Here is a 72,089-nt window from a genome sequence, read left to right on the forward strand (position 1 = left end):
GTGTGTTTGTGCACGCTAATCTCAGAAACGGCTTATTCGATTTAGATACGGTTTTCACTAATATATTGTAGTAAGCTTCACTTAGCATTTAGTGTTTATTTCATGTCAATCGGTTCATAAATAAAAAAGTTATGTCAATTTAAAGAATCACGCTGCCCGAAAAGTCACTATTCCACGCGAACGAAGTCGCGGGCACAGCTAGTTCAAAATAAATACTGTGTTCTTAGTACCTACCTTCGCAACTAACAATGAAAGTAATAGAAGTTCATTGCTATGGACTAAACTAAGCTTTCTTAGATTTGCCACATTTTTACCCAAATAAAGTAGGTGTAGGTCTTCTTTGCCTGATGTAGGTGTAGGTCTGATTTGACCTGCAATTCGCTCCAGCAATGCGCAGGACTTCAATTGCTTTTATACATGGCATAATATTGTATATCAAATCTTTGAAAAGAGCAACCGCCGAGTTTCTTGCTGGTTCTTCTCGGTAGGAAAGGCATTCCGAACCAGTGGTAGATGCTTTTGACGATTCAAAAGAACTTGTAAAAGTCTAATTGAATAAAAATATTTTGAATTTTGAATTCTTTCTAAGACAAAAGTAAAGTAGGTACAACGCGTGTTAAAGTTACTTCGACCGACAGACCGACAATTTTTATTCATAATAATGTTTCAAAAAAATAATTTTAAACACGATTTAATACAGTTTTACTTAAGCAAAAATATTTATAAATGGTTTTTTTAACCCTGGTAGTTTTCCAAAATACTCGTAAATTCTATGAAAATATGATCCGCTTGTCAGTGGTTTTCAAACATAATCTCATATGAAGCTATAGCAACTTGATTAACTTAATCATAGACGTTATGTTATTTCAATAGATAATAATCAAATAAATAATTGCTATCGTAAAATAATAAAAACAAAAAAAAAAAACAAATGAGTTTTCCTTAAATAGAACTAAAATATAACTTTCAACCGAGTCAGGATCTAATCAGGTATTTTACCACATAAAAAATATAGGTAAGTAATTAAATTATTAAAGGATTTTTTAAATTAATTAATTCATAGTTATAAATCATTGACAAATAGATTTAATAACCATGTAGTTTTCCATGATTACCATAGTATAATAAGAAAAATCGGTCAAGTGCGAGTTTTTTAACGGTTATTTTGAAAATTTTATTATTTGTTGTTATAGCGGCAGTAGAAATACACGTAGTGTGAAAATTTTGACTCTCTTCCTATTACGGTTTACGAGATACAACCCGCTGATAGATAGACTGTCGGACGGACAGACGGACGGACAGTAATATCCCTCAACCCGTTGGCACCTTTTTGGTACAGAACCCTAATAAAAATATTTTTATATTATATTCTAATAATTTCATAACATTTTTGATTTAATGCTTCTATCATTATTTTAATATTTATTGTTGGTAGTATTTGTTAATTTAATATTCTAGTATCTTTATTTTTTGTTTAATAATATTAAAATATTTTAATTAATTATTTTATACGCCTATGAAATAACAAAACTCTGGTTAATTATATTGTACAATTATTATAATCTCTAAACAAAACTAAAATGGCGAATCTAAAATGTATTGCTATTCCTTTCATAATGCTCCCCTTAGAAAAGGATAGCACTTTTAATGTAATGTGTAGGTTACCATATCTCATCATCTCTACTAAGAATGGGTCTCCTCTCAGAATGAGAAGGGCCTTGGGTCATAATTACGGGTAGATTTCGAACACACCTTTGAGTTTAGAGAGAACTTTCAGGCATACCTACATTCATTTCCTTACGATGTTTTCCTTCACTGTTAAAGAAAGACTTAATGCTTGTAGGTACATATTTTCTTGATATATACTTTTCAGGGTTCCGTACCCGAAGAGTGAGAACGGGACCCTATTGCTAAGATTCCTGTCTGTCTGTCAGCGGGCTGTATCTCATGAATAGTAAGTACCTAATGGGTAGAGAGTTGAAATTCTGACAAAATGTGTATTTGTATTATCGCTATGACAACAAATAATAAAAAATTAAATAAAATGAAAAGTTTTATTTCTTATACGATGGTACGGAACCCTAGTTTGTGTGCGATCCCGACTCGCACTTGACCGCTTTTGTAAATTAGGCACCACTTAATAGTATGAATCAATATCTAGTTTCCTATCATCTTATTACGATAAACTTAGAACTGTATTTGACCGCAAGAGGTCAAACGCTGTTGTGAAATGTTGACAGCGCCTTGGGAACACCAATTTGTGTCAAACTAGCAGGCCTGTAATGGTTGACATATTTACTTGGATTACTAGCTAGATCTCATGAAATGCATATTATTGTGTAATGTTTTACTAGAGAAATAGAAAGATTTTTGAACTAAAAAATTGTTTATAATTGGGTGATTTTAGGATAGGTAAAAACTGCACAGATTTGCAAAGCAATGTTAATAACTAGTGCTCAGAGTGTTGAAAGATGTTAAAACTATATGAATTACAGATTTTGAAATTTTAATTTTTGATATCATACCTATCAAATACTTAGGTATAGGTAGGTACTACAAATAATAGGAAAATCCGAAAAAAAAACAGTTTTATGTTGTGTTTTCGCGGACTGCCAATTTTTTTATTTAAATAAACTTTTACAAGACATGCTTTTGAATCGTCAAGAAAATGGGGAAGTTGGAAAAAAAAACAATGCTGCCTTCACGCTAAGTTACGGATGCAGTGACTTCATGCCTACGTCTTAGGGCTTAAACACACATCAAACATTCACGGTAGAATGTTATACCACAGAACGCGCGCGTACAATTTGTAATGAAAGGAACTGTACCTACCTACTATGAGTTAGCAAATCAGCATGCTGATAATCATGCTGAAAACATCGTGAGGAAATCTGCATGCCGAGAGTTCTCCTTAATGTTCTCAGAGGTGCGTGCAGTCTGCCATTTCTAATAGGATCAGCGTGGCAGACTATGGCCTAAACCCTTCTCATTCTGAGAGGAAACACGTGTGACGTGTTCAGAGGGCTGGCAATAGGTTAATCATGATGAAGAAGATGATAAATGTTAAACAACGTTTCGATACGGTTCATTATACCGTGGTTTTTAACCCCCAACCCAAAAAGAGGGGTGGTATAAGTTTGACGTGTGTATCTGTGTCTCTGTGTATCTGTGTATCTGTCTGTGACATCATCGTAGCGCCTAAAGGAATGAACCGATTTTAATTTAGTTTTTTTTTTGTTTGAAAGGTGGCTTGATCGAGAGTGTTCTTAGCTATAATCCAAGAAAATTGGTTCAGCCGTTTGAAAGTTATCAGCTCTTTTCTAGTTACTGTAACCTTCACTTGTCGGGGGTGTTATAAATTTTTAATTTACACTTGTATCAGAAATATTCAATTTGATTGAATAATTGAGCACTCTGTGGGTATGCGCCGAATAATTCATCATGTTATTTAGCTGTCAATAGAAACTAGAGATTTTTGCTGGTTCTCCCTAAAAATATATTGAGAAATATCAACGGGAAAACCTAAAACGTCGCTGACGAAGACGCAGGACAAAGCTAGTTGGTATAATAAAAACAGAACATAGATATAAAACTCAAAGGAGCGCTTTAGACCCTAGCTCTTACATCACCGCTGTAAAGCCAAAGTAAATAAAGCTTATTGTGTGAGTTTCAAAAAAACCGGCCAAGTGTGAGTCAGATTCACGCACTGAGGATTCCGTACTCGGGTATTTTTTCCAACATTTTAACATAACTCTAAAACTATCATACATAAAAATAAACAATAATGTGTTTTAGAATGTATACGTAAAGCCCTTTCATATGATACCCCATTTGGTATCTTTATTTGAAAATTGAAACACATGATTTCGCTGTTTTCAGATTTACTCCTGTACTTGTGCTATAAGACCTACCTACCTACCAAATTTCATGCTTCTAGGTCAACGGGAAGTACCCTATAAGTTTCTTGACAGACACGACGGACGGACGGACGGACAGACAGACAGACAGACAGACAACAAAGTGATCCTATCAGGGTTCCGTTTTTCCTTTTGAGGTACGGAACCCTAAAACTTCACTTTCCACTTCACTTGGTTGGTGTGGGTAGTGTCAAAAAACACAATTCGCAATACAAACCTTCTGACTACTCTGAGCCGCGTGGTTCTCGTCTCCGTGACGCGTTGTGTGTTGTAAGGCTTTATCTCTACACTCCACTCTACAGTCTCTACCTACGTTTAGAGATGGTCTCAAAGGTCAAATTCCTCGTTCAATAGCGATGCGTCTTCAATGAATTTTTATAGCACGTTTTATAGGGAATTAAATTTTATAGTTAATTGCCTTTGTGTAAAGCTAAACCGAGCCTATAAAAGCGTCTATAATGTATCTTCTGTTGTTGCACATTGTTCATATATCATACCAGCAAAGTCACTTTCACCACCATAACGATCATAGTCATCATCAGTTCAAGGATTTTAGGGGTATTTCAAACCAGATAAATTAATCAAATATACAGTGGTGTGCACATAATTACTAAGAACCACCCACCTAATGGCAAATGGTACAATATGAGCAATTATTGTCGGTCGGCAACACGTATGGATCGATCTGGAGCAACTATTTCGTATAACATTGCTGAAAATTGCTGGGTATTGCAGTAAATTGCTTCATGTAGTCGTGACGTCATAATTGACTAAATTTCCAGGAATTGTGGAATTTCAATAGTCTTGAACGTTGCAAATATCAGATTTTTACGACTTTTGGATCCTTATTTTGATCTTGCAAGTTATTTGATCTTCGATATAATATAAATTGCAAAGGATAATAAATAATAATTTATTTTTCAGAAGACCTAATGCCTAATATGGGTATCCAGTGTCGTTAAAATATCGATAGTGGTAACTACTAACAAGTGGCCTCCCATTACCATCTCTACATAGTACTCCTATAAAACAAAGTCGCTTCCCGCCGTCTGTTCCTCTACGCTTAGAGCTTTTAAACCACGCAAATGATTTTAGAATAGAATAGAATAGATTTTTATTCAAATAGACTTTTACAAGTGCTTTTGAATCGTCAAATTACCGCTGGTTCGGAATGCCGTTCCTACCGAGAAGTACCAGCAAGAAACTCGGCGGTTGCTCTTTTCAATTCTTCAATTTACGATAATATTCCATACTATACAAGCAATTTTAATGCGGTTTCCATCAATAGATATAATGGTTTAAGAGGAAGGTTTATTATACGTATAATTTAATATTGTTTTGTGTTAATTAGTTGAAATATATTTTATAATCATTTATTCATAACTATACCATTATACGTCAATCATAAATCACATTCATTTTTTATTTTCCTAAAAATATACAATATTTTATTTTTTGTTGTTTCTGTAATTTTTTCTGTTGTTTTTGTTATTTTATTGTCTGTTGTTTCTGTTATTTAATTATGTTATTTATTTTTTTGTTATTTCTGTTATTTTAGTTTTATGATTTTTTTAATAGGGTATAATGAGAAAAATAAATAAATGACAGTATAATAAAATTAAATAATTAATATACAATTTAATCTAGGATTTTCCCAAGTAGAAATTCATTGTAACTATAGAAAGACTCCTCGACAAGCCAGCACTTCATTTTTCTTTTAAAAATGATAGTATTTTTCGCATCTTTTATGTGACGATATCAGATTCATGATGTCAGAAGAAATCAAGCCAAGAGCTTTCATCGAAAATGCTGCCTTGTGCTTTTGAAATACAAGTGTAAATTAAAAATTTTCAACACCCCCGACAAATCATTTTCAAATAAATAATTATGTATATCTAGGCAACGTCCATCTTGACAGCTTGACATTTGTCAATTGACACTTGAATATTATGAACCTAAGGGTTATCTAACCTTCTTTTCTACAAGAAAACTAGAAAATAGCTGATAACTTTTAAACGACTGAACCATTTTTTTTGGATTATAGCTAAGAACACTCTCGATCAAGCCACCTTTCAAACAAAAAAAAGTAAATTAAAATCGGTTCATACGTTTAGGCGCTACGATGCCACAGACAGATACACAGATACACAAACACACAGATACACACGTCAAACTTATAACACCCCTCTTTTTGGGTCGGGGGTTAAAAATAAAATAACCACACTGACACTCTAAACTAATGTGTAGTTTAGTATCAACATTGCAAGCCGGGGCGGGTCGCTAGTTAAAGTAATAATATCATTAAATTTAAATAACCAAATTTCCTTGACTCCATAATTCCATACATCATTATAAAGATCGTTACGTTGGACATCGCATATTTCATTAAATTCATGTGTTTTGCATGAAGCGTTGTGTTTTTATTTATTTATTAACAAGTGTAAATTAAAAATTTATAACACCCCCGACGATCCAAAGTATTTGAGTTTTCCAAAACATCATTTTCAAATAAATAATTATGTATTTAGGCAACGTCCATCTTGACAGCTTGACATTTGTCTATTGACATAATATTATGAACCTAACGGTTATCTAACCTTCTTTTCTACAAGAAAACTAGAAAAGAGCTGATAACTCTTAAACGGCTGAACCAATTTTTTTAGATTATAGCTAAGAACACTCTCGATCAAGCCACCTTTCAAACAAAAAAAACTAAATTAAAATCGGTTCATTCGTTTAGGCGCTACGATGCCACAGACAGATACACAGATACACAGATACACTCGTCAAACTTATAACACCCCTCTTTTTGGGTCGGGGGTTAAAAACCACGGTATAATGAACCGTATCGAAACGTTGTTTAACATTTATCATCTTCTTCATCATGATTAACCTATTGCCAGCCCTCTGAACACGTCACACGTGTTTCCTCTCAGAATGAGAAGGGTTTAGGCCATAGTCTGCCACGCTGATCCTATTAGAAATGGCAGACTGCACGCACCTCTGAGAACATTAAGGAGAACTCTCGGCATGCAGATTTCCTCACGATGTTTTCAGCATGATTATCAGCATGCTGATTTGCTAACTCAGTATTCTATGATGAATACTCGGTTGGTATCATTCATTGATGAACACTGAGTAAGCGAATCATCCCGCGCTAGTGTTCCGTCAGTCAATATAGAGGGGTCTCTCCGTCACTCGCTCCATACAAATTTGTAGAAACGTTCCAGGAACTAATTAATCTATGCCTGTGCTTTTCCAGATTTCCGTTAAAATATTCCGTTTCAAAGTTACGCGGTCTTAAAAATTCACATACAAATCTTTGAGCCCCTGTAATTTTAAAACTACATATTTTTATAAAAATCTAAAACACCACAGGCACAGATATTAGTTTCTAGAATATGTCTGCAAAATTTCATGGGCTTTGGTTGCTTAATATTTAAATGAAATTGAGGCTACGATTGTATGGAGTAAGTGACGGAGAGAGCCCTGTTAAGGAAATTACAGTAGCTATCCATGCAGTATCCAGTAGAGCGAACATCTTAACCACTGCGTTATCACGGCTCACTTTAGATAAATACTTAGGTAAATACCAGGAATATGCGAGGACAACATGTTTTACAAATTCAATAGCACAAGATAAGCTCCTAAATCAAAATTAACGAGTACAATCGACTCTAAAGAGACAAACGTCCACAAGATTATTGGAACTGATAAATTATTATCAGTCATTTGGACACATGCCCTGGATGTTTGCGTCTTCGTTTACAACAAGCATTTTGATTGGCGTGTGCGCGTACTTATTAGTTTTAATTGTAAATGTGTTGAGCGCGAAAGAATTTTCGCAATGTCGCTTGCGCATTTCAGTCTGAGCTTTGAGTGGAACTTTTGCGTATACCTAACATATCTATGACCTAATAGGTACGCACTATAATTATTATTAATACGAATCTGTTTGTCTACTAGCTTTTCACAGTCCATCCATTCAACCAGATTTTGACGTGAGTTATGGGCATTATTGTATAGAGCCTGGCCTAAATGCTTTTAAGTTATACTTATATAACCAACAGTTACTGTAACAAAAGGGTTTCATGAATGCACCCAGTATAATATTGTAGGTACGAGGATATAAAAAGTTATACTTTTTTTTGTGACGATTTTTAGGGTTCCGAAACTCAAAAGGAAAAAAGGAACCCATAGGATCACTTTGTTGTCTGTCTGTCTGCCTGTCAAGAAACCTATAGGGCACTTCCCGTTGACCTAAAATCATGAATTTTGGCAGGTAGGTAGGTCTTATAGCACAAGTTTTTCGTTACAGCAAAATTTGTCGTTGCATCATTTAAAAAAAAAAAAAAAAAAATTTCAAAGTAAGACAAGTATAACAAGTGGGGTATCATATGAAAGGGCTTTACCTGTACATTCTAAATCAGATTTTTATTTATTTTTATGTATAATAGTTTTTCATTTATCATGCAAAATGTTGGAAAAATACCCGAGTACGGAACCCTCAGTGCGCGAATCTGACTTGCACTTGGCCGGTTTTTTGTATAAAAATTCAATAAACAATGGAGAAGTTCATACTGTGCTTTAGTTTTGGTAACTTGGGTAACTAATCTTAGGATGATACCTAAGCGGAACCTCCGTCACTCAGTCCGTCAACTTTACACAACATATCCGTTCAACCAATTTTAACCAAAGTTACAGAGATAACTTGCTTGAAAGTCTGTGTTCCCATTGGATTTTTAAACCTAAATCCACGTGAACTAAGTCCCGGGCATCATCTAGTTATTTGATAAATCCTAGATGTTTGTAGTCAAGCCTTTATGTAAATGGAGCCTAGTTATGACCGCTTCTATAATTTACTTCACCCGGACGTTGGATGTTCCACATAGACTGGCCATCTCAACCTTGACAGGAGCCCTTTAAGCCTAACCGTTTATAAATCAAGATTAATAGCAGCAAATACCATTCAGTTATTCTACAGCAATATTACATAAACATTATCAGATAAAATGTCGAATGATTTGCATAACTATTGCATAGCAAATAAAAGGATTACTTGTTTAAAAAACCGGCCAAGTGCGAGTTAGACTCGCCCACTGAGGGTTCCGTACTCGGGTATTTTTCCAACATTTTGCACGATAAATTAAAAACTATCATTCATAAAAATATGCCCTTTCATATGAAACCCCACGTGGTATATTTATCTTACTTTGAAAATTTAAACACAATTTTAATTTTTTATGACGTACTAAAAAAAAACTACTTACTAGATCTCGTCCAAACCAATTGTCGTTGGAAGTTTGCATGGTAGTACATCATATATTTTTTTTAGTTTTATCATTCTCTTATTTTAGAAGTTACGGGGGGAACCCACATTTTACCACTTTGGAAACTTCCAACCCCTATTCTACCCGCTTAGGGGTGGAATTTCCAAATATCCTTTTTTAGCTGACATCTATTAACTATCAACTACTTACGCTACTTACTTGCTTAATTATAGCTTTATTTGTACGATAGTTTTTGAGATCTCGTGTTAACAGTTCGTCAGTCAGTGAACTTTCGCTTTTATATGTCTCTCGCGCAAACTATTCAGTTTAGAAATTTTTTTTATTAAAAACTTCAATATCATTTTTGAAGACCCATATCCCACACGTATGGGTTTGATGAAAAAAAATATTTTGAGTTTCAGTTCTAAGTATGGGGTCAGTCCAAAATTTATTGTTTTTTTTCTAATTTTGTGTGAAAATCTTAATGCGATTTACAGAATACATCTACTTACCACGGATGGACGGACGGACGGACGGACGGACAGACAGACGGACAGACAGATGACGCTTGCAGACAGACGAACAGACAGCGGACATAGTGGTAATAGGCTCCCGTTCCCATCGTTCGGGTACGGAACCCTAAAAATAGGTAGGTATTACGCTTCCATCAGACTTTTTGTTGTAGAAGGATAAATAGGTGTGCTTTGCTTAAAAGCCTTTCAGAAAAAGGGACCAATTTTTCTGAGCTTTGAAGTGCTTTGCTTAATTTAGGAGAATATATTATTTCAAAATCAAATTGGATCCAATGAGAAATTGGAGTATATACCTACTTGCCCATCCCTTAAATAAGTAATAATAATAGGTATAATATAATTTTTCTGGATCATCTAACCTTTCGCGTATTCTTACGAGTAAGATCGACATAGTTTAGCTAACATCTATCTTCTTTGCCGTGAAAACAAAAGGTCGAATATAATAACTTTACTGGCTGCATGTTATAGCTGTTAACGCGTAATTTGTGTGCTTGAGGTCAAACAATACCGAAATATCTATTTGTTTAAACTATAGACAAAGCTTTTCCTTATTTCTTTTTTTGTGAAACAAACAAAACTACATTGATTGTTAGGTGCTTATTTTTAACCCCCGACCCAAAGAGAGGGGTGTTATACGTTTGACGTGTGTATCTGTGTATCTGTCTGTGACATCGTAGCTCCTAAACTAATGAACCGATTTTAATTTTTTTTTTTTTGTTTGAAAGGTGGCTTGATCGAGAGTGTTCTTAGCTATAATCCAAGAAAATCGGTTCAGCCGATAAGAGACATTATTTTGATGCGATGTGGCCCAAGTAAATTGCTATTCATGTTGAATTTTCAATGTCCAATAAAATCAAACCATATACACACGACTGTTACGCTATAATAACTTCTATGGCTTATTAGTTCGTATCTACAACATTTTCTATAAATAAAAAAGTGCTTTATGTTAATAACGATAGCTTATAATTGTTTTTTTCTAACACCTGTCAGGTTACCACACATGATGTTAACTATTTTGTAATCCATTAGACAAGGCTAAAGCTATTAAATCTGTATTAAACTTAAGTGTTTACTTTGCAATAAACTATAGATTATGATGAGATAAGTCAATTCATATTAAGACAATTTTAAGCAGAAGCATCAATTTTTGCATTAATTTATCATTAACTTTATTGTAATATAATATTATTTTGTATAAACTTTATTGTATCAGTGACGTCCGATACTTATTATAATATCATGGACTTCCGCAAAATAACGCCTGCTTATACAACTATTATTATTATCTACACATTCTTAACGATTGGTTCTTTAATCAACCTTTTAGATTCTAGACGGTCTATGTCATCCAGATTTTTTAAAAAGTGTCCTTCTGAAAGGATTTCAACCAGAGCTACGAATCTCCATAACAATCAGCCATCTGCGTGTCAAATAATGTAGTTCACAATTAGTGTGTACTCAAACCGGGGCACTCTCTATTCCCTCACTCTCAGACTAACCTACCGGTAAATGCGTACACACATGAAAATATGAATTCGCAACATCTACTTAGTACTTACGTAAAGTAATAGATTACAATAATTACACCTCTGGTGTCAGCTATCTATTACCAATTTTAACCACTCATTGAATTTAATTACTGATTTAATATCGAAGGTAATAATTTAGATGTTAGATACAACATGTCTCATGCCAATGTTTATTACATCTACGTACGGTTTATGGCCGGAAAATCTTTGGAAAAAATTACTTGCAAAAATACTTTTCACACTAGGTACATAATAATTGCCTAGTGTGCAAGTATCTTGATCTGGCTTACGAGGTTTCGACACGTGGCATGTGGAGTCCACTGAAACCGTCCCAATCGTCATATCTGCGAATGGGTTGATCCCAGTCAGTCTCGTTCACCATCTGAGGCGACCGGGGTTCCGTGGCAGTTCGCTCGCAGCCAGGATGCAAAAAGCGGTCTTGCTAGACTCGGCTAGGATAGTTCGCCGATTTCTCAACCTGTCGCCCTGACCCCCGGCCGTTTGGTCTCCCCTGCCGGGGTGTAATCCTACATCCGGCACCTAAATGTAGGTACCTATTCAATATCTAATGTTTATATAAGTTTATTTATTTTTATTATGTAAGTAAGTGCATTATATTTATTTTTGGCAAAAAATAAATATAAGTATAAGTAGTGTGAAAAGGCATTTGGCCAGCGTGGTAGACAAACCAAACCCTTCTTTCTCATTCTGACAGGAAACCCGTACTCAGTAGTGAGCCGGCTGTAGGTTGGCCATGATGATGATGATCTCTATTTATATAATACTAGCTTATGCCCGCGACTTTGTCCACGTGGACTACACAAACGCCACGGTCTTGCACCGCCTGAATTCAGCGGCTCTCTGCGACTCGTTTGATGTCGTCTGACCACCTGCCACCTAGTGTCCATCCTAGGCTTCGACGCAACGAGTTTGCCATTCTAGCATACAAGAGAGAATTAAGATTTACAAAACACCTAATGCCGAGCCTAGCCCGTCCTTGCGGCGATGATTAATGATGATTGCATATGATTATCTCCATTTATTTGGGCGCAAACTGACGAGGATGTGGCAACGCTGTATTTGTAACGCGTTGATACAAAACGACAACCTTTAGAGATGTGAACACACTGGTGTTTGATGTGTTCCGTAGGTATACGTTTATGTTTTTAGGGATCCGTATCTCAAAAGAAAAAGGCACCCTCATAGGATCACTTGATTGTCTGTATGTTGTGTTTGTCAAGAAATCTATAGCGTACTTTCCCTCTAGAATCATGAAATTCCAAAAAAAGGGAAAAATCCAAAAATCATGATATTGTTGTTACATCACGATTTTTCAAAATAAAAAGTGTTTTTTTTTTGTTCGATGGTACGGAACCCTTCGCGTGCGAGTCCAAATCTCACTTGACCGGTTTTTTGGTAGGTATTTCCCAAAATTCCATTCTCGATGTGATAAACAAGGTACATCCAACTAGGCACGAAGTAAGTATTTTTTCAAAATATCTACAATCTCAGAAAACCGGTTATTTTTTCTTAACCTAATTTTATGATGAGGTCATTATCATCATTAACCCATCGTCGGCTCACTACTAAGCCCGGGTATCCTCTCAAAACGAAAGAGATTTGGCTATAGCCCACCACGCTGCACGCTGGGATTAGCAGAGCTCATACAGCCTTAAAAATATTATGGAGTACTCTCAGGCACGCAGGTTTCCACACGATTTTTTCTTTCACCGTTAAAGCAAGAGATATTCAATTGCTTAAAACGCACATAACTACGAAAAACTAGAGGTGCATACCCAGTGACATGCGCAGGATTTGAAGCTAGGGTTAGATTACCTATTATTGAATATATTGATGAAAAATCACGAAAAAAGAGCTCAAAGCTGTTTTAACTTGGGTAAGCAGTGCTTTTACGCTTCTATGAACTGCACTCCACTGTGCGTACCCTGGATTGAACCCCTGGATCCGAATAGGAAGCCAACGACATCTTAACCATTAGGTTACCACCGTAAACGTCCGAAATCCCCAACTAGAAAAAACAATAGGTATTTTTAATCAGACATTACGGAACCCTAAACATGTAGACGATGATATTTAGATGGACCGTGTTGGATTTGAACTTTATATTCTGCATACTTGACTTTTATATAATTTGTTATTAAATTCTCACCGCAGGGCTCTATCAGCTATGATGCGGGATGTAGGTATTATTTAAAGTATTTGTTAGTAGGCATTTTAATGATTTTTTTATCCTTAGCTACGTACGAGTATAAATTTTAAATATTTTATAACTAAAAAGAAAAGTCCTGACTGATTCATTAACACCCAGCCCAAACCATTGGAACTATTTTGCACAGAGGTTCCCTTTAATAATATAGACAAGAAATAAGGTCGAATTTTTGGAAATTTCACGGGATAGTGAAAATAGTGAGAAACATAAAGAGGGTTTATAAAACGCTCTAAAAATTTCAAAATCCAACGAAAATCAAGGGTATTTCAAATTCTCTCACGTTCTTATTTATAAGTATTATGTTTATAGGCCACTTTTTTTGATGAGGGGGAAGTCTTCCTTTGTTTTGTTTACCTCTTCTAAACTCTAAGGCATAGCTCTAAATCTATAGAACGCACTTTGACTTTGATAAGACTTAAGACACTGTTAAAACGAGACAGATTTATGCCAGCTATACAACGTTGTCTCATTTTAACAGTGTCTTGAGTCTGAGCTATACAACAAAGTGTAGTCTATAGATTTCAGTCTAAGATGTGCCATTTTCTCATATAAGTTTCATATTTCATATGCCCCATCGTGAAACTTGAAACCTAAAACGTGAAAGTAAAAGTCTACAAATCAAATCTCGTTTGATTCCCAAACAAGAATCTAGGTCAAAGTCGCGAAATAATATTTAAAAGCATCAATACATAACAATGACATGACTAATCCTGAACAGACTTCGGTTTCAATCCACGAATGTGGGATAACTCGCCGAATTTAACCCGAGACCTTGCGGTAGATTGTGTGATTGTAGTGGTACCATTCATTTTGCGATCGCAAATTCGCACCAGTTTCTTTGATCATCGTTATCATTAACCCATCGCCAGCTAGTAGTGACTAAGAACGGGTCTATTCTCAGACTGAAGTGATTGACCATAGTCACAACGCTGGCCTAGTGCGGATTGGCAGACTCCATACCATACACCATTGCTTTTGATACCTACGACAGACAGACGGCAATGAAGTGATCCTATAAGGATTCATTTTATTCTCTGGAGACACCTACGGAACCCTAAAAAAGAAAAATCATTATCTCCGATCGCTATCTATTGTTCTTCGATTTCTATTCCCACCCACTTGCTCGATCTTGAACACAAGGGGTTCCTTTTTTCTTTGGAGATACGGAATCAGAAAAAAAGCACCAAGATTTTCATAGTTTATTTTTCTATCTAAAAATTAGATAAAACTAGAGGATGCCCGCTACTTCATCCGCGTGGATTTAGGTTTTTAAAGATCCCCTGGGAACTGTTTGATTTTCCGGGATAAAAAGTTGCCTATGTCAATTACAGGGACGCAAGCTACCTCGGGACTAAATTTCATACAAATTGGTTAAGCGGATGGTTTTTCGGGATAAAAAGTAGCCTATGTCCGTCCCCGCAATATAAGCTAATCCTGTATCAAATTTCGTCAGAATCGGTTAAACTGTTGGGCCGTGAAAAGGTAGCAGACAGACGGACACACTTTCGCATTTATAATATTAAGTATGGATTGGATCTAGTTTTGTTCAATTTTATATATTTTGCGCCTTGTAAATACTCATCGTATTTTTTTAATGCAGATTTTAAACTCACCAGAGCAAAATGAATCAAACCATCGAGCACGCAAGGAATGTCGTGATTACGCATCACAATGGCCGTAGCGCGTAGGATTCTACTGTAGGTGAATCTTCGCGGTAGTGATTTGTTCAGACACCTATTAATTGAGTTGTTATGCTAAATATGTGAGCTTCCTATCCCGTTATAGGCTGCGATTGTTATTTTCTTATGCCTTACTATCTGACTATCCCGTGGAACCTTCCTTATAGGTCTAGTCTAATAAGCTCCTTAATTAAGAAAATCTTTACGCTAAGGAATTTATGGAATAAAACTGGGTTTAATTATGTTTCTTCATAACCTACAACACAAAACTATGCTATTTATAGTACTTATAGGAAAAAATATGGTAGATAGTGGGAATTTCATCTCTGATATAATTTTCTCTACAAAGAATTGCGTATAAACGTTTTAAAAGTCAAATATTTCTTTTCTAAAACATGGTGACATGTAAAGAAAGCACAAGTGTAAATTAAAAATTTATAACACCCCCGACAAGTGAAGGTTACAGTAACTGGAAAAGAGCTGATAACTTTCAAACGGCTAAACCGATTTTCTTAGATTATAGCTAAAACACTCTCGATCAAGCCACCTTTCAAACGAAAAAAACTAAATAAAAATCTGTTTATTAGTTTAGGAGCTACGATGTCACAGACAGATACACAGATACACACGTCAAACTTATAACACCCCTCTTTTTTTTTGGGTCGGGGGTTAAAAACATGGTAACATGTAAAGAAAGCAAAATAGACGAGGTAGGTAATGGCAGAAGAAACTGTGATGGTAATAATTTAACGTCAGCTTAGCTACAAGCTTGCTACAAGGATTCCAAACGCCCCATATTTCTAAAAACTTTGTCTTCAATTGTATGCCACAATTACGTAGCATTGTTAATATGTAGATAGAGAATATAAAATTAATGACTCTCAGGATACGCTGGTTTCGATCCAAAATTTATAAATAATACCAAAAAAATATTACAATAAGGAAATACCTTTATTTATTAAAGTAAATAACAACAATAGGAATAACAAGATGAAACTAGATATTTAAGTATAACACAATTTGGTACAAGCCTTTAAACTAAGCAGACTAGCTTTTACACATCTAAAAAGATAAGACGTTTACACAAAGTTATACATATTTATATAAAAAAATTTAATGGAAAAAATACAACTTTTTTAACAGTTATACTAAAAAATATAATAACAATCAGTACAAATCAGGCACTTAACTAAAAATAAGCCTGAACGCAATAGGTTGTTAATACGAACATTTTAATTATTTCATCAACTTGAATAGTAATCCCACATGATTGGGATTATGGACATAAAAATGTAAATAACAAGATTCATAAAAAGTGGTATAAAAGTGAAGTGGCATACCATAATTCAAAATCAAGTTATACCTAACATATAAAAAGATCTAGTAATTTAGAAAATCCATCTTTGAGAACTAGTAGGATTGTTTTTTGGGCTTACCATATAATTTGAGCAAAAAAAAATCATCTTTTCTACATTAAAAGAATAATAAAAATGTTCATATAAACTTAACAGATCAAATGACATAGACAAAGAAACTTTAACAGCGGGGTGATTGGCTAACTCAGTGATCAACACTGAATTATTATAGCCACCGACATTTATTTTTAATCCATTTAAGATTATCTGCGACAAATTACTTTAATATCGCTCAGTGAAGCAGCAATGTGTAACCAATTTATGTCAAATAAACTTGGTGCATATCATTTACATCCATATTCACAAAAGTTACTAGGAGGTCTCATAGTGCGCTCGAACGCACATTGTAGGTTCCACCAATCAGATGACTGTGTCATTTCAATTTACAATGATCTGATTGGTGGAACCTACACTATGCGTTCCAGCACACTAAGACCTCATACTAATGATTGTGAATACGGCCGTTAGTTAGTGAATCACCCCGCAGATGATCTAAAGTCTAAACCTTCATCGGGTTAGTGATGGTAACCCGCCTCACTTGACACAGCTTGAGCAGGTGCGGCATGGTAGGCTTCTTGTTGATAACCATTGAGCTGGTAGTTCTGACCCTGTTGGTGTTGGTCGTGATAGGAACCTGGAAATAAGGAGAAACAGATTTAAGTAAGTTACATCTCAGAAACTTTATAAATAAATCTTCATCTTTTCTCACGACTTTTCTGATATAGTAGCCTGAGATGTGTCCCCCGTTGCAATTTGCAACTGAATCTAGGATAAATTTTGTAATTCACCAATCAAGCAAGGAAGGCAAGCGGGTGGGTAAGGAAGATGGAAGGGCTTCTCCACCAGGTTCCTAATACCATTTTGACGTAGCCAGTTCATGGAACTGAAAATTATTCTACGCTGTTTTCACCGATTTGTGATCTCCATTCCAGATCTCGTCTTAGTTCTGCGAGAGATAGGATGTGCCTCCGTCACATCAACTTGCTAATTTTCTGGTTGCTTACTTTAGTAAGCAGGAAACTTACCATCATCAAGGATTCCTGCAGCCTCATCCCTAGCATTTTGCTCCAATGCCTTCAGGATGGCTTCAGGGATGGGGGGAGGTGTGGGAAGATGCGCTCCTGATGCCCTGAAGCCGTGCTCGTCAGCGATGTAGTTCACTGTGTAGACGTGGCCATCGTCACCCGTGTAGGAGTATCCACCTTCTGCTTGCGTGCCCTTGTTGACAGTGCCAACTTCTTGGGCTTTGATTCCTGGAAAATTATTTAAAAAAAATAGCTAAAATCGTTAACTAAAATCTAAATACTTTAAGGATGAAAAAACTATAATCTCAGAAAGATAAGCATTAAATTTATGGCATCATAATCGTTGACAATAATCTTTAACTTCGGTTAACTACAGAAGTTATGGGAACATATTAAGACATATAATAGTATATGACATTATGTTATAGAGAGAACCGATAAAATCAACAAAAACATAAAAAAAATATTTAAATTTAATTTATCAACTTTTCAGGTTAGGTCCATAGTTATACAAAGTAATACAAAGGGACCTTAGGCAAAATCTTTTTGTCTCAGTCAGCAAAAAATTTGTCCTAATTTACACTCAAACCAAAAAATGTTAAACTCACCATTTTCAGTCTCATAAGCATATTGGTAGTTGTGTCCATCATTTTCAGAATGGTATGCCAAGATCTGCGCATACGCATCCTTGGATTGTCTGCCCTGATAGGCTAAACCACCACCTTCATGGCCTGAGTACCCTTGCGATTGGCCATCGAAGGCGCTTGGCACTTCCAGCTCGGCATTTGATTGGTAGGCATCTGCTGCTTGGGCGTAGTGTTCGGCTTGTGGTTGGCTGAATATTTGACCCGCTGACGCAGCAGCTATGATGGCGGCGAATGATGATATCTGAAAATAAATTATATCTATACTTAATACCTATTTGATTCAATTAATTAAATACATAAGCCAGCCGCAATGTGCCGTTCCAATCGGATGTAAAATAAATTAAAAAAATAACTAATCCGAGAAACCCCCTGCTATTATGTGGTTTATAGAAACAGATCACAACCTCCGCAAAGAGAAATATTATTAGTATGACTATTATGTATTCTGTGACATTAGCTGTAGGTTAGTGAAAAAATTATTTTATAGTACATAGAAACTTCATAATATTGGATCAGTTTCACTTTGTTTTAACATACTAATGATATACATATACACTAAATGTGACAAAAGCTCATGAACAATTTAAAACAGTAGGTATTAATAGCAGGAACGGGTTTTTGAATTCACGAGTCTGGTTATTACGGCGAAAAAGGCTCTGCCAATTGAGATAAAGCCTATATTACATTTTTTTACTACAGTAAATATTCTTTAATTATTCGTTTGTTTTTGAAATAGAAAAATTCCCGCTGGACACCCTTTAGATAGATAAAAACTTTATTGCACACAAAACGTGAAATAATCCACACAAAAGGAAGAAACATAAAAAAAACTAAAAACAATTGTATGCAAAGGTGGCCTTATAGCTCAGAGCAATCTCCACCAGGTAATTGAGCTACAGTTCTCCTACTTTTTCTTGTACTTTTTACTTTCCTTTTTTAAGGAAACACACACACACAAACACACGATTTACACAGACACAGAATAAATAGAAAGTCCAATTTCAAGAAAACGCAAAGTAGGTTCACAGACAGTTGCTTACAAGTGTAAATTAAAAATTTATAACACCCCCGTTAAGTGAAGGTTACAATACCTAACTAGAAAAGAGTTGATAACTTTCAAACGGCTAAACCGTTTTTTTGGATCATAGCTAAGAACACTCTCGATCAAGCCACCTTTCAAACAAAAAAAACTAAATTAAAATTTGTTCATTAGTTTAGGAGCTACGATGCCACAGACAGATACACAGATATACAGATACACAGATACACACGTCAAACTTATTTAACACCCCTCTTTTTGGGTCAGGGGTTAATAAACTAAAACAGTTGTTTTATAGGGTTTTTTTTGGAAATAGGGACGTACCAATTTCATTTTGGACTATTATTTCACTAAATGGATGAGACTCGAATGCGTATCACAAATTTCTCCGTCGGTTTATATACTAAAAAGTTTCTATATACGCACGTTCTTATTAAGTCACACTTATTTGCAGTTAGACCAGAAACAGTGCGAAGCTAGGCACATATTTTAACAATTTAAGTACTCATTACTGTAGAAAATTATGTAGGGTTATTTTTCATTATAAGTGAATAAAAAATTATAAACACATTCAAAATATTATTAACTAGAGGATGCCCGCGACTTTGTCCGCGTGGATTTAGGTTTTTAAAGATCCCGTGGGAACTCTTTGAATTTCCGGGGAAAAAAGTAGCCTATGTCCGTCCCCGCGATATAAGCTAAACCTGTACTAAATTTCGTCAGAATCGGTTAACTGTTGGAGCGTGAAAAGGTAGCAGACAGACAGACAGACAGACACACTTTCGCATTTATAATATTAGTATGGATTAAAACTAAAAGAAAAGTAAAAATTTGTATTGTCACAATAATAATTATTATTATTCTTATTCCGCACTCGGCCAGCGTGGTGGACTACATCCTATAAACCCTCCTCATTCTGAGAGGAGGCCCGTGTTAAGTAATGGATTGATTAGAATGATCAATAGAAATTAACTTAAGTCTATATTAGCAGTGGTCAGACAGCAAGAAGCTGGTTAAGTAACTTAAGTAACGAGATGCATCCGGTGAATGAACATGTGGAGCAAATTTCGGACAGAGCTGTGTAACTACTAGAGAGGTTACTATTTCGCGATAAACAAACCTCAAAAGTATGCCATTATTAAAAAAATTGAAATGAAATTATTAATCCACAAACTAAGTATATGATTAAATTTATTCAACACATTTATGTATAAATAAAATTCTTAAAATGTGTCTGTCTGTCCACTTCGTTTTCACGGTCCATTTTTTTTTATTTACATATTATGTTTTAAGCTTTCGTACTCGGGGGGTGCCAACGGGATCCTACCTGTTAGGTACCTACTGCCTCCACTGCGCGCCCGTCCATCTGTCCATCTGTCCAACAGCCGTCTCATGAACCGTAACTAGCAGATAATTAAAATTTTCAGTGTGCATTTCTATTGCCACTATAACAACAAATAATAAAAAACCAAAATGGCGAATTTAAAAATGGCCGCTATGCAAATAAAAAAATTAATAAAGTACACATAGTGTAGTATGGTATACACGATGGTATGGAACCCTTCGTGTGCGATGCAAGACTCGCACTTGACCGACTTTTTCATACTCCCTGTCCTATCTATAAGTCTCAAGACTATACCTTGACCACTTATTAGGTGTGTTATAAATATTATTATGTATTAAATCAAACTGGTCTAATCTTATGGAACTCTAAGGTAATCTTCACTTGCGATTTCATAATGACGTCGATATTCGTACTGTATAATAATTAGAACAACCGACTTCGATACTAGGTACTAGGTATTAAAAAAAGCGGTTGGTAAGTATTACCAACCGTTTTTTGACATTATTTTTTACTAGAGGATGCCCGCGACTTCGTCCGCGTGGACTTGGAGGTTTCTAAAGATCCCATGGGAACTCTTTAATTTTCCGGGATAAAAAGTAGCCTTTGTCCGTCCCCGGGACATAAGCTGACCCTGTACCAAATTTCGTCAGAATCGGTTAAACTGTTGGACCGTGAAGAGGTAGCAGACAGACAGACCCACTTTCGCATTTATAATATTAGTATGGATTAATTAATAAAAAAAAATTGATTTTCATTTAATTAATTTAAATTAATCTAAATTAAATTAATTTTTATTAATTATTAAAACCAGTTCTATATTATTGGTTGGTTGGTTGGCCTCTAGATACTACCCATATTATATCAAAGTATATATGTTTGTTGGTTTGTCCTACAATCACGTCGCAAATGACGTAATTTTTTGCATGGGTTCTTATCATTTCTTATCATAAATTCTTACGGTATAAACTATAATAATTATTATCCATCAAGATTATCTAAAAATAATTGCATTATACACGCGACAATTTTGTAAGTACCTGTAATAAATTCGACACAATATAAAAATGCCTGCATTGATCTATTGTCTTGCGAAACAGACAAACAAACAATGCCTTAATCTCATCAGACTATACAATACAGGGAGGTTACGCATAGTTTGCCTGCTGATGTACAAAATACCAGGAATTTTACACATTACGACTGGTGTACGATACGACTTATCGAAGATGGCTGTAGTATAGATAGCGGTCCGAATTCTCACTCGGGATGATATTATAAGGGATTCTAACGATATCCCATAAATCCAAATCTGTTAAGGGATACAGAAGTAATGGTGGAAGAAAAAATCTTATTAGTAGGTGCATGAGCCCTGACGACATTAAACTCCTTTTTTTGTTTAGTCGAGTAATAAAATACGAAGTCAAGACTTTTTTATCCAATCAACCCATCGCCGGCTCACTACTGAACACGGTTCTCTTCTCAGAATGCTAGGCCATAGTCTACCGCGCTGCACTGGTCAAGTGCGATTTGAGAAGGAAATACGGGGGGGTTTTATTATTCAGTTACAAGTTAGCCCTTGACTGCAAACTCGCCTGGTGGTAAGTGATGATGCAGTCTAAGATGAAAGCGGGCTAGCCTGGAAAGGGTATGGCAGTTTTTATTAAACCCATACCCGTTTGGTTTCTACCAGAACGCTAAATCTTTCGGCGGCACAGCTTTGCTCTTAGGGTGGTAACTAGCCACGGCCGAACCACCACCCGCCAGACGAGAGATTTGAAATTAAAAAATTCCGAACCTCTGCCACGAATCAAACCCGGAACCTCTCACTAATAAAACCAAAGCGCTTACCACTGGGCCAAGAAGGTCATCAAATGGTAAAATAGAAAGGGGAAAATAGTAATTATATTTTATTCATATTGTTCAAGTTAATAAACGTTTCAGGCAATTTGCTCTGTTATATTTATAAGGCGTTCGGTATCTCTACATAATCCGAATTCCACATAGGCGAAGCAATATTACAACAATTGTAAATTAAAAATTTATAACACCCCTGACAAGTGAAGGTTACAGTAACTAGAAAAGAGCTGATAACTTTCAAACGGCTGAACCGATTTTCTTGGATTATAGCTAAGAACACTCTCGATCAAGCCTTTTCAAACAAAAAAAAAACTAAATTAAAATCGATTCATTAGTTTAGGAGCTACGATGCCACAGACAGATACACAGATACACAGACACACAGATACACACCTCAAACTTATAACACCCCTCTTTTTGGGTCGGGGGTTAAAAACTTGAAAACACAATACCTACTTTACTTATTAGCATAATCTAAACCTAGCCTAAATTAACACAATAAGCTGTATACAACACTCTTTTAGAACAATGGAGTTGTTAATAAGTGTAACATGGCACAGTAATTTTAACTCGTTTTATATTGAGCGAAACGATTGTTGAGCGCCTTCTTTGTCGCAAAGAGGCAGCGCAGAGGCAGCGCTGCAGCCGCGCTGCTTTGTATATTATCCATACTACTTTTTATCCCGGAAAATCAAAGAGTTCCCACGAGATTCCTAAAGACCCATCCACTTAACCGATTTGTAAAGGTACCGAAGTAGCTTGCGTCCCTGTAATCGAAATATGCAACTTTTTATCCCGGAAAATCAAACAGTTCCCACGGGATCTATAAAACTCTAAATCCACGCGGACGAAGTAGCGGGCATCCTCTAGTAGGTACATAAATACTACTCCAACTTTGGTTAAGAAGGGCTCACCCGAAAAAGCTTGCACGCGTACAAGTCCGAAAATAGAAAGCTTTACATAAAAGCGTAAAAAACAAACAAGGTACCTAGGTAGGTACCTGTTTATTTCCATAGCCTAAAACTACCCTAAATTAATTAGCTGTATCAAACACTTACAGAACAATGAGTTGTATGGAAGTGTAACATGGCGCAGTAATTTGTAACTCGTTTATAAATTGCGCGAAACGATTGATATCGCTAATTATACACACGCTGTCGGAAATATGCCTCTTATTGTGATGGAATAGGCTTGATTTCGTACAATAGCTGGAGGTCGCACGGCCTATCCAATGGGTTATTTTTGAATTGCCTGTCTGTCTGTATTTTGGGAAATCTTCCCGAAAAAAGTAATCAGGTAACCTTTACGTCACAAGTGACCAATTCTTCCGTCATCTTTTTCCATATCCGTTTCATGTTACGTTCAATAACTGTTTTAGATGAACTTAGATAATATGACAAACATTCATCCAAATTATAAACGCGAAAGTGTGTCTGCCTGTCTGTCTGCTACCTTTTCACGGCCCAACAGTTTAACCGATTCTGACGAAAGGTACAGAGTTAGCTTATATGGTGGGGACGGACGGAGCTAATTAATACTTTTTTTATTTTTTTTTTTAAAATTGGGTTTCGTCTTTCCAGAAATTCAAAGCAGAGTTGGAACTTAAGACATTATAACACCCCTCTCCCTTAAAAGTTAAAAATGGTACCTACTTGTAATTCATAATAATCTCTTTATTACGTAAACATTATTCTGGTCTCTGTACAATAACTAACTGCCTACTCGAAATTCAATGGTACGGGACAGATGAGTTCTAAAAGGGTAGTTGAAGGCTAGGATACTGTCTTACACTAGGATGGAGTTAGTAGCATAAAGAAAAGAGAAGTTTACATATTAGAATAACGAGAAGTAGGTAATAAAAGTTTGCAGTAACTAAGAAAAAGTTAAAAATGTTTCTCGTATTTGATAATCACTTTATTGCGTATCAGGGGGCACGGCAGTGCCCCCGCCAAGACGAGCCAAACGGCGGCCGGGGCGCTACGTAGTACCTTTTTCTCGAAGTGTTTCGCCGTATTTTCGACCCGTCATAACTTCGGTCTGGATGACGCTAGAAAGCTGAAATTTTCAGTATAAGGTGTCCTCAGCAAATTTACCAAATATACTAAGTATCAAATATCTAGCTTTTATGGTTACAGATTTATTGATACCTAAAATACGCCGTTTTCGTCCCTCACTGATGATCATCACAATTCATAGTCTGTAATTCTAGGGTACTTCCAGAAGTCCTAGAAGGCTGAAATTTGGTATGTAGACTAGAAATTGCATACAAACTACAGGAAAATTAAGAAATTGGCAATGCCCCCCCTCTACGCCTCTTATGAGTAAAGCAAATCTGTAAATTCTGTCGCTAGAATTCTGATATTTTCAGGATAAGATGTCCTTGGCAGATTGATTAAACTCATTGAGTATCAATTGTCTAGCTTTTATAGTTTCAGATTTATTGACAGTCAAAACTTCTAGTCTGTAATTCTAGGGTACTTCCCGAAGTCCTAGAAGGCTGAAATTTGGTATGTAGACTAGAAATTGCATACAAACTACAGGAAAATTAAGAAATTGGCAATGCCCCCCCTCTACGCCTCTTATGAGTAAAGCAAATCTGTAAATTCTGTCGCTAGAATTCTGATATTTTCAGGATAAGATGTCCTTGGCAAATTGATTAAACTCATTGAGTATCAATTGTCTAGCTTTTACAGTTTCAGATTTATTGACAGTCAAAACTTCTAGTCTGTAATTCTAGGGTACTTCCCGAAGTCCTAGAAGGCTGAAATTTGGTATGTAGACTAGAAATTGCATACAAACTACAGGAAAATTAAGAAATTGGCAATGCCCCCCCTCTACGACTCTTATGAGTAAAGCAAATCTGTAAATTCTGTCGCTAGAATGCTGATATTTTCAGGATAAGATGTCCTTGGCAAATTGATTAAACTCATTGAGTATCAATTGTCTAGCTTTTATAGTTTCAGATTTATTGACAGTCAAAACTTCTAGTCTGTAATTCTAGGGTACTTCCCGAAGTCCTAGATGGCTGAAATTTGGTATGTAGACTAGAAATTGCATACAAACTACAGGAAAATTAAGAAATTGGCAATGCCCCCCCTCTACGACTCTTATGGGAAAAGCAAATCTGTAAATTCTGTCGGTAGAATGCTGATATTTTCAGGATAAGATGTCCTTGGCAAATTGATTAAACGCATTGAGTATCAATTGTCTAGCTTTTATAGTTTCAGATTTATTGACAGTCAAAACTTCTAGTCTGTAATTCTAGGGTACTTCCCGAAGTCCTAGAAGGCTGAAATTTGGTGTGTAGACTAGAAATTACATACAAACTACAGGAAAATTAAGAAATTGGCAATGCCCCCCCTCTACGCCTCTTATGAGTAAAGCAAATCTGTAAATTCTGTCGCTAGAATGCTGATATTTTCAGGAGAAGATGTCTTTGGCAGATTGTTTAAACGCATTGAGTATCAATTGTCTAGCTTTTATAGTTTCAGATTTATTGACAGTCAAAACTTCTAGTCTGTAATTCTAGGGTAATTCCCGAAGTCCTAGAAGGCTGAAATTTGGTGTGTAGACTAGAAATTGCATACAAACTACAGAAAAATTGAGAAATTGGAATTTTCCCCCCTCTACGCCTCTTATGAGAAAAGCAAATCTGTAAATTCTGTCGCTAGAATGCTGATATTTTCAGGATAAGATGTCCTTGGCAAATTGATTAAACGCATTGAGTATCAATTGTCTAGCTATTATAGTTTCAGATTTATTGACAGTCTAAACTTCTAGTCTGTAATTCTAGGGTACTTCCCGAAGTCCTAGAAGACTGAAATTTGGCATTAAGTACAAATTTCAAGAATTATGAACAACAGATAAATTAAGAAATCGGGTCCCCCTTCATCCCCTCGTATATGAGATGCATATCTGTAAAATTTGTTGCTCGAATACTAAAGTTTACATGATAAGATGTCCGTGGCAGATTTATCAAACGTACCAAGTATCTGTGTTTCCTGAAGTCCTAAAAGACTGAAATTTGGTATATCTGCTTCAAAATTGAGTTGCAAGATTCCACCCGAACAAATATACTTACATACGAGTACATTGCAAGTTGAATAAAAGCTTTTAAAAAAAGAGGTAACGATAGAGAGTGGGCCATGAAAATGATGTACCTACAAGAAATAGATCCAAAAAAAATTTAGGGCACCTGCCAAAAAGAAATGAAATCCCACCAAAAACATTTCATGTAAAAAGTTAGCCAAGACTCACAACTTCATAATGTTTTCACTGTTAAAAAGTTATGAGATCTCTAGTAGAGCCAAGCCCCTAGCTGATCTTAGATTTGTGCTGGCCATGGGACCTATCCCAAGTCCAAAGTAATATAGCTCTTAAATGTTCTTGACTATATCACATTTATAACAATAAATAACAAATCACTCTACTTACAAGCTCTGATTCTACAAACCCTATATCTTGGTAAAAAAAGTACGGCTTGGCCGTTTAATGTTCGTAAAACTATTACATGACATAACATATTAAACGTTAAAAGTTATTAAACGGCCAAACCGTACTTTTTTTACCAAGATATAGGGTTTGTAGAATCAGAGCTTGTAAGTAGAGTGATTTGTTATTTATTGTTATAAATGTGATATAGTCAAGAACATTTAAGAGCTATATTACTTTGGACTTGGGATAGGTCCCATGGCCAGCACAAATCTAAGATCAGCTAGGGGCTTGGCTCTACTAGAGATCTCATAACTTTTTAACAGTGAAAACATTACGAAGTTGTGAGTCTTGGCTAACTTTTTACATGAAATGTTTTTGGTGGGATACATTGTTCTGTACAATACTTAGTACTTGCATTTGATAAATTAATCACTTCATTACCTAGATATTGGACTATACAAGACTTAGGAGAAAGCAGTAAAGTAGAAGAAGAAGTAAAATATAAGTTTGCAGTGAGTAAGAAAAAGTCCAAAATGGTACTTGTGTTTGATAATCACTTTATTGCGTAAACATTGCACTGTACAATACTTAGTACTTGCATTTGATAAATTAATCACTTCATTACGTAGATATTGGACTATACAAGACTTAGAAGAAAGCAGACGTAGAAGAAGAAGTAATAAAAGTTTCCAGTAAGTAAGAAAAAGTCCAAAATGGTACTTGTGTTTGATAATCACTTTATTGCGTAAACATTGCACTGTACAATACTTAGAACTAATTCGATGGCACGAGCAGATGCAGTCGTCTAGAAGACGTTGAGCTGTCTGAAGGTTGGATATACAGCCTTAGAGTAAGATAAATGATAGGGCTAGTAGCAAAAAGAAAAGAGGAGTTATAACGATAAGAAGAAGTAAAATAAAAGTTTGCAGTGAGTAAGAAAAAGTCCAAAATGGTACTTGTGTTTGATAATCACTTTATTGCGTAAACATTGCACTGTACAATACTTAGAACTAATTCGATGGCACGAGCAGATACAGTCGTCTAGAAGCCGTAGGGCTGTCTGAAGGTTGGGGCGATGTACTGCTGAGGGGTAGTGTACTGCCGAGGGGTAGTGTACTGCCGGGCGGCGAATACTCCTGAGTCGTATTTACCGTCGCGGTAACTACCTGCGAAATGAAAAGAAACGAGAGTTAAAATTTATATCGTCATCTACGAGTATGTAGTTCCGATCTATGTTTAAGATTTCAAGTCATCGGTAACTTAGTTAAAATCTAGTGCACTATTTGTACTAAACAGACAAGCAGGCCGACAAGAAATCGGTTACGCACTCATCCGGTCGGTTTTTAACCCCCGACCCAAGAAGAGGGGTGTTATAAGTTTGACGTGTGTATCTGTGTATCTGTGTGTCTGTGTATCTGTGTATCTGTGTATCTGTCTGTGGCACCGTAGTGCCTAAACTAATGAACCAATTTTAATTTAGTTTTTTTTGTTTGAAAGGTGGCTTGATCGAGAGTGTTCTTAGCTATAATCCAAGAAAATCGGTTCAGCCGTTTGAAAGTTATCAGCTCTTTTCTAGTTACTGTAACCTTCACTTGTCGGGGGTGTTATAAATTTTTAATTTACACTTGTTTAAATCTCGGACCGAACTCTGATATTGATTACGCACTAATCCGATCTCTGATTGAAATCCTAGCTGTTCAGTGGGCATCTTTGACATATCTACTCGTACGTCATACGTCCGATTTGAATCCGAGGCACATTCGAGAGAAGAATGTCGGAGAGAACTCGGATGACGGAAGTCGGAGCTAGTGCGTACCTAAGCTGCCATACAAATAGGTCTATGACTACTTCGGAAGTAACGTATTTTCACGGATTCAGATCGGATGCAGTGCATAATCGCCCACGTGCAAGACCGTGGCGTGTGGACATCCCTACAAGAGACCTTTGTCCAGCAGTGGGCGTCCATCGGTTGACGATTATGATGATGAAGACCATGAGATTTAATGGTTTAACGTTAAAACGCGATAAACCAGCTATGGTACTACTACAAGTACCTAACTACATCAATATATTAGCTATCAAGCATCTACCTACCTATCTAAATTCTACAATTCGTGATTCAAGTGTTAATGCTATTAAGCCTTAAGCTATTACATTCTACAAGTAGCATATAATTCTCATTTCATATAATTCCGGTGCATCTTGACGGCTTGATAGGCCGTGTCGTCTCTAGTCACGATCATTGCAGTCGTGAGGATTTTGACGAACCTCGAAATATCATAACACTTAGAGGTCTTATCCTGAGGCGGGATCTACCTACTGATGTCAGAACTATCTTATGTAACCTGAGGACGTACACCACTTATTGGTGGGATGTGTTCGGAACGAGGCGGAGGGATGGGAGAGGTATTTACAGGATTTCCCGTGCTTCGCCAGATTGGCGGCTGTAACGGCGCCCTATCCCAACCTTTTTTTTTTTTTAGAATAGATTTTTATTCAAATAAACTTTTACAAGTGCTTTTGAATCGTCAAATAATTGAAAGAAGATCATACGAAAGTAGGAAAGTAATTTAATAAATGTAGATACCTTACGGAGTGACATGTTCTATAAGGAAAAACTAGCTTATGCTCGCGACTTCATCCGCGTGGTCTACACGAATTTCAACCCCCTATTTTACTGCCGTAGGGGTTGAATTTTCAAATTTGCTTTCTTAGCAGATGTCTACGTCATAATAGCTATCTGCATGCACCGATCCGTCTAGTTACTAGTAGTTTGAGCTGTGCGTTGATACATCAGTCAGTCAGTCAATCAGTCAGTCAGCCAGTCGGTCAGTCAGTCAGTCAGTTTTTCCTTTCATATAATATATAAAAGTACCTTTAGTGTTAATGCCCATATGGATTTAGATTTTATTATCACCCGTGAGAAATCTTTAATTTACCGGCATAAAAAGTAGCCTATATCAATCTGCACATTTTTATCTTATTCATGCAAAAAAATCGGCAAACAGTTCCTCCGTTGCGATGTAAAAGTGTTTTTGTTTGTTGGTTTGTCCTTCAATTACTTCGCAAGGGTCAAGGATCGACGTGATGTTTTGCATGGGTAAGACCTGGGGGTTGTCCCGAAAAATAATATAGTTCTCACGGGATTAAAAAAATCCACGCGGACGAAGTCACGGTCATCGACTAGTAGGTACCCAATAAAAGCTCTGTTTAATATTTTAAATGTATATAAATCTTCCCATTTATTATGTAACGACAATCTACTAATTAGAGTTATCATAAAAGTCAAGCGAAATCATTGAAGCAATCCATAAAGAAGATTGATGATTTTAATGATGGTCCTGCCTTAATAGGTGATGGCTATAATCACGGACTTGGAGAAGCTAGATGCCGCATTTTCATTAATTTAAATTAGTATGAAATACCAACCGTGCCTATTTTTAGGGTTTCATACCTCAAAAGGAAAAACAGAACCCTTCTAGGATCACTTGGTTGTCTGTCCGTCTGTCGGTCTATCCGTCTGTTCATCTATCCCTCTGTCCATCTATCCGTCTGTCCCTCTATCTCTCTGTCCATCTGTCCGTCTGTCGGTAAGGTAGGTAGCAAGCACAAGTAAAGGCAAAAAACCGTAAACCGTGAATTTTGAAAAAGTTTTCAGGAAAAAGTAATTTACTAATTCACATAAAGAGTAGGTTTAACTTGTACGATGCTACGGAACCCTTCGTATTTTTTAGGATTCCGTAGTAAATAAAGAACCCTTATAGTAACGCCATGTCCGTCTGTCTGTTCGCGGCTTAGTTCACACTAGGTAACAGGTAGGTTCCTCGAGACCTCGATTAAAAAAATTCAACAGTATTTGGACCCCATTTAAAATTACTTGCCGACCCTTGGTCTAGACCAATAGATCTAAGCCGTATCCACTTTAATAAGCCAGTTTCGTTTTTTCCATATTTATGTACCTACATCGCACATTGATTATAGACATTTTTTTCTGCCTACATGATTGCTACACTCTTATTTGCATTGAATCTTCAATTTACTGCCGACGATTCGTCTTTGTAATCTTCTCCTAACACAGCTCTCTATAATCTAGTATCACCAAATAAGGCTATACAAGGTCGCCCTGTAATTTGTCAGACAGATGAGTTATTATTTGAATAAAATTACGGATCTAGTTCAGATAGCCCAGTACGTAGGTGCCTAATACTAATTACCTCAATATACCTTGCATATAACTAATGCAAAGAGGACAAGGAGGCATCTAGTAGAGTCCGACTCGAAGGGTTCCGTGCTTCGAAAAGAAATAACGTCTTTCCATTTTTATAGTAGCTTAACCATAAAAAGTTTTTTTTTTTTGATGGTTTTGAGAGTGAATGAGTGTATTTGGAGGTTTTATCGATTTTATCAAAATTTAATTAGTAGTAAAACTGAAACCGACGATTTAACGCGTTCTCCTAGGTACGGAAGAAACGAAAAGGCCAAAATCGGATCTTTAAAGTGGTCACCCAACCAGTTACTGACCGAGTCAACGTTTCTTAATCAGCGTTATCGTTTGAAATGCTACACAACTAGGCACCTAGGCCATACATTCTTCAACAAAATAAGGCAATTGATACGTACAAAAGAGTTTTTTACTAAACCCAGGTTCCAGGTTAGTCCACTTCCATCGTAGACTGTATCATCACTTACCATTAGGTGAGATTGCAGTTATAGTTTAACTTGTATCTGAATTTAAAAAAGCGAACCTTGGCTAGTAGAACAGACTCTTACCATCATCAAAGATCCCAGCAGCTTCATCTCTGGCGTTTTCCGCGAGAGCCTTAGCGATGGCTTCAGGGATGGGAGGTGGGGTGGGTAGATGGGCACCCTGGGCCTGGAAGCCGTTGACGTCCGCGGTGTACCTCACGCTGTAGACCTGGCCATCGTCCCCCGTGTACGAGTAGCCACCAGCTGCTTGGATCCCGTTGGCTTCTCGGCCGGTTTCTTCAGCCTGGATGCCTGAAAATTAAAGATTGGCAATTTGCAATTCTACATCAGTAATAATACGCACAACATTATGAACCTCCTTCTTTTTAGAAGAAAGTTAGTAATGTCGACAAAAACTGGTCAAACGCGAGTTGGATTCGCATACGAACGGTTCCGTACCATCGTACAAGAAATAACACTTATAATTTTTTTGTGATTCACCCAAATTCACGGTTTTTGGATTTTCCAACATTGATACCTGCGAAATTTCATAATTCTAGGTCATCGGGAAGTACCCCATAGGATTTGCAATAATGTTCTCCCGACCGAATTTGGGCCCCGGCTATAATTCACGATATAATAGGTAGCCAACTAACTGCGCGGGAGATACAGTGCACAAAAGAGGGCGCTAACACAGGTGCACTCTCTATCCCCTCACTCTCACAGCCCGATGGGACGGCAAGCCACCATGACCGGAGACAGATCAGGCGCAGGATCAGCGGCTTTTGGATCCTCTCCGAAGCACAGGGCTAGTACCTAGCTACCTGCTGAGAATTTCTTCACAAAAAACCCAATACCTATTCTCGGCCCGAACTGGAAATCGAACCCAAGACCTCACCATCCACAGGCGAAAATGCTAACCATTAGACCGACAATATACAACGTCACGATCGCAATCACCTCTGATTGGTTGTTGTCCGCTCACTATTGGCTACAATGCATTGTTGCAACAAGAATACCATAAATTCGGCCAATCACAACGATTGCGATTGTAAATGATTGATGCAGTCTTCCTGCAATCGAGCAGCAGGTTAAGCATATTAACGGTCAAAGTTTGAAACTCACCATTTTCAGTGTCATAAGCCCAGTGGTATCCCAGTTCGTTCTGATCAGACACTGATCTCAAGACGGCAGCATTCCTTTCCAAGGCAGCACGAGCTCGCTCCGGGTAATAGGTCCTAGCGTATTGGGGTGGTACCACAGGTGCGACGTAGCCGGGCAAGACGGCCGCGGCGCACGCGCTTACTAAGGCTGCTAGGATTATCTGGAAAACAAAAAGCTGGGGTAATCACCCTTCATCATCGTCATCATAATCACTCCATCACTGGCTCACTACAGAGCACGAGTTTTAGTATAAGAAGGGTTTGAGTATAGTCCACCGCGCTGGCCAAGTGCGGTTCGGCAGACTTCACACATCTTCGAGAATAGTATAAAGAATTCTCAGGCATGCAGGTTTCCTCACGATGTTTTCCTTCACCGTTGCAACGAGTCATATTTAATTTCTTAAAGTGCACATAACTCAGAAAAGTTAAAGGTGCGTGTCTGGAATCGAACCCCTGACCTCCAGAATAGCAGGTGGACATCCTGACCACTAGGCTATCACAGTTGTCACCCTTAATTAGCTAAACCTAATAACTAACCGATTTAGGTTCTGGTACTTCCAGAAACCTATTAGGGGTTGGATTGAATACTAACTATCATTCTCCTTCCAATTTATCCTGCTTCCATCTTAGACTGCCCTTATCACTAATTGAAACCGCAGTCGAGGGCTAACTTGTCAGCTAGACATACAGCAAGGGCTGAAGAACTAGGCTAGGTAAGGCTGAAATCTGTAGACTGTACTTTGACTTTGCTGAGATTTACGACAGGGTTAGACAAGACAGATTTATGTGAAAGCCCTGAAATGGTAACAAAGCAACAGATGGACAGACTTTCCGTTTCACACAACTATTAGTATATGGATTATATTTTATTTGTACTAATTTGGAACCTTTTGGAAAATTTCACAAGCTAAGTAATTTCGTCGCATCCAATAGCCAGGGTGCTACACAATAATTATGTTATAGGTCCCAAGAAGGTCCATAGAAATCACACGTATTTTCGCCTCTTAAAATAATATTCCAATCACGAATTCAAGTAAAATGAGATCCACTATAATTACAAAACACTTCACGAGGAGTCCTTTCGAAATTAATATAATTAGGTCGATTGACGTACCAGTTTCATGTTGCTTCTTCAAGTACTGGTGGTGGAATGATGCATCTTGACTCCAGGTCGGCTTATATACTGCTGCCATCAATGCTGGCAATGTCAAGGTTGAGATGTAGGATCTTTGTGAGATGAGAGTTAGGATTGGAGCACACCGACACAACTTACACATTTCACGCATCGTACTTCGTAAAAGCTCGATTTTAGCTTAGGAACTTAACCAATGTTTTAAAGGGGTAAAAGTTAGTTTGTGAGTTTATTTATAGGGGTAATCACCGGTACTAATGATTCGATTCTGAAAATTATTTCACTGATATAAATCCCCAGTGCTTTTTTTTTTTTTTTGTTGACGCTGGGGAATGCATTTACGCATCCCCCCCGGAGGGAGGGTATGTGGGACTCGCCGGCCGAGAGGCGACCGGAATACCCACTAAACCCCAGCGGCGCTAAATCCCCAGTGCTATAAAGCTATAAATTATGTCAAGCGGATGAAGTCGCGGACCAAAGTTAGTTTTTTTTGGTAATTTTTGAGGTCATTTATTGCGGCGTCAAAATTTGATTTTAGATATAAAGTATATTTTTTTTTGTAAATTTCATAACCTATTTTAGTAACATATAATAATATTTTGCGACAATTTTTTGCTATTCGATTTATTTTACCACAAGATCCAGTCAATGCGATATTCTAGTCAAGAATTCCGTCTTCATAAAGTTAGTCGAAGATCAATAAAAATACTTCAAAATAATAACAGAAAACAACACCCAGTAGTTTTTGTACTGCCATTAGCTTAGTGTAACACAAGCCTAACTTGCAGAGCTACTAAAAATGTATGCGCCAATTTTAGTTCATACCATTCAAAAAACTCCGCTTGATCAAAACAAATTGTATATTATTAGCATAAAAGTTTAGTTCATCAATTGTTTAAGCACTAGGAAGTTCTCATGTTTTCGTCTTATTACGGCTAAAGTGCTGTAGGTTGGGAAAGGGTTGGTAATCAGATAGATTCTCACCAGAATTAGAACTGAGCTTAATTAATGGAGGTCATGTCCTGATTTTTGACCTCCGATCCAAAAAGAGGAGTGTCATAAGTTTGACGTCTGTATCTATGTATCTGTCTGTGGCGTCGTAGCTCCTAAACTAATGAACCGATTTTAATTTAGTTTTTTTGTTTGAAAGGTGGCTTGATCGAAAGTGTTCTTAGCTATAATCCAAGAAAATCGGTTCTGCCGTTTGAAAGTTATCAGCTCTTTTCTAGTTACCGTAACCTTCACTTGTCGGGGGTGTTATAAATTTTTAATTTACACTTGTTTTAGTCGAGAATCACAAGCAGCTAAGCGCAATGTCTGTACTCCTAAAGTCTTCAATTATTATTACCATAAAAGTTTAATGCATTTAAACATTAGGAAGTTCTTATGCTTTCGTTTTCATCGTGATCTATCCATCGCCGGCTCACTACAGATCACGGGTCTACCCTCAGATTGAGATGCCTACAATATAGCACTAAACCTTGGCGTGTGAAACCCCCTGGAAGATTCCTATGTCCAGAGAACTTCTATAGACGATAACAACGACCAGGTATCTGTCTAGGTAGGCTTAGTAGGTAAAGCTTTAGATATACAAGTGATAGTTCCCTGGTTCGATTCCCAACTGAAAATATTCAGGAAATATCATATTAATTAATAGTTATGCTGAGAAATGTAGTTTAACTACCAATTTTTCCCAATCTATAGCTCTTTAGACGTATTAAAACGAAAACCGTAGTAAAACAATCCACACTTGGCTAACGTGGTGGACTACGACCCTTCTCCTTATTAGAGAAGATGTATTCTCAGTAGTGGGCCGGCCATGGATTGAGATGATGAAACTAGCGGCTTTCTAAAAAGGTTATAATTAATTAGGTATAAGTAAATTGTAGCAGCTAATAAAAATGTGATTTATTAATCAAAATTCGAGCTTAAAAATATATGAGAGCATCTCAATATCTAATTAATAATTAATATCACACAAAAGGATTTGACATTCTAACCTTTTCATCACGTCATGTAACTTGTTACACTTTACAATGAAGACATACCTAAGCTACCAAAATATTAATTATATCTACTACTAGAATATGATGCCCGCGACTTCGTTCGCGTGGAATAGTGACTTTTCGGGCAGCACGGACGCTCAGGCGCGAGGCGTGTAGTACGTACTCTGTACGTTAAAAATGTTCGCCGTGATTCTTTAAATTGACATAACTTTTTTATTTATGAACCGATTGACATGAAATAAACACTAAATGTTAAGTGAAGTTTACTACAATATATTAGTGAAAACCGTATCTAAATCGAATAAGCTGTTTCTGATATTAGCGTGCACAAACACACAGACAAACACAAAAAAAAATATTAATTACAATTTCGGGTTCGGCATCGATATAATAACAACCCCTGCTACTTTTTTTTTATATATTTCCATTGTACAGACACCACTTTTCTACAATTTTATTATATGTATAGACTAGATGATGCCCGCGACTTCGTTCGTAAATTCCGGTTTTTTAAAAATCCCGCGAGAACTCTTTAATTTTCCAGGATAAAAGTAACCTTTGTCCATAAACGGGATGCGACGGGATGGAACGGGATATCTGTACTAAAAAGATAATGCCCGCCACTTCGTTGGCGTGGATTTAGATTTTATAAAGATTCTAAGGGGTTAAAAAAATTATACACAACAAAAGTTGCACTAGAAATCAGTTTATAATCTAATCTATACAATTTATATACTAACAAATAAAATTGAAGTGTCTGCCTGTAATTTCGAAATAACTACTTCATATTAAGCCCTTATGGTTATTTGAACTGTACCATAACTGAATCACACGTTTTTAAAATTTTTGTCCATCTCTCTCTCTGTCTGTTTGAACAGGCTAATCTTCGGAACGGCTGAACCTATTTTTACGGCACTTTCACAGACAAGTAACCAAGGAGTAACATAGGCTACTTTTTTAACATTTCAAAAAGGAGGAGTTGTGTTTTCTGCCTATATAGGTACACCAAAACCTCCAAGATTTCTGAACCGATTTGTGTAATTTTTTTTTTAATCAATAGAGAAACTTTTGTGCCATAAAAGGATTGGATTTCAACTCCTCAATCCTAATGCTGCAGGGGACTTGACTAATTTAGAAACTGACGGTCATAAATTGATATTAGAGGTAGGTACTTACCAGTAAAAACTTTTTCGTTGACCTCGAGAACCAGTTGGGTCCTCGAGGTCAACGAAAAAGTTAAGTCTTAACCTTGATGCTGTCAGGAATTACATTCCAAAATTTTTCATACTTTCGAATTTCTTTTTTCTAAATTAGTTACGGGTATCTGCAGCTTTGCAGCACGTACAAGTCTTTTATTAAAATCTTAGGTTCATTATAGCCAAATATTTTATTAATATATGCAAACTTTTTGTTATATTTTTTGTTACGTATTATTATTGCTCCAAATACATCAATTAATGTTTTGCATACTTCATCCAAAACTATCAATTAACATGTTAACTTTTTGCACGATGATCTTTAACACGTAAAATATGGATCCGGTACATGATTATTACTTTTATTTCGGAACTCATATGTTACTTGTCTAACGAGCTTAGGTACTGACGCAATGGTCTTCTGGTCGAGAGGTCCTCTGTTCGATTCCCAGCAAGTTAAATTTGGGAATAATATTTGAACTGGGTCAGGGTCTAGTCTCGTAGAAGGTCTACCGTCAAGCCGTATCAACCATTTAGCGTTCTGGTACGACTGAAGTTATTCTAAGGTTTACTTTCTTTTCCGATGGTATAATAATTTTATGATTATAATCTTCCCTGTGTCCTGAAGATCAATTCTACGAAAGGAACTATCTTGTTCACTAAACGCCGTATTTTGCACTTTTGGGGGCGTTCAAATTGAGTCTTGTACTAGAAGTCTTGTACTGATTAGAGCCAGCCCTGTATAGAGTAGGTATAAGAAATGATAAGATTTACATCTTTTCCCATGTCAGATATATTAGATAGAAACACTTTATTGCACAAAAAACAGGAATAACTTTATTTATATAAACTAAATGCAAAGACGGCCCTATTGCTATTCCCATCTAATTCGTATGGGAAAAAGTCGACAATTCATATTCAATATCTGTTCACAAACTTCGAACATAGGAACCAATCTATTGTTTATGAGGTGTACCAAACACACAGACAATACACCCAATACTTCCTAATGATTCACTTCATCCTTGACACAGGCGTGGGAGTACAATGGTAGGATTAGCCACCTGACACATTACTGAATTATTTGCGCTGGTGTACTATGCGTGATTAATTTAAAGAATTTACGTTATCTATAAATTGTTAAAGCCTAGTGGTTATAACGTCGGCCTCCCATTCGAGAAGTCAGGGGTTCGAACCCCGGGATCGATTTTTTTAGGGCAGATCTGTTGGAATAAACCTCATCACCGCATTATTATTCCAAAAAAATAATGTTCAATGCATAGAGACCCATCAACCTTCAGAAATACTTTTCGGAACTATGTATTTACAATATCTGTAAGTTACATATAGTTATTATATTCTACTTACATAGGTATATTACACATATGAGGAAAACATCGTGAGGAAACAGGCTGCCTGAGAGTTGGCTGGCTAGCTTCCGGGGGGGATGCGTAAATGCATTCCCCAGCGTCAACAAAAAAAAAAAGGCTGCCTGAGAGTTCTCCATAATGTTCTCGAAAAGGTGTGTGAAGTCTGACAATCTGCTCTTGCCAACGTGGTGGACAGTGGGCAACCCCTTTTCTCTCTGAAAAGAGACACGCGGGTTGATTATGGTGATCATATTATCCATGAAATAAATAATATTAAAGAATTACAAGAATATGTCTCCTACTGTTAGTTTTTGTCTTAATTTCTTTTTCTTCAAAAATTTGAAATAGCTTTTTGAAATACTGAATAGTATTTCAAAAATCGTAGAAGACACGAAAAACACGACAAGTATTTACTTACATGTCGTAAAAACAGAGCGATTACATACTATATCCTGGTCATAAAATTAAAATATCCGGCCGCGTTCCATTGTTCAGATCAATTAAATTTAGAAAAAAAACCCAAGATAAATTACGGAGGACGAAAATGAAATAGCCTTCAAACCAAAAAAATACTTTACGAATTAAACAAGGTATTTAAAAACTGAATCAAAAGTATAGCGGACCTGAGCGGACTAGTTTTGATAAGCAAAGTAATACAATTCATTTATTTAATCGGACAACAATGGATCCATTTAGTGTTAGTGACAATAACTATGTCTTAATCACTAACGAGCTAGTAACAAAATAATCACTATCCCATTATCTTTGTTTTCAGGCATAAAAAAAAAACTAAATTAAAATCGGTTCATTCGTTTAGGCGCTACGATGCCACAGACAGATACACAGATACACACGTCAAACTTATAACACCCCTCTTTTTGGGTCCGGGGTTAAAAATGATATTTGTGACGTGTCTCGTAGTGATTTTCACGCTGTGCTTTTACTTTCGTTGGAATCGGTTAAATACTTGAGGCATAAAATCTAGCGACTGCCCACGGCTCATTACTGTAGGGATTTTAAAAAAATTAGATGTTAATCCTTTTCAGTATTATAAAGGAAACCGCTTTGCAAAATTTCAGCTTTCTAGGTCTAAGGGTTTGGGCTTGGCATCGATGAGTCAGTCAGTGTGTGAATCAAGACTTTTCTTTTCAGGGTTCCGAACCTCAACAGGAAAAGAAGAACCCTTATAGGATCTCTTCGTTGTCTGTCTGTCTGTCCGTCTGTCGTGTCTATCAAGAAAACCTAATTTGGATAATTAAAGAGAAACACTATTAACGCAACAGAAAACAGGTACAAATTAAGTATGGATGATTAACCGCAAATAAACCTAGATACAACTCTCACAAAGCGCCGACAACCGATTTAGCATTCTGGTAAGATGCTGCATAGAAAACAGTTCTTCTCAATTTGCATGTTCCATCTTTGGCCGCGTCGTCATTGGCCTTTAATTAACAGATGAGTCAAGGGCCCCTAGAATGACCACTAAGATGTTTTATGCAATAATCGTTTTAATGACCGCCCGTTGTGCCAAATCCTTTTTTCCACGCACATGCAAACTGTAGAATGAACTCCCTTCTTCGATGTTTCCATTACATTACATTTTTTTTCTTTAAATTTATTTAGGGGCATTTGTATCAAAGTACATGTCAGCCTCATTATAATCTAAACAACATGGGGTTATTCAAGGGGCGGATCAACAAATTCCTGAAAGGCCGATGCATCGGCGGTTTCTTTGGTTCTGTAAATCTTCATGGGCGGCTGTAATCACTTATCATCAGGTGACCCGCGTGCTCGTTTGCTCGCTATTTTTATTTATTAGAAATGAATACAAACTACTTTGGATGAAAAGTAGCCTATATCCATATATGCGGGATGTACTGTACTTATATGTATCTTTGTACCAAATAGATGATTCTGCGACTTCGTTCGTGAAACTAGGATTTTTTTTTTCATCGGGAGGGAACTCTTTGATTTTTTGGGACAAGGAACTGTTTGATTTTTCGGGACGTACGATTTCGTATAGTAATGTGCATTTTAAGGAATTTAATATCACTTGCTTTAACGGTGAAGGAAAACATCGTGTGGAAATAAATCTACATGCCTGAGAGTTGTCCATAACTTTCTCAAAGGTGTGTAAAATCTGCCAATCCGTACGTAGATGCTAAGAACATGAACGCAGAATGTCAGACAAACAGACAGACAGACACCGAAAAAGTGTCAAACATTTAACACCTCAGTTTTTGTGTCGAAGGGTTAAAAGATGCGGTACCTGGTAAAACCATAACAACAAATCACAATTTAATGGCTACAATCAATATTAGTGTCATAAATTATTCATAAGCGTTTAACGTGAAGCTCATTCGATTTGTCTGTCTGTCTGTCCAATGGGTTCACCTACGCAACTATTACCTATATTATTAGCTATTATAATTAGTCACGATGTTACTTATTGTATTAAATTGTTTTTCAAACAGTGTACTTAGGCATAAAATAGTTAAAAAAAAGAATTAAGTATATTTTTTTTTATTTAGAGCAAAAGAACCTTTATGTTTTAAAATATTTAAATTTATATTTAGAGCAAAGGCCAGCTGGCAAATAAAACGGTGCAATTACACTTCAGATCAAAATACTTTTTTTCTTCAATCCGGGTGTTTGCGGTCCACGAAATACAAAAGCTCATTTCCAAGCAAAACAACTTGAAACTCATGAAACTAATGAAAAACCAATGTACCCAAGATAGTTGTCAAAGCCAAATCATATTCATATTCAAATCGGGTACTATCGTACAGTTTTTGGTGGTCATTTGTTGAATTTGAAAGATGTAATAGTGATAAAATTAATTACGTAAACTTAAAACTTTTTTTACATGTTAAAAAAAGTTTTACGAAATTCTTACGTTTATTTAGCACTAGCTAGATTCTCAGATTAACCTATGCACCTAGTAATTACCTCGATGATTTAAATAGATAAATGTAATCAAATCATAAGAATGAGCTTCATTAAACTTCACAAAGGCGGAATTTCATGTAAATTATGGCGTGCCAATCATTATGGAGTATTACCGTTTTGTCCGATCAAGATTTATTTATCCATTTAGTCAAGGTTATGCTAGACTATCTCCTGAGACCTAAGTCATTAGGTGTTACAATAAGGCCCCTAACTCAATTTACTCAGTAGCCAAAGGTGATGAAAAGGCTTAAATGCCCTTTCAAAGAAACCTGGATTGTTAGAAAGAAAACTCTGTTTTATTTGGACTCCATTATCGTTCACACAAAAAATTTACAAACGTAAATTAAAAATTTATAACACCCCCGACAAGTGAAAGTTACAGTAACTAGAAAAGAGCTGATAACTTTCAAAGGGCTAAACCGATTTTCTTGGATTATAGTTAAGAACACTCTCGATCAAGTAACCTTTCAAACAAAAATAAACTAAATTAAAATGGGTTCATTAGTTTAGGAACTACGATGCCACAGACAGATACACAGATACACACGTCAAATTTATAGGACCCATCTTTTTGGGTCGGAGGTTAAAAACAAGATGATTTTACTGAAAAGTGCGTAGTGGTAACCTAGAAAATATAAAGTCCTACGCCTACTTGGTGCGTTATTGAAGAATGACGTAATTTAAATAACGTCTACCTTTATCAGTGACTAGCTGACGCCCGCGACTTCGTCCGCGTGGATTTAGGTTTTTCGAAATCCTGTGGGAACTCTTTGATTTTCCGGAATAAAAAGTAGCCTATGTGCTAATCCAGGATATTATCTATCTACATTCTGAATTTCAGCCAAATCCGTCCAGTGGTTTTTGCGTGAAGGAGTAACAAACACACACACACACACACACACACACACACACACACACACACACACACACACACACACACACACACACACACACACACACACGCACATATACAAACTTTCGCCTTTATAATATTAGTGTGATTTAGAGTGATAACTCACTCATCCGATCCGAGTGTGAAAATACAGATTTTTTTATCTCGGACCGAACTCGGATATTGCTTACGCACTAATCCGATCTCTGATCCAAATCCAAGCTATTCAGTGGACATCTTTGACATTTATGTATGTCATACGTCCGCCAATTTGAATCCGAGGCACATCCGAGATATTGTTACGGATGACAGAGAAATATTATTTTCACGGACTAGGATCGGATGAGTGCGTAATCGCCCTTACTGATTACTCATTAGGCTTAGTATGAACACTCTGGCTTACATGAGATAAATGGTAATTTTAATTGAGGAGTTGGTTACTTTATATTCAAATTCAAATTCAAATTCAAATTATTTTTATTCAATTAAACTTTTACAAGTGCTTTTGAATCGTCAAAATAATCTACCACTGGTTCGGAATGCTGTTCCTACCGAGAAGAACCAGCAAGAAACTCGGCGGTTGCTCTTTTCAAATGTACAATTTACAATAATATGCCATACTGTATACAAGCAATTGCAGCGCCGTGTATTGCTGGAGCGAATCAAATCCAAGCTTTTTTGTCATTTACATAATCTTCGATTGTATAATAAGCTTTTTTCAGGAGCATACTTTTAATAGATTTTTAAACTTGTGTAAAGGCAAGTCTAAAATTGATATTATAATTTTAGTACACTGCTGCATTGCAGACTCAGAATAATAAAACCTATGGCCCTTCCAACTTCAACGATTGTAGAATGTAAGTAGGTCACTCAGCAATCCTAATCTACTTAAAACGTCTAAAACCAGCACCACTTCTGTGTATAATAGCTAATAACCGTCTAAGACCGTTTTTCGCATCAAAGTTAATGGGGACTTACAAAACAACGCGCCAAAATTGCTGTGCCGTCTTCGGTGTGAATATTATTGATGGGTATTATTAAAATTGGGATAAATACTAACCTATATGCGATAATAATGTTTACTATGGATCCTTTTGTTTCATTTTGTGTTTTGCTGATTGCGAAAATTGGTTTAGTTGACAGAGATTCACGTAAAAGAATTTAATCATGATTAGCCTATACTATAACAAGTTTAAGAGGGGTCTCTCCGTCACTCGCTCCATACAAACGCAGTTCCAATTCGATTTGAATATTCAATCAAAGGCCATGAAATTTTGCAGACATATTCTAGAAACTAATATCTGTGCCTGTGGTTTTCCAGATATCTGTTAAAATATTCGGTTTCAAAGTTACGCGGTCTTAAAAATTCACATACAAATCTTAGAGCCCCAGTAATTTTAAAACTACATATTTTTAGAAAAATCTAAAACACCACAGGCACAGATATTAGTTTCTAGAATATGTCTGCAAAATTTCATGGACTTTGGTTGCTTAATATTCAAACGAAATTGGAACTACGATTGTATGGAGTAAGTAACGGAGAAAGTCCTGTTAAAGCTATGGAGTGGGCTATATTGGGTGTCTCTCTGAAAGATAAAAATCCGTAACGAGGAATTTCATAGGAGAACCAAAGTGACCGACATAGTTCAACAAATTAACTGAAGTGGTAGTGGGCAGGCCATGTCTGTATATATTGTCGCTATATTGTCGTCTGCGTGTACCGACCCCCCTCAGGTGACTTTGTTCTGTTTGAGGACGTTATGGAAGAGGCCTTGAGGCGGATATGTAGGTCATCAAAAAAGATATTAGTTTGTGGAGACTTCAATATTGATATTTTGCTTCACACTTCTTTTACTGACAGATTACTCAATTTATTTAAAAGCTTTAATTTACAGAAAATTTTCAATGAACCAACACGGATAACTGCAAATTCAGCCACTTGTATAGATAACATTTTCTGTGACTGTAAGATTGTCGCAAAATCGATCATGACGAATCTAAGATCCGATCACTGTGGACAAATGATATCTGTTCCCAGTGATAATCAAGACATAACAAAGTTAATAAAGTATAGGCCAGTAACCACTAAAAAGGTAGAGCAGTTCAAACTAAAGGTTTTAACTGCTTTACCTAAACTTGACTTTACTCAGGGTGGTCCGGATGAACACTATAATGCTTTTTTTGATCTCATAAACTCTCAATTTAATTCTACCTTTAAAATTGTAGAAAAAAAACTGTTTAAAAATCTTAAATTTAGTGACTGGGCTACTGTTGGCATCTATAAAAGTAGAAATAAGTTATTCGACTTGTATGCAGAAAAACAATATAACTACACTCCCACATTTGTTGAATATGTAAAAAATTATTCAAAATTATTCAAAAAGGTTTGCATACAAGCAAAGTCACTCTGCATAAAGCAAAAAATTATTAATTCTGATAATAAAATTAAAGCAGCTTGGGATATCATCACGGATGAAACTGGGAAACAAAAAGTGCATAACAATAAATTGGAGCTAAAAATTAATAACCGTATTATTGACTCCAATATTGAAATTGCAAATACATTTGAGAATTTTTTCCAGAACATTCCAGTCATCACTACTAGTTCCCTTAGCTCTTCACCAACAGAAGCCTATGATCTTCTCAGGGCCAATGTCACTGAATGCGGTGTGTTGTTTAGGTTTGAATACGTTACTCCATATGACATTGTTAAAGTGTTCAAATCTTTACAAAGCAAAAAAACCGGAGATCTGTGGGGAATATCAGTAAAAATAATTAACAATATTATTGATATTATTGCGCCATATCTAGCCTTAATTTTTAATGAGTCTGTGGATACAGGCGCTTTTCCAGATCTCATGAAATGTAGTAAATTGATACCACTTTTTAAATCGGGTAGCAAAAATGACCCAAACAATTACAGGCCAATTTCAATTTTGCCAACACTGAGCAAGATATTTGAGAAAATCATGCTCAACCAACTGCTTCAGCATTTCAATTTTAATAAGCTACTCCATTCTGAACAGTATGGCTTCACTAAAGGTCGATCAACAACCGACGCGGCCGCAATGCTGTTAAAGCATATATTCAATGCGTGGGAGGGGTCACAGAATGCCATTGGTATTTTCTGTGATTTATCCAAGGCATTTGATTGCGTTGAGCACGAGACTCTTTTAGTTAAATTGAGCCACTATGGAATCAAAGACACTGCGCTTGGTCTCATTGCGTCCTATCTTAGTGATCGTATTCAAACAGTATGTGTGAATGATGTGAAGTCATCCGGATCAGCCTCACTAATGGGTGTTCCTCAAGGCTCTATTCTAGGTCCTTTCATGTTCTTAGTATACATAAACGATTTACCATATGTAGTCCAAAATATTTGCGATATCGTACTATTTGCTGACGATACGTCTTTGATTTTTAAAGTCGATAGAAATAAGGACAATTTTGACGATATAAATGGTGCCATATCTCAGGTAACTCACTGGTTTACTGTAAATAATCTACTTTTAAATGCAAAAAAAACTAAGTGTATTGAATTCGCACTGCCCAATACCAAGAACACAAGTAACATTAATTTAAGGATAAATAATGATATTTTGAAAATAGAAGAGACTACTACATTTTTGGGGATAACCTTAGATGCGAAGCTGCAATGGGGCACCCATATATCAACTCTTGCTGGCAAACTAAGCTCTGCTGCTTACGCGGTTAGAAAGATTCGACAATTAACTGACGTGGAGACCGCAAAGATAGTATATTTTGCTTATTTTCATAGTATTATGTCTTATGGAATCTTAATATGGGGTAGAGCGGCAGATATTGGGAGAATTTTTGTATTACAAAAAAGGGCAATACGCGCAATTTATAACTTAAAACCACGCGATTCACTTCGAGAAAAATTTAAGGAAATAGGTATCCTTACCGTAGCCTCTCAATATATTTACAACAACATAATTTTTGTAAGACAAAATATTCTTAGTTACAAGAAGGTTGGCGATCTACACAACAGGCTGACTAGACACCGTAACAGGCTTGCGACTCCTACGCTCCGTCTCAGGAAGGTCCAAAAGTCATTTGTGGGAATGGGTATAATCTTCTATAACAAAATTCCTCAGTCAATTTTGGACTTGCCTTTACACAGGTTCAAAAAATCTATTAAAAATATGCTCTTGAGAAAAGCATATTATACTATCGAAGATTATGTAAATGATAAAAAAGCGTGGATTTGAACTTCGATTCGCTCCAGCAATGCGCAGGACTTCAATTGCTTTTATACATGGCATAATATTGTATATCAAATCTTTGAAAAGAGCAACCGCCGAGTTTCTTGCTGGTTCTTCTCGGTAGGAAAGGCATTCCGAACCAGTGGTAGATGCTTTTGACGATTCGAAAGAACTTGTAAAAGTCTAATTGAATAAAAACATTTTGAATTTGAATTTGAATTTGAATTCTGTCGCAGAACCGACGGCTGGGGCAGACGTATTCTGGAGCGGAGGCTGGTTTGTTGATTAGAGCCTCAATAGCTCAACGGTTGAGGAGCAGACTGAATTCTAAGGCTCGGCGAAGGCTCGGCGGTTCAAACCCCACCCGTTGCACTATTGTCGTACCCACTCCTAGCACTAGCTTTACGCTTAGTTGGAGGGGAAAGGAAAGTTAGTCATCATTGACATGGCTAATATTCTTTTTAAAAAAAAATGTCCTTCAATTATGTCGCAACGGAGCAACGTATCGCTGTATTTTTCGTATATGTATACTTAGGTATAGACTTGAAAAATGGCATACTTAATAGGCTATTTTAACCACGGAAAATCCAAGAGTTCCCAGGAGATTTTCAAATCCTAAATCCACGGGGAAGACGTCGCGGGCATCGGTCTGTAATTAATATTCATGAAAATTAGAATAGGAAAGATGTGCTTCTTGTGAAGCGCCGGTTCGTGAGCTTACACATTGCAAAACGGAGCGTAATTTTAACTTAATATTGCGAGTGAGCTGCCAGTGCTGACATCGCGCAGTTATTTATGAGGTGACTAATTTAAATTGACCTGGAGTATCATCGGCTTCAAAATTATTGAAAAGAAGCTGATGCCCACGGCTTCCGTGGTTAGTCCGCGTGGCTTTGAAAATCCCGTGTAAAATAAAAACCGGTCAAGTGCGAATTGTGCGTCACCTAAAGGTTCCGTACATAATTATTATGAACATCATATTTTGGATGTATGACATATAATATGTTTTCCGAGCTAAAACATCGCAATAAACCGTGAAAGAAATACCTAAAAAATGTTCGTTTGCTTTGGTTTGCACAGCTTACAAAATATTTTAGAGTGAGACATTCCTTGGGATGCGATTAGGTATTTTCAAAAATGCTATCTGTTCCCTATAAAGTTTATTTTTTGTATTTTTAGTTTAGTTAAATAAAAATAAAATACGTACGACTACAGGTACTTCATTATAAGTATCTATAACATTTCTAAAATTTATGAAAATTGGACTACATTTACATAGATGATCCTTTTAAAACTTAGCTACGACTTACAAGAATTCCAAACGCGCGAGAAATTCCAATCTTGCAACCTCCGCTGGGTATTTTTTCTGTTAAGTATCATGTTTTGAAAAATCACACTAATATTATAAAGGCGAAAGTTTGTGTGTATGTGTGTATGTCTGTGTGTGTGTGTGTGTGTGTGTATGTTTGTTACTCCTTCACGCAAAAACCACTGAAAGGATTTGGCTGAAACTCAGAATAGAGATAGATAATATCCTGGATTAGCACATAGGCTACTTTTTATCCCGGAAAATCATAGAGTTCCCACGGGATTTCGAAAAACCTAAATCCACGCGGACGAAGTCGCGGGCGTCAGCTAGTAAATATTATAAACAAAAAAATCGCGTTGCCTGTACTTATCGCTATAGATAAATATAACGCCTATTCCATGTAATCTAATATTAGATCTCTCGCACCCAACTATTATGAGTGAAATTTATTAATTCGTGACCAGGAATGCTCTTATGCATTCATATAACTAGTCCTTTGATAAAATTATGTGTAAATATAACAAATCCACTTAGCATATCATTATTATTGCGAATTTGCGTCCGCTAACATTTTAGCATCATTTCGAAACAGAATGAGGTAAATATTCCTTCCTTCAGCCTTTAGACTATAATTATTCCTTTTCAGGAGATGACTCTTGCATTGTGGGGTCTACATTTCCTGAGGATGCTCCGGTGTCGAAGTGAAATGACGTATAGTGTGCGACAAATTGAGATGGCAACCGGGTTGGGGACGCCCCGCACAGCCGTTAGAAGATTTGTGTGGTGTGCGAGTTGGTTTTGTTTATAGCTTGTTTGGTTGCTTGTTTTTACTGCATGTTTAGTAGCGGGAGGGCGGACGGTGCATATTATAACGTACCTATGCTAGCGTTATACCATAGAGATTTTTTGTTTTAGCGGATTATGTAGCGAATTAGGTAATCTTGTTGCTCCTTGTGTAATAATATGATCCTGATATTTCTTAAAAAGTGTATAGGTATTTTACGTAGAACCAAGGACTTTAGTTAGGTAGCATTTAGAGAATTAGTTTTTAGCCATACCTAACTGAAAAATTATTGTTGGGGTGGCAAAATAATTTAAACTTTAAAATAGTCATAAATGAAACATCCTTTATAAATAAAACATCTCGTCTTTGAATTACCATAAAATGTATATCATTACATGGTTAAATGTTATAAATACAACTAATTTACATTATACCTACAATTGAAAGCTTCAAAAGCTACTTAGCCGATGTCCATCTGTGACATTTAAGGCAAAATAATTTAAACTTTAAAATAGTCATAAATGAAACATCCTTTATAAAGAAAACATCTCGTCTTTGAATTACCATAAAATGTATATCATTACATGGTTAAATGTTATAAATACAACTAATTTACATTATACCTACAATTGAAAGCTTCAAAAGCTACTTAGCCGATGTCCATCTGTGACATTTAAGGCTATAGTTAAATGTAAATAGCAACGATTTGCGTATCCGCATTACAAGAATGGAATTTATTAAACTTAATAAGTTCTACCTAAACTTAATTGTAACTAAGTACTAACTGACTCATCCGGCTACGCATGGTTGGGCTTACCTGTTACACTCTTCCAACTGACTGACATACAACGTTCTACATAAATGTATGATTTAAGTATGTTTTAAAAAATTTTGATTTTCCGGGACATAAATAGCCGATTTTCGTCTCTGAAAAAGAAACAGACCGACCAAAAGGTGACGGGCATACACATTTTTCCATTTACAGGTAAGTAATATAAGTTACAGGTTAGTACCTACTTAAGTACCTATGATTTTTGACTTTCAATTAAAATTATGATTAAATATTGCTTTTCAGGCTTCCGTATCTCCAGGGAAAAAAGGACCCCTTATAGGATCATTTCGTTTATGTCTGTCTGTCTGCCTGTCTGTCTGTCTGTCTGTCTGTCTATCGGTCTGTCGGTCTGTCTTAAAGAGTACCTGTCTACTTCTCGTTGATCTAGAATCATGTTTGGTAGGTAGCAATGTCTTATAGCACAAGTAAAGGAAAAATCCGGAAACTGTGAATTTGTGATTACATTACAAAACAGACAGACAGACAACAAAGTGATCCTATAAGGGTTCCGTTTTTCCTTTTGAGGTACGGAACCCTAAAAAAGTGTTCTTGTACCGAACTATCTTAGGTTTTTCATATGATAAAAATAATAAATAAATAATTTAATTTAAGACTATCATCAATTTCATAAACAGCTTCTGCGTTTTTCCTTATTTTGCAGTTTAATAATAATTATTTTGTTAATGTTATCCATAAGCAATAACAAGTCATAAAATCAGGATGACATGCATATAAAATTAAATTAAAGGGGCATGTTATTATGAATATATATTAAAAACTGCTAAAAACCATTATGCCAGAATCACTACAATGATAAAGGGTTCTTTACTCAACAAAATATGAATCACAGTCCCTATACGTATATTTAACTAATATAAGAACTAAAATAATTATTAATGTACCAATATTAAAGATAATACTTAATAAATAAACTAATAGTTATAAAAACTGTGGCATTCATCCCGCGAAAATCCCGTGGGAACTTTTTAATTTTTCAGGAGTAAAGGAATAAAAATGTCTGCAGACTGCACAACATTTTACGGAACCCTGAAAACTTATCCGAAAATAACCATTTAAAAGACCTGCCTACAAACTATAAAAAATAATTACGAAAAACTTATTAAATAAAATAGAAATTAAATGATGCCTCTGTATTCCATCTTGTCCATTATGAAGCCCCTAGGCATAGTTTACAACGATTGGTGTATTTGTGGTTTAACAGGGCTCTCTCCGTCACTCGTTTCATACAATCGTAGTTCCAATTTCATTTGAATATTAAGCAACCAAAGTCCATGAAATTTTGCAGACATATTCTAGAAACTAATATTTGTGTCTGTGGTGTTTTATATTTTTCTAAAAATATGTAGTTTTAAAAAAACAGGGGCTCAAAGATTTGTATGAATTTTTTTAAGACCGCGTAACTTTGAAACCGAATATTTTAACAGAAATCTGGAAAACCACAGACATAGATATTAGTTTCTAGAATATGTCTGCAAAATTTCATGGACTTTGGTTGCTTAATATTCAAATGAAATTGGAACTACGATTGTATGGAGTAAGTGACGGAGAGAGCCCTGTTAAAGTTACGCTATACAGTAATTATTTCACAATTACCGTCTCATCTGTAGCGATTTGAATAAAAAAGGTCAACTACATTCAAAAAGGATCGATGATTTGGTCGTCTTGAACGCGGAACTTTTTGTTAAGTTAGTTATCCAGTTAAGGATAAAGATTTATAGCTTTTATCGCAAACCATAGAAACACCCAGCTTGTGTCGGCCCGAGCGATTCGGCGACCTAGGCGAATAATGGATGATTTATGCTAGACTGAGCTCTGCCCGAGTCGTGCCACGTACGAGACACAGAGATCGGAAAATGTATGAGATCACATCATGCCATGCCATGTCCGAATCTTGCGAAATTCGTCCGCGTTTATTCATACAAAATTGCAATTCGTGGATCGTCTGTGCATTGGACGTGCCTCAAACGCGGCTCAGGCCCGGCACGGTCTAACTTAAATCATCCCTTACTGGAAATTTGCAACAAATATAACACAAATGACCATACAAATAATATAATAATATTGCTTAAATAGCTCGAGACATTTAAACTTATTTTTTGTATTTGCGAAACTAGCGTTTTTTCTTGAATTTTAAATTAGGTCTAATAGACACCATGCCTATTAGACGAGGCGAGCCGAGTAGAATTATTGCAATAAGTATTAAAATAAAAAAAAAGACTGTTCATAGTGCATTTATAGCATCGCATAGCATAGCATATGCCGTGTATCGTAGGTACTTTGCAAGTACATAATATTATCTGATATCGATAATTATGCAATTATGTTTGGCCTCACATTCAAACTATAAATCATACGTTTTTATCTATTATTTGTTCCAAACTCGGAGATATTAATGAGATCAAATTGAATATTAGATATAATACTATGGTCACATCAAGTTCTTTTAAAAGGCTTATGATAGGTACCTAAATAAACTATTTAGAAAATCGAGAAAGAAATATCTGAATGCTAATCAAGTTTCAGTACCTAAGGTTAACGATAGACGGTGCCAGTGTATAAAAGTCTAGAGTTATTTATTAGTATTGGTTTCCAGTATAAGTAACAAACAGACAGACAGATTCATACGCTCATATTAATCTCAAATTCCATCAGTTCAAAACAATAGATTGAAACAATGATCCATAATACCGAAGTGACTAAAAATTAATATCATCTTCTATCAAGATGTCAAGGTAAGATTTCATTATCTAAGTGCAAGTCATGACTTTTAAACTTAATCGCTTTAAATAACAGCACTAATAAATAATAACAATCCTTTTATAACATAATCAATAAAAATCAATTTAGACCTTTAAAAGTGTTATAATTATTTTGCACTAAATATCTATGGGTTTTTTAAATGTGTACATAATGCACTGCCCATTGCCACTTCTGGTTGTAGCCCGTTGAACCATGTCGTTGACTCTGGTTCTTCTACGATCTCCTCTTTTTAACCCCCGACCCAAAAAGAGGGGTGTTATAAGTTTGACGTGTGTACCTGTGTATCTGTGTATCTGTCTGTGGCATCGTAGCGCCTAAACGAATGAACCGATTTTAATTTACTTTTTTTTGTTTGAAAGGTGGCTTGATCGAGAGTGTTCTTAGCTATAATCCAAAAAAATTGGTTCAGCCGTTTAAGAGTTATCAGCTCTTTTCTAGTTTTCTTGTAGAAAAGAAGGTTAGATAACCGTTAGGTTCATAATATTATGTCAATTGACAAATGTCAAGCTGTCAAGATGGACGTTGCCTAAATACATAATTATTTATTTGAAAATGATGTTTTGGAAAACTCAGATACTTTAGATCGTAGGCGCGGAATAGTCCAAGAAAATCAGTTCAGCCGTTTGAAAGTTATCAGGTCTTTTCGGTCTTTTCTAGTTACTGTAACCTTCACTTGTCGGGGGTGTTATAAATTTTTAATTTACACTTGTCTGTCAGAGTGAACTAGAGTGAGGAAACACTCGGTTTGACCCTGAATCGACGATGAAGGCTTATGGGTGACGTAAAATCAAAGAAAAATAGGCGATTCAAAGGATATAGGTTCCTACCTACTTACAGATTAATCTAGTTATAAAATCTACTCTTCATTCCATAATATAAAGCTAAAATATCAAAGCCTTGGTCAGACTCCTGTTCTTTCTAATCTGTTACATCGTGACAGGTCAATTGTTTTCAGAATATACTTGTGCCTACCTATTTAATCCATACTAATATTATAAATGCGAAGGTCTGTCTGTCTGCTAGCTTTCCTGATAAGCCCCTTTTTAAGCACCAAATGACTGGACTATAATACTCCTACCTTGTATAATCTTAGTATTTACTCCAAATGTTAGATTTATTAAGGAATGTATTTATGGAATTGCAATAAATTAAAATTGAAATTGAGCTTTTCACAGCCCGTTCCAAACGATTTTGTTGTGGAACTGAGATAGCTTGGAGGAAGTTTTTGTCCCAGAAAATCAAAGAGCTCCCAGGGGATATTCAAAAACCTAAATCAAGACCAAAGAAGTTGCAAGGATCATCTGCTTATTTGATACAGAGATAACTTGTATCCCGGAGACGGATAAAGGCTAAATTTTATCCCAGAAAATCGAAGAGTTCTAACAATTTTTTAAAAAAACCGAAACTTAGGTACGTGAGTGAAGTCGCGGGCATTATCTACTTTCTCATAAGTATGCAAGCAGGCAACAGTCTATCCACACTAATATTATAAATGCGAAAGTGTGTCTGTCTGTCTGCTACCTTTTCACGGCCCAACAGTTTAGCCGATTAACCGACAGGGTTAGCTTATATCCCGGGGACGGACACAGGCTACTTTTTATCCTGGAAAATCAAAGAGTTCACACGGGATCTTTAAAAACCTAGATCCACGCGGATGAAGTCGCGGGCATCCTCTAGTACTCAATAATTCCTTATGGATAAAGCTTTATCTTCAAACAATAGGTAACCTTGTACCTTTGCCCTATTGTTATAAAAAAATTGTACCTATAGGTCAAATTCTAACCTATATAAGAAGACCAAAACACAATTAAGTAGGTACTATTATCACATCACACTTCACACTAATATTATAAAGGAGAAAGTTTGTATGTGTGTGTGTGTGTGTATGTTTGTTACTCCTTCACGCAAAAACTACTGGACGGATTGGGCTGAAATTAAGAAAAGAGGTAGATTATACCCTGGATTAGCACATAGGCTACTTTTTATCCCGGAAAATCAAAGAGTTCCCACGGGAATTTTAAAACCAACATTCACGCGAACGAAGTCGCGGGTATCAGCTAGTATATTATAAATCGCGTACAAAAGCTAGTCTAGTCTAGCATATTTTCATAATTCGCAACCATAAATGAATGTGGAACCTACTAGTACAATTAAATTAATCTGCATGTAACTATGAAAATATCTATTCAGATTAAAATTAACAAAGCCCCGTTAATTATACAAGCCCCGTTACCTACTAATTACTCAAGATCTACCAAAAATGTATGAAGATGGGTAAGTATGAGAGGCCTTATGTAAGCCAACTTGAACCAGTAACACACATTATATAGAATTACTCGTACAAGTAACATAGTAAATTATTATTACTTAATTAATTGTTTTTTTATTAAAAAGTTACGCTCGTTACACTAAGCTTCAAAAACTACCTAAATAACAAAAAACTTAGGTACTTACCATTGAAAAAAAATTAGAACTTTTTTTTTCTTAAAAATGCGGGATAAAATGTAACTGACTTGTTAATAATTATTCAGCCTATAAGTTAAGCTATCTCCATTCCAAGTTTCATCTAATCGGTTCAGTCATTGTTGCGTGTAGGAGGAACAAACACACAAACATCCAATCTTCTACATTAATTATAATATTAGTAAGATGTAAGACTCCTAAACAACTACTACGACAAAATAAAAAAAAATTGTAAACAAATTTTTCTTGGCCACATTTATGACCATCTCTACAATTCATCGTGATACTGAGCACGGGTTTCTTCTCAGAATGAGAAGGCCATAAGGAAGGATTTAGGCCAAAGTCGGCCACGCTGGTCCAGTGTGAATTGGCAGATATCACACATCTTAGAAAACATTGTGAAAAACTCTTAGGCATGCAGGTTTTCTTACGATGTGTGATTTTCTCTTCGCCGTTTAACCCGCAAATCTTCACCGCAGGTAATAATTATTATTGTTATAAACTGGAGGATGCCTGAGGTTTCGCCCGCGTGGATTTCGGTTTTTTCAAATCCTGTAGGAACTCTTTGATTTTCCGGGATAAAAAGTATATAGCCTATGTCCTTCCCCGGGATGTACCCGAAGTCTGTACCAAATTTCATTGAAATCGGTTCAGTGGTTGGGCCGTGAAAACGTAGCAGACAGACAGACAGACACACTTTCGCATTTATAATATTAGTATGGAGGATTGCTTCAAAAGCACGCACAACTCCGATAAGATAGAGGTGCGTGTCCGGGATCGAACTTCCGACCTCCCGAATACAAGGCGACATTACCACTACGAATCCCTAAAACCGAAAAATTAGAGACCAAACTATGAGATTCCAAGGTCATAGAAAAGGAAAGTTCATTGTCCATATAAGTGCATCTTTTACGCTCAGACCCGTAATCCCACTTTCAATGATAGAATGTGAATTACATCACAATTTGACCTACAAACTTGTTGCAAGTTGAACGATGAAACTAAACGCATCTCTTTCTGAACTCCATTTATACCTTCAGTAATAACTAACGATTTATCGTATGTTAAATATCGTACGACAAAAATATTTTATACAAATGAGCTGCACAGTATTTTGATCTCTATAATCTTTTTCATCTCAATTATTTTAGTTTGGGCCAAAATGAAAGAAATTTTACAAAATTGTTCTTTTACAAAAAGAACAATTTTACAACAATATGTAAAATTGTTCGTATTAGGCTATGATTTCTGAGTCAAAATACTTTAAAGGAATTTTTCACAGGAATTTCTCACAATATAATAAGTAAAATAATAATAAAATAATTTTGAAAAATCATCCTAAGGAGATAAAGTAAGGGGAAAAAGTTCGTATGGAAATGAAAATACGGTTGAAGTTAGATTGTTATCTTTTATTTTATTTGTTGATTGCTTATGCACAACCAAATTTACCTATTCCAGTTTATTTGTCGCCAAACTGAACGGCAGTTTGTTGGCGAGTTCGTGAAAGAAAATAATACACTGTGCGTTTTACTTATTATTTTATTAATTAATTTACAATATAAAATGTCGTTAAACCACGAAATAAGCAAAAAATCATTAATTTACTTACACTAAACTAACTGGTTTGAACAATATTGATAGGTAGATAGATAGAACACTTTATTGCACACAAAAACACATGTAAAGGAACACAACACAGAAAGAAGAAAACAAAAAAAAAACAATTGTGTGCAAAGGCAGCCTTATTGCTTAGAGCAATCTCTACCAGGCAACCTTATATTATATTATTACAATATACGAATATATTTTTATGTTCAAATTAAATTAATTGTAGTAAATTATGTATCAATTTAGTTATTCTGAATCGGCGAGTATAAAGAATCCTTTCACTATGAAATAAACGCGAAAGAGACGAATAGTTTCTTGTACTTACTAGTTATAAGATAGAGATTTGTGTTACTATAAAAGCGTATCTTTTGTTACCAGCTTACTATTATTCCAATATAGCGCATTGAATGAATTACTTATGTTTAAGAGGGCTCTCTCCGTCACTCGTTTCATACAATCGTAGTTCCAATTTCATTTGAATATTAAGCAACCAAAGTCCATGAAATTATGCAGTCATATTCTAGAAACTAATATCTGTGTCTGTGGTTTAGATTTTTCTAAAAATATGTATTTTTAAAATTACAGGGCTCAAAGATTTGTATGTAAATTTTTAAGACCGCGTAACTTTGAAACTGATATAATATAATAGAAATCTAATATATTAACAGAAATCTGGAAAACCACAGACATAGATATTAGTTTCTTGAATATGTCTGCAAAATTTCATGGACTTTGGTTGCTTAATACTCAAATGAAATTGGAACTACGATTGTATGAAACGAGTGACGGAGGAGCCCTCTTAATACATACCTATTACCTATATGAAGGTAACGTAAGATAACTTATAAACATTCTTGAGAGCCATGTTGCGCAGTGATAAAAATATTTGCTCCCAGAAAGAAGACAATATCGGGTTTGATTCACGATAGAAATGCCTTTTTTCCAATTGATTTAGGTCTTTAGAATTTGAAACATGAACATGTACAATTTCTAGAAAGCTTTCATTAAGTACACAAATAGCAAGAGCGCTTTGCATAATAAATAGGTAAATTGCGTTACGTAGGTACCTCTGGGAAATAAGGAATGCAACGATAATTACATCAAAGTTTGAGGAGTTTGAGTTAAAAACCCTGGCCATACACGTATCGTTTCTTGAAATCTCTGCTAATATTAGTGTTAAACTAAAAGCTGCCCAATATTATACAAATACTATACAAAATAACTAGTCTAGTTATGAAATAACTAGTCTAGTTATTTTGTTAGGTATATTATCACATTGCAGCATGCGAAGCCGCCCCGGGTCGTTAGTAATATTACAAAGACATAGAAAACAAGTTATGCATAGGAAAACCATTTTCTTTTTTATATTGAAAATATTCCAACATTAAAACTAGCCTCAATACTGTACAAGTCAAGCCCACGTGGCATAGCGCCAAGAATACTAGCTGCCATACCGTGCTGAACAGTCCGGCTGATTCTGTACGTAAAAGATGAGCCAGCCATTCTAGCGGTTGAAACGCTCACTTTATTACACGCTCTATGCAGATTCGTGTGGGTGAAAGGTGAACAGCTCGTGATAGTAAATATAGTTCAAGGTCCTCACCATTAAACCTTTTAAAGTGCTCTAAATAATACTTACAAAAAAACCGTTTAATTGCGAGTCAGACTCGCAAACGAAGGGTTCCGTACATTTACACAAGAAATAACATTTTATTTTTGGAATATAACCAAAAATTCACGGTTCTGGATTTTCACCCCTTACTTGTACAAAGACAATGAATGCTACCTGCGAAATTTCATGATTCTACGAGACGTCAACGAGAAGTACCCTATATAGATTTTTTCTCCCTTGACGGGTCTTGACTCTTGACAGACAGACAACGAAGTGATCCTATAAGGTTTCCTCTTTTTTTGTGAAGATACGGAACTCTAAAAACTGACGAAGATACTGTTCAGACGTGAGAACTTCTTGATTTTACGGGATAAAAATTAGCCTATGTCAGTCCCTAGGACTTTGAATATACCCAAGCAAAAAATCACATTGATCCACGTGGACGAAGTCGCAGCTTCATCTAGTTACAAAATATATATATTAAACTTTTGACCCACTTACTGTAATAAAAGGAGAGTCCAAAATAAACAAGTGAAGTGGCATCAATTAAGCAAATGATTGCAATACATCTAACTAGCTCGAGAGCATCAAATAAAAAGCAATCTTGAGCTGTTATTTGCGATCTTCTGATGTGTGGTACAAGGCGACCTAAGATGAGTGATCCGAGTTTTTATTTTATAGGTTCATTGCTACGGAACCACACTTTTTTGGACGTGGCTTGCGCTTGACTGCAATTACACAGAACAGTAGGAGATGACGTAAAAACGTATGTTGACGTATGGTGATGTAGAAAATGCCTATCTATCTTTTACATTGTTATTTTTTAAGGGTTCCGTACCTCTAAAGGAAAAACGGAACCCTTATAGGATGTCTGTCTGTCTGTCTGTCTGTCCGTCGTGTCTGTCAAGAAACCTATGGGGTACTTCCCGTTGACCTAGAATCATGAAATTTGGCAGTTAGGTAGGTCTTATAGCACAAGTAGAGGAATAAATCTGAAAACCGCGAATTTGTGGTTAAAAAATCAATCAATTGGTGGTCAAAGTCAATTTTCAAAGTAAGATAACTATACCGAGTGGGGTATCATATGAAAGGACTTTACCTGTACATTCTAAAACAGATTTTTATTTATTTTTATGCAAAATTATGCACATAATAGTTTTTGATTTATCGTGCAAAATGTTGGCAAAATACTCGAGTATGGAAACCTCAGTGCGCGAGTCTGACTCGCACTTGGCCGGTTTTGTTTAAGTTGTAAAATACATTATTTATTTTAAGTTTTTGTTTTTGTTACCTGTCATTTGTGTTTTGTGGGGCAATAAGGTGTATACATACCTACATATTATATACCTATACATTATAATTAATTAAATGTGATATTTACAATACACAAGAGTAATTATTTCATTTGTTTCCATACATGAAATAAACTTTTAACTTTGAAAAAAAACAGAAAGCTCCTGTAACTTGCACCACACTTACAAGTGTGTACTGTAAAGTCAAGGTTCAAAGTTAATTTATAAGCTTCCTCGCCTTCCTAATGATCGCTATTTATCAATTTTAACCGCAATCATATGATCTTCTCTAATTACCCGATTTTTTTACACAGTAGACATGTTTTGGCTTAGCACTTTAATTACTCATATTATAATTTATAGCTTTGATACGCTATTCAGGTATTAAAGTCATCAGAAGCCTGTCTGTCTGTCTGTTTGTCGTATCTGTCAATACCCGTCAAGGGAATCAAAATCTATAAGTACTTACGGTAGGTACTACCCGTTGACCATGAATCGTGAAATTCGATAGGTAGCAGTGATATACTAGCAATGTTTTATTTTATCACATCACACTATCACACTAATCACACTGTCACACTAATATATTATAAAGGCGAAAGTTTGTGTGTTTGTGTGTGTGTGTGTGTGTGTGTTTGTGTGTGTATGTGTATGTTGTTACCTACTCCTTCACGCAAAGACTACTAGACGGATTTGGCTGAAAGGAATGGACATAGATAATATCCTGGATTAGCACATAGGCTACTTTTTATCCCAGAAAATCAAGAAGTTCCCACGGGATTTCGAAAACCCTAAATCCACGCGGGCGAAGTCGCGGGCATCGACTAGTAACACAAGTAAAGGGAATATTGCGAAAACTGTGAATTTGTAGTTAGGTACAACATAACAAAAAAAAGTGTGATTCCTAGTACCCTTCGTGCGAGTTTGACTTGCGTTTGACCAGTTTTTCATACCAAGTGACCATACCATTTTCATACCATTACCTCTTCAGCTTCAAACCCTGTCGCTAAAACATGTCAATAATAAATCATTGACAAGAGTTATTGGTCAACAGTTAAGTAGGTCTCAAGTAAACATGTAATTCGTATTGTGTTAGAATACATGGATCAAGATTTGGGAACCGCCGGACCTCACTTATTTTCTGAGAAACAAGATGTGTGGGATAGAGTAGTTTTAGTGTGTATTATAAATGTACGAATATCTGCTAACTTGTAGGCCAATTTATAGATATCAGCTGCAAAAGGTACCTATCTAAAAACATGTAGATTTAAATGAAAACCTACTAATACTTATACCTACTTATTATATAAAAATAATATTTAATATTGCCGACGCTTTCCCTTGGCGGTATTTTCTGCGAGACGCATTCAAGCTCGCAAAAAAATATAACGTACATAATCTTACTTGGAATTTGAGTCATAATTTTTATACTATTGATATTCAGAAAATATACGTAAAAATCATCACTCTAATAAAAGTGAGTAATTTTTTCACGTGCCGTTAGCAATTGACATCTTTAAATTGGCTCACAAGCTAGCAAATGTGAGTATGTTAAACTACTCTACACTAACACTACTCTATCACACACATTTCGTTTCTCAGAAAATAAGTAGCGTCATCGTCTGGTGGGAGGCTTCGGCCGTGGCTAGTTACCGCCCTACTGGCAAAGCCGGCGATTTAGCGTTCCGGTATGAAGCCGTGTATAAACCAAAGGAGCATGGGTTTAATGAAAACTGCCGTACCCCTTGCAGGTTAACTCGCTTCCATCTTAGACTGCATGATCATTTACCACCAGATGAGATTGTAGTCAAGGGCTAACTTCAATCTGAATTAAAGAAAAAGTAACGTCTGGCGGCACTGGGATCTTAGACAAGTAGTTAGTAGGTAGGGCGGAACTTAATTAATGTGTAACACACATAAAGTTTTATGGCTCAAATGTTAACATATTCCCCAAAGGCGTGGGTTCAGTTCCGCCCAGTTAATTTGTTATCTGACAAAATACTTATTCGTACAAGTGAATAGATGGACTAAGAGTCAGCGTGTGTTAGACATTCATATTAGAAATCACGTTCATTTTTAACCCCCGACCCAAAAAGAGGGGTACTATAAGTTTGACGTGTGTATCTGTGTATCTGTGTATCTGTCTGTGGCATTGTAGCTCCTAGACTATTGAACCGATTTTAATTTAGTATTTTTGTTTGAAAAGTGGCTTGATCGAGAGTGTTCTTAGCTATAATCCAAGAAAATCGGTTCAGCCGTTTAAAAGTTATCAGCTCTTTTCTAGTTACTATAACTATAACCTATAACCTAGTTACTTGTCGGGAGTGTTATAAATTTTTAATTTACACTTGTTATACCTTAAACTTTTAAACTAAAGACTAGACTAGACTTAAAACCATATAATAGGCCTCATTTTAAATACTGTGACATTCCACCAGATCATAAACATAAACTTATGAAGGTCCTAAACCTACGTCTGGTATGAAATCCATGAAATAAGTCCATCTAAATCTTGTAAATAAAAATTAACCTTATAGTACTGACATTAAAGTCTATTCTTCCTTTTAACTCTTATCAAAAGCTTCAAAAGTTTTCCAATTATGATTAAGTGAAATTAAGTTCTATAGCTCTAAAAACAAAGTTTAAATTAGATTGTTTATTAATAAAGGGCATAAAACTAAATTGAAGCATGAACTTTTCGTCACCAAAAGGTAAGTTGTAATACTAAACGCGATGACGTTTTGAAAATTCAAGTTCGTGATGGTATTCAGATCGAATACCTTATTATTAAATGCAGGCTAAACCTTTAATTAAAATGTAAAACCTAAGTACCTATTAGTTACTTGATACTCCTTCTATAATCATTAAAAGGGTTTTTTCTATTTTCGAAGATCCCTTTAGTGCACTGATTGTTATGTTTCACAATCCTTGAGAGGACCTAGGTTTTATTTGGATTCGGTTATGGTCTGTTTTCTGGGTTTCTACCCAAGTGGAGCGAAGAGATGTTCAATCAACCAATACTCGTAACAATTTTTAAAATACGACATAATGTTTTTCACGTCATTACCTATTAGGAGTCTGACTGGTTGACTCAACACATCTCCCCTCCGCTTCACTTAGGTGGAAACCGGACCTTTTTAACCGACTTTCAAAAAAGAAGGGGGTTCTCAATTCGTTGGGAGATTTTTTTTTTAAATTAAGCTAAAGCTGAAGAAAATATAATCCTCACAGGTACCTAAATGTACGAATGAAAATCACGTGCAAAGCCACGGGAAAAAGCTTGTTAAAAACACATGAAGTCATTAATAACGGTAGGTTGTATGTTTGCAATTTGCATGTGCATCATGATTATATTTTATGAATCATACTTAAGTTCTCATAACTCCTAACCATTGAAATGCTTGCTCTGAATAAGTCCATACAAATCGTCATGAAGATTTAAAGATTATTAAATTTATTAAAAATCACTTAGTAATTCGTTTCACATTATGTAATTTTAAATTTGCTACTGTGCTCAAGATCAATATGATTAGTTTGGAGGTTTTTGCAGCTTCCGTATTTTCTGCAGTAATATACCGTATATTACATTATATTATATTACAAGGTATTAGATAATATCCGTAACATCCTAGCAAGCTGAAGTTAGGACTAACGTGTAAATGTAACAAAAAATAGTGAGCCTCGTAGCTTGATACCCGTGGGAGATAATCAGGACCTACAGAATTTGTTTAAAGCTCCAATGTAACAACCTTGCAAACAGCTGATTCCAATCCAATCCAATCCATCAGCCTGTATGCGTCCATTGCTGGACATAGGCCTTTCCAAGAGCGCGCCACCAAACACGGTACTTCGCCCTCCTCATCTAACCACTCCCCGCCACCTTCTTCAGGTCATCGATCCAGCAGGCTGGAGGTCGTCCTACTCTACTCTTACTGGTGCGCGGTCTCCACTCCAGAACACGTTTGTTTACCTGCCCATTGCAACAGCTGATTGTAAAAATGAAATGTACATAGCTCCGAAAAGTTGAAGGTGCGTCCCCGGGATCGAACTGCACACCCCCCGAACAGGAGGCCGAGTCTTAACCACTACTCTATCACCGCCTCACAGTTTCAATGAATAACAATAGTGTGTAATAGTGATTAATTCACTTTCTAAAGTGACCATACAAATCTTTTCACGTCATAAAAATATAGGTACTGCATCTACTCGTACCATTGGGTAATCGTTAGACATAATATTGTCTGAATTTCATAACAATAATTGGAGATTAAACAATTATTGAGAAAGCTTCATATGTATTCTCGTCCAGAATTCCTCGGGGTTTCCAGTCCAATTCTTCGAACAGCGTTTGATGCTGGTGATGACATTTATGGAGCCGAGACTAACTATGAAACTATAAGAAATGAGGAGATCCGTAGGAGAACCAGAGTAACCGACATACGGATTGCGAAGCTGAAGTGGCAATAGGCAAGGCACATAGTCGAAAAATCTATAGACGTTGGGGTCTCAAGATGCTAGAATGGCGACCGCGCACCGGAAAACGCAACATTGGAAGACCTTCCACTAGGTGGACAGACAAATCAAAGGAGTCGCAAGGAGCCGCTGTATTCAGGCGGCGCAAGACCGTGGTGTGTGGAGAGAGTGGATATCTATCGGTTGACGATGATGATAATGATGATGGTCAAATAATAATAAATAGTTATAAAAATTTGAGTTTAGTTTATCTTTGAACTTTATAAAAATTTGAGTTTTATTTTATATATTTTTTTCAAACAAACATACATTTTAAATATCAGGTACATTAATTACAATTTACAACGAACATTCCGGTGTATCAAACCCCGATTGGAGTTATCGGTGCGCCGGCATTCATTATTTTCGCTAGTTATATACATAGATAATTAGATAAACTACATTTTAAATACCCCTTAAGAGGGCTCTTTGTCACTCGTTTCATACAATCGTAGTTCCAATTTCATTTGAATACTAAGCAACCAAAGTCCAAGTGCAGACACATTCTAGAAACTAATATCTATGTCGGTGGTTTGCCAGATTTCTATTAAAATATTCGGTTTCAAAGTTACGCGGTCTTAAAAAATTTCATACAAATCTTTGAGCCCCTGTAGTTTTAAAACTACATATTTTTAGAAAAATCTAAAACACCACAGACACAGATATTAGTTTCTAGAATAAGTCTGCAAAATTTCATGGATTTTGGTTGCTTAATATTCAAATGAAATTGGAACTACGATTGTATGAAACGAGCGGAAACGAGTGACGGAGAGAGCCCTGTTAACACTAAAATTGTCTCTAACTAATAGCTACCTAAGAATACTAAGTCTAATCTAATAACCTTTATACTAAATTATACCTATAACTAGTTATACACATATTATACATGAGATTTTGTGATAAGATGAGACTACTGTCGGCAGTCCCTACTGACTAGAAATTTTTATAACTGAGCCGTTGTCCTATGATTCTAATCCATGACTTCTAATATTCTTCACACACTAAAAGATTGACATGGCGTTATCATTGATCAAAAGCAGTATGCCAATCAATTGATCCGCTTGAATTACAAAAATAATTGCACCACGCATCGAATCGTTTGAAGCTTCTTCACCCAATGTCACACCTGGCACGGTCTAAATACACCAATTAATATCATTGCACGCGTTCGCGAATAACTCCGAAGCCAGATCATTATAGGCAAAGAGGCAGTGGCTTAACTTTGGAATCGTTGATCGTCAGGCAAATTATGAGAACGTACGTAAAGGTGCCCACGCACACGAACTGAACTGCAGCTGAACTGCGCGTCGCGTCAGCGCCCCGCACGATATTCTCTCCAGCCGCGACGCGCGTACCGCGTAGCGCGTTACTGCCGCACGTTGCGGCTGGAGAGAATATCGTGCGGGGCAATGCCGCGACGCGCAGTTCAGCTGCAGTTCAGTTCGAGTGCGTGGGCACCTTTAACCAGATTTAAAGTTAAACAGCATTGCACCTTAACTATTACCCGAAAACTGGCGATAAATAGCGCTAGTTTTATATATGTAAGTGTTAAATAGTTTTCTGTCGCTCGGTGTATTTTAACATTGTATTATATTCATATTTATGAGCTCAGAATTTTTTTCCTCTTTCATTTGATATCCCACTCGATACAATAGCAAATAAAATTTGGAGACCCTCCACTTTTTTAGGTGTAACATCCGTCAGGTTCATTTTTTCGTATAAAATGTAGCCTCTATCACCCGAACCATAATAACGAATCGATTGCATCTCAATCTTCAAAATTGGCTCAGTAGTTTAGGCGCTACGGTGGAACACACATAAATACAAACCTACATGCTTACATAGATTGTTAAAATCATAACCCTTCCTTTTGGCTTTGCCGTAGTCAAGTAAAAAGAAATAATGAATAAGAAAAAAATTGTCGCCAGCTCCTTTACTATAACTTCTGAGTAAATTCGAAAAACGTCTATGTTGCTCATCTAAAACGTGAAGGGATCCGAGATTCGGATGCTGTTATCAGTCTCAGTATAAAACGGCAGTGGAAGCTGTTGCAGCCATCATTTCACTATCTCATAACAAACACATCAGTGCTCAATACAGTCATGAAATTCGTTAGTACCTATACATTTTATTACATTGCTTATACATAATTTTTTATTTTAATATGACATAGAAGTCGATAATGTTTTATTTAAAGTAATAAATAAACTTTTACAAATGTATTTGGATCGTCAAAAGAATCTACCAATGTGTTTCAACCCTAATCTGTGTGTGAGAATCCAAATTATAAATTCGGAAGTGTTTGTTTGTGGTTTGGTTGGTACTTCAATCACGCTGAAACAATGGATCGACGTATTTTTGCCATGGATATATTAGTAAGATATGGAAAGTGACATAGGATAATCATTATCACAGAAAAATCAAGGAGTTCCCACGGGATTTTTAAAAATCTTAAATAGTGTTGCAATTTCGGAGGGATAGGGAAACTCATCGTATTGTTAACTTAAGAAAACCCCTACTATTCCCTACTCTTATATTATGATTAATAGTAGTTTACGAGTTACGACCCTCAGAAATGAGAAATAGTGAGAAAGAAAGAGAGAACTCTGTCTGTCTATCTGTGAAGTATCTTAGAACAGTATCTGAATTTTCTTTCCAGCTTATCACCCTAACATTCGCTTCCATAGCAACAGCAGCACGGTTAGACACCTACCTGCCACCAAACAAGGGAGCAAATAGTATAAACACAGGCCTCCAAACGCCCCTAAGAGCAGACACCTCAGACTCAGGCCCCTACGTTTCACAGTCCAAGAACTACGCTGGTCAGTCCAAAACTTACCCTAGTCAAAATCAGAACTATGCCAGTCAAGGTAAGAACTATTTTCATTCAATATTCTTCCAATATTATGATAGAACGGTCTATAGTAAAAAGATCACAAATTCAAATTAAATTAAAAGATTTTGAGGCCTTTTCAAATATTGATTATATTATCATCATTAATGATTTAACAAGTGTAAATTAAAAATTTATAACACCCCCGACAAGTGAAGGTTACAATATTTACAAAAGAGCTCATAACTTTCAAACGGCTGAACCGATTTTCTTCGACTATAGCTAGAACACTCTCGATCAAGCCATCTTCCAAACAAAAAAAAACTAAATTAAAATCGGTTCATTAGTTTAGGAGTTACGATGCCACAGACAGATACACAGATACACACGTAAAACTTATAACACCCCTCTTTTTGGGTCGGGGGTTAAAAAGAGCGACTGCTGAGTTTCTTGTCAGCTCTCTCAGTAGAATCTGTTGTACTTATTGCAGTACAGACACTAGTCCTAAAATCTACGTGAAATAAATAAATCTTGATTTTGATATTTTTATTTTATTAAGTGGTTTTTTACCTACGGACAAAAATACGTCAAAAAATCTGAACTTTTAAGAATATGACTGTGTGTTTCAGCTTTTGTCAAATTGTCAGTGAACAGTGTCTTTGCAAACCTTTACACATCTACAGTTTTTTAATGACGATTATTTTATTAACTCGAACCTAACAATTTTTTGTCTAGAATACAAATAATATAGTATTCTCACAATAAGATACAAGTATTCTCAATAAGATACAATAATTGTTGTAATAAAACCATTTAAGGCCAAAACTTCGGAAGCCAGTCCACGAACTACGAATCTCAGGACCAGAACTACGGCAGTCAGGCCCAGAACTACGCGAGTCAAGCTCAGATCTTGAGGTACGAAAATGAAATCGACGACAAAGGATGGCACTACGCGTATGAAACCAGTGATGGTACTAAGGCTGAACAAGATGGTAAGTGATATAAATACAATATTAAAAAATCCCATAGAATCATTGATTATTCGGGATAAAAGTAGCCTACGTCCGTCTACGAGATGCAGGCTATCTCTGTATTGCTGATCCGCATTGGGCCAGCGTGGTATCTTACGCTAAATCGCTTGGTGGCACGGCTTTGCCGGTAGGATGGCAACTAGCCACAACCGAGGCCTGCCACTAGATATTTTGTTTATTTAAATGCTTAAGAGGGCTCTCTCCGTCACTCGTTTCATACAATCGTAGTTCCAATTTCATTTGAATATTAAGCAACCAAAGTCCATGAAATTTTGCAGACATATTCTAGAAACTAATATCTATGTCTGTGGTTTTCCAGATTTCTGTTAAAATATTCGGTTTCAAAGTTACGCGGTCTTAAAAATTTTCATACAAATCTTTGAGCCCTTGTAATTTTAAAACTACATATTTTTAGAAAAATCTTAAACACAGATATTAGTTTCTAGAATATGTGTGCAAAATTTCATGGACTTTGGTTGCTTAATATTCAAATGAAATTGGAACTACGATTGTATGAAACGAGTGACGGACAGAGCCCTGTTAAGAATCAAATACATATAGTTTCATTTAAGTATGTTAACATTAGTTAAACTAAACAAACATTTGAAGTACTTTTATTCAATAAATCCATGAATTCAGGTTAATCCCTTGCACAATGTGTGTCAAAGGTTTGCACTCAAGTGTTTCATTGCAAATCAATCTCTCGTATCGCCTATCTACACATCAATCTATTACATAAGGTAATAATGATTGAGAGCTTTCCCAACGCAATGTATGCAGTGAATTGTCAGGGAAACCTGGTTAAGTTACCCTGAGATGACGAAATGGCTAGAGACATGCGATTTATACGTATATTGGGATCTATTCAATCCATAAATCAATCAATCGATTTTTATCTACAAACAATTTTGATAGAACTTAGTAGGACTAAGTTTAAGTAAATGCTAGCTTATAAATAAAACTTCTGTATACTTTTGCTTTAAATTTCTTTTTAATTTATTTGTATTTTATAGTTGCTATCGTTATATTGGTGCAGAAAAATAAACGAACAAAAATTCAGTATAATAATCAAGCACTTAAAAGACTTTTCAAAAAAATCAGTAACATTAGGTAGGATTAAATTAATCGTTTTATTAAGTATTTAATAACACAGTTTTTTAAAGACTTAATTTTGGCTGATGTCTAATAAAAAATCTGCCAAAACTTAATTCCTCATAATATATAATAGTAATTCCTAATAAGACAGATACTAATAATAAATAATATTTAATAATACATTAATAATTCCTCGTTGAAACATTTTTGCTTGTGGCAGTTCCAAATTTAGTCCTTACTGAATTAAATAGATATAGACAATTAGTGAAAAATGTCACCATAGCATTTAACCGCAAACCGAGCTCTTTACCTCGATCTCCGGCAACTTGAACTTTAGCCAAAGTTTACATCGTTACTCTATCATGAACGAATTTATCATTTAAAATGGATATAGTTTCCTTCCATTTGAACTTAAACTTAACTCTATTTATTGCACGATCAATTCTTGATCCAATATGCCTTCCAAAATCCATATAAGTAAGTAGCTGCTTAATGTTAAATTACCCGGCTGAGTTTGTTGTGGGCTCTTCTCAGACTTGGGCGCGTTTGAAACCCTCGTAGCTTTAGTTTTAAGTTACGTAATTAATTATGACCACTATATCGTACAAATTTAACAACTTCGACCATCAAAAGGAGTACAATTGTACCTACTTTGAATTTAAATGATTTTGACTTTGACTTTGACTTTGAATGTTATAAATCCGTATCGTTGCTAAGTATATTACCGTCTCAACTAATAATACCTATAACTTTATAAAACCTCAATAGCTCAACGGTTAAAGAGCGGATTGAAATCAGAAAAGTGGACGGTTCAAATCCCATCTGTTGCACTAAAATTGTCGAACCCACTCTTAGCATAAGTTTACGCTTAGTTGAAGGGGAAAGGCGAATATTAGTCATAAAAAACATGACTTTTTCATCTTATTTTCTCTGTTATTATTTTTTTCTTAAAAAAATTATTCAGCAAATATAAACTACCTGGTGAATAATATTGTCCTATTCCTAATGTTGCCTGGTAGTGATCGCTAATATGCGATAAAGCCGACTTTTGTATCCTACTTCTGTGTATGTTTTGACATGATGACAATGAATGCAAAATATAGGGTGCCCGCAGGATTTTCAAAAAACTTAAAGAAGAAAGAAGAGAATTATATTGGCAACAGGACGCGCTGCCCAGCCAATGAGGTGCGGTTCACCGCTGCATTCATATTCGTTTAATTTTTAGCAAGTTAGGTTCCCAACCCAAGAGTCCGTTAAGAAACTTTGTTTCAAAAAAATTCTATGAATTTCCAGGTCGCATTCTCCCTGGCGCTCAACCTGAAGAAGGTTCCCTAACAGTGACAGGCTCATACACCTACATCGGGGATGATGGTCAAACCTACACCGTCACCTATACTGCTGATGAGAACGGCTTCCACCCCAGTGGCGACCACTTGCCAACCCCGCCACCGATACCTGAGGAGATCTTGAAGAGCTTGCAGCTGACTGCCGCTGGTGGTGATGGTAAGTCTTATGTATACCCATTATCATATTATAAACTAGGCACCCGCCCCGGCATCGCACGTGTGTATTTTATAAATGAAGAAAAAGAGATGTGTCAATGAGCTTTTCATCCTCAAATGCTTGCGCATTGCGTGCGGTTCGAATCTGAGTAGGTACGCAAAATACTCGTACGTAAGCAGCATCCGTCCACAACGGACGCTGTGTAAAATCGACATCCTGCAGATTCGATCCGAGTCTTCTGGATCTGGATTTCATTTCTTTATGTGTACCAGAAGGTTGTAACAATGCAGAGAAAAAGAAGGAAAAGTAGAAAGGGAAGGGCTTTATTATCTCTGAGATATCTATTTACCAGATTCTCAGAGAAATTACACCGAATTTATTCCGATTCAGAACAAATGCATTGCGTAAAGAGCTTAAAGATGTAAGTGCGCTACCCACTGGAAGGCCCTGTATAGTTATGGCAGTTTTATTAAACCTTTACCTTAACTTTAATTAATTGTAACGCCACATTGTATCGCTAATATTTTAGGAGGAAGGTCTTTGCCGGTAGGATGGTAATTGACCACATCCGAAGCCACCCAGCAGAGGTAATTTTAAAATATTAACTTCCTAATTGTCCCGGGAACAATTTTGCATTAACCGCAATCACACTTCACACTATCGAAAGGCGAAAGTTTGTGTGTGTGTGTGTGTGTGTGTATGTTTGTTACTCCTTCACGCAAAAACCACTTGATTTGGCTGAAATTAGGAATGGAGATAGATAATATCCTGGATTAGCATATAGGCTACTTTTTATCCCGGAAAATCAAAGAGTTCCCACGGGATTTCGAAAAACCTAAATCCATGCGGACGAAGTCGCGGGCGTCAGCTAGTAAACAATAAAGCGAGAACCAGAAAGTCCTCGCTTCCAAGACCGGAGCGCTCACCTCTATACAATGAAGGTTGTCAAAACCTTTCTTCTTTCAGTTTCAGGTTACGACAGTCAGAAAAGCAGCTATGATGCTGACGCAACGGGGTACTAACTGCTATCAAAGTTCTTCACCTATCATCGTCGAAATCCCACCAAAGCACACGAAGCAAAGCTATTTCCTTTTTACCCGACTGGGGCGAAGCTAAAAAAAAGGTTATGATTATGGTATATGACCTGTAATCATAATCATATTCTTTATTTATTTTGTAATGTATGTATTCTTTATTTTGTAATGTAGGTATAACCTGTATGTATGTATATCCAAACCGCTAGGATATGGAACGCCTTTCTGGCATCGGTTTTCCCTTCCACTTTTACGGTACCTACAAGTTAAGAGTGAATAGGCAACTTCTAGGCAAGCGCGCTCCATCTTAGGCTGCATCATTACTAGCTACCAGGTCTAATTGCAGCCAAGCGCTAGTCTGTAAATTGAAAAAAAAAATATGTATGTATGTATGTCTGTTCATAATCTCTTTTATGTTAACTGTAATCATACTCATATATTGTAAACCCATTTGGCCTTATTTTTATATTGTTTAAAATGTAAAATTATAATAATTGTACCGCTGTTGTTTACAAATAAAGGAATAAAATAAAATAAAAAAATATGTCTGTTCGTAACTACTCAAACGGCTCAACCGATTTTTTATAAATGATACATCGTCGTTAACTTTATAGTTACCTTTAATAACTAACGCCTGCAAAGAAATGATGTTAAATGTACAATCAAACGCAATTGCATCCTTTATATTTTTGTTATTGATAGTACTTTTTCCGTAAATAGGTATTGCGATGGATTATTATAGATATAATGATGGTAAAACGGCCAGTAATTAAAATAGATAATTACTTAAATTATATTTTTTTAATAAAATAAAATTGTAAATATTTTGTGGAGACTTTTATTGAGTATCATTTTTC

The 72,089-nt window shown here is 36.0% G+C and overlaps 2 protein-coding genes across 2 annotated transcripts; one reads left to right on the plus strand and one right to left on the minus strand.

Annotated features, from left to right (window-relative positions):
• Positions 1–17,091: 17,091 nt before the first annotated feature.
• On the minus strand, positions 17,092–33,948 carry LOC123875827. The gene is made up of 7 exons (XM_045921874.1): positions 33,887–33,948; positions 32,735–32,933; positions 31,694–31,921; positions 28,023–28,089; positions 18,210–18,511; positions 17,602–17,829; positions 17,092–17,210 (listed from the first exon to the last, which is right to left on the minus strand). The coding sequence occupies exons 1-7, from the start codon at positions 33,893–33,895 to the stop codon at positions 17,092–17,094; spliced, it is 1,152 nt and encodes a 383-aa protein (XP_045777830.1). The 5' UTR covers positions 33,896–33,948.
• Positions 33,949–65,799: 31,851 nt separating this feature from the next.
• On the plus strand, positions 65,800–71,343 carry LOC123875374 (cuticle protein 3-like). Its single transcript, XM_045921158.1, has 5 exons — positions 65,800–65,847; positions 66,396–66,606; positions 67,388–67,561; positions 69,989–70,198; positions 71,165–71,343. The coding sequence occupies exons 1-5, from the start codon at positions 65,839–65,841 to the stop codon at positions 71,218–71,220; spliced, it is 660 nt and encodes a 219-aa protein (XP_045777114.1). The 5' UTR covers positions 65,800–65,838; the 3' UTR covers positions 71,221–71,343.
• The last annotated feature ends 746 nt before the right edge of the window (positions 71,344–72,089 follow it).

This window comes from Maniola jurtina, chromosome 20, assembly GCF_905333055.1.
Source record: "Maniola jurtina chromosome 20, ilManJurt1.1, whole genome shotgun sequence".
NCBI classification, from domain to species: domain Eukaryota; kingdom Metazoa; phylum Arthropoda; class Insecta; order Lepidoptera; family Nymphalidae; genus Maniola; species Maniola jurtina.

Bases quoted from the DNA above. Each gene is read 5' to 3' on its own strand.
- LOC123875827 (XM_045921874.1), bottom strand. The intron at 28,090-31,693 runs GTAAGAGTCTGT...TTCATTTCGCAG, and splicing joins TGCTGGGATCTTTGATGATG to GTAGTTACCGCGACGGTAAA. The intron at 17,830-18,209 runs GTGAGTTTAACA...ATAATTTTCCAG, and splicing joins TGCTTATGAGACTGAAAATG to GAATCAAAGCCCAAGAAGTT.
- LOC123875374 (XM_045921158.1), top strand. The intron at 67,562-69,988 runs GTAAGTGATATA...ATGAATTTCCAG, and splicing joins TACTAAGGCTGAACAAGATG to GTCGCATTCTCCCTGGCGCT. The intron at 70,199-71,164 runs GTAAGTCTTATG...TTCTTCTTTCAG, and splicing joins GACTGCCGCTGGTGGTGATG to TTTCAGGTTACGACAGTCAG.